The following is a 72,089-nucleotide window of genomic DNA, read 5'->3' as shown; positions in this document are numbered from 1 at the left end:
AGTATATGCTGTGTGTGGCTGGAGAAAGCTCAGTAGATAAAAGAAAAAGCAGTATGTAACAGATCTCCCCCTACCATACAGTGATCTAAGAGGTGGACCCAGGCTACATGGTGACTCTGCACATGTTATAGCTAAACAAAGAATCTCACAGCAGGAAGAACTGTCCAGCTATCCCCCACATAGGTCCCTGTTCATATTTTACAGCACTCTGCCGTGTTAACACCAGGGTTGTGCCAAAGAACCATGCCTCCAAAGCCTACCAAGTCGGGAGTCTGCATGCTACACTCACAGACATAGACAAAGCCTTTATGATGGCCCATAAACATGGGGTATATTCTCTATAGCACGTTGATAGTTTATATGAGAAAATGAGATCTTGCAGCCTGGAGACCTAGAGTTAGAGATATGACTGACCTCGACCACATTTTTCACTTCTGGTATCAGCATAGCAGTGATTTACATGCTGTTATTTGAGCATCTGTACTTTAAGAAACCTTCCAAGTCTTCCAAGTTCCATGTAGTTTACTCTTTAAGACCCGACTCCTCTTTTAAATTTGACATCTTAAAGGAGGCTTATTCCATTTTTTAAAATTTTAACTGAAGATATTGTAGTACAGTACTTAAATGACAGATCTCCTATTTATCTTTATTTTAATGCATACTTTTTGATATATTATGATGCGTACTGTGAATATTCTGCCCACCAATAAATGGACCCAAAAATGGCCGGAGTGACAGACATGAGCCACAGTTAGACCTGGACATGAGTTATGAGGACTACTGCATGGTGGTCACAATAATTGAGCTCTGAGTTCTCAAGTTTAAAGGAAAACAGGCAATATACACAAAACTGTACTGCCACATTGTCACGGACACAAAGGACAGAGTGCTGAGCACTGAGTGCCCAAACAAGTGCTTTAATAGCATGGAAGGCATGATTTCCCACAATATACTAAGCCACTAAATTCACAAAGGCCACCACAATTCTAAAAAAAGATGTCATTGCAAAGAAACCCAAGTGTTAGATAGCAATATAAGACAAATGCTCCAACATACTGTCTCCACACTCTAGCCTGATTAGGAGTTGTAGTTCAATGGATGAATGGCTCATATATTTAACATCATTACTTCATGTTCATGCAATTCAACCTTGCAGGAGTCTAAAACTATAGGTGAAATTTCAGTCAAAGTCCTAAATTATGAATTGTATGAGTTTCTTCTTCACTTAGTATTTTCCCAAGGAAATAGGAAAACTAATTTCATTATCCAAGTGTCCAAAAGCAGAGTTTGCCAGAGTGGCAAGGGGGCGGAACAAAGCATTTTATGAGGATCACAATGCATCTGCTTCTATGGTGACTATGTGTTATCACCATTTATGTGATTAAAAGGGTGAATGAGAATGAAGAAGAACAGAGGTCAAGAATGTTATAGATTAAAGAATCGAATTTGTAATACAGCTTGCAGGGGGGATCATTGCTTGTATTTCTAATTTTAGGACAGATTTTTTAAATATAGATTTTCCTTAGTCTTTAGAAAACTGACGCTTCAGGAAAAATTTCAGGTGTCTCTCTACAATTTATATGTTCCTCATCAATAGATTTATTGAACCATAGTTTATAAAACAATTACAGCACTTCACTAAGTCTAATATCTCTGATAATGAGGTAGAATGTAGATAGAGTTGGTAAATTAATGTAAAAATATATACAAGGATGTTTACTTAATAACTAAAATATAGCAGATTAGCCACCATGATTTTTTTTTTTTTTTTTTTTTTGAGATGGAGTTCACTGTTTCGCCCTGGCTGGAGTGAAGTGGTGCAATCTCGGCTCACTGCAACCTCCACCCCCAGGGTTCAAGTGATTCTCCTGCCTCAGCCACCATGATTTAACACTGATAAGTGAGCAGTCACAGAGGAAACGTGTGTAAACAATTATTTGGTACACATTTTAACATCTTTTAAAGAGAGATACATCTTCTATTTGAAAGGGTTATAATTATAACATTATTGCCAGAAAGCAGTCATGATATGGTTGTCCCTTGGGCACACGTGGTCTAAACCTCCCCAAAGACATCTTTGGGTAATTACATCAAGCATCAAAACTTACAGAGGGGGTGTCAGGAGACTGGAAAGATAAACTTACATAGAGTAGCACAGGAGTCCCATGAGAAATGCAGCACTATCGATGCTTGTGATTAGCACAGATGATGATATTGTGGGGAAAATCATGGACAAGATGAGTTGAAAGTGATTCAGAGAGTTTGTTCTCAATGAAATAAGTGTTAGGAATACCTTTGTAAATGTATTTTGCATATTTGTTCTGTCTCGTGTAATCATAAGAATGATATAAGACAAATATAAATGTATTAGTCGAGAAAAGTTTTTAAAATAATTACAAAACTCTCATTAGAAATATTTGCTCCATTATTTATTAACAGTTTTATTATTTCATTCTGATATATAAATCTAAAAGATAAATCTCACTATTATAAAAATTAGTCTTAATGATATGTATAGACCTGATATTACACTCCATGCTTTATATATTATTTTATACAAACCCACCTGACATCTCAAGAGATGAGCACTGCTACCACTGCCACGGGGCAGTTCTGAATCTGACCCTAAGCACTACATGAAAGAATTAAAAGAGCTTTGAGTTTGACTCAGTCTGTCTCCAAAGTCGTTGCTCATATCAACTATGTAGAATCTGTAGAATATTTTCTTATATGATAAGTGCTTTCTAGGTCTAGTTTCAGGTATCTTACCCTACCACATAGTCCCAAAGATATTTTCTTATATGTTCTACATACTGTACTAATATTGGTTTCAGGAGATGGGGTGGGCAAGTAGGGAAAGAACAGTAGCACAGCTTTCCTTATTTAGCCACCATTCTGAACCCAGGTGCACCTGCTTCAGTTAAACACACTGATCCACCTGATTTTGTATGTAAAATGAAGTTAAAGGTCAGATTTTAATTCCCTTGTGAATATTCAGGTTTTTTGAATAGTTTTAGAAAAACTGATCTGTCCCCATTTATTGACTTACAAATGATTTGTTCACATATACACGTCTGTATTTGTTTTCTTTTTTCATTGCCTTATTCCTCTGTCTCTGCAAATGCAACACGTTCTTAGTTGCTAACAGACTTCATATAATACAATAATTTTGTGACTATTCTCAATGACTGTGTTTTTCCATAATGAAGTGAAAGAAGATTAAAAATCTTCCTACCTTTCACCTAAACACCAGTACTCTCAGCTGGACTTAGAATGAATCAGTGGCTTTAGAGTTTTAGAATATCATTGTTGTCTTTTATGTCTGTAATGTCTTTGTTAATTTCCTAAGATCCCTGAACACCCCCCTTCAGTTTATGTCTTTCATACCTTCAACAACAGCAAGTGGTGGGAAAACCTGGAGAGGCAGCCCCAGGTGCCTCCTGCCTTGCTCTAGATGATGCTGTGGACATGGGTCTCCTCCTCCAGACCATGCACATGAAAGACAGGACCAGCAGGGAGCCTCTGAGCTCCGAACCTCTTGTGGGGTCTGCATGCACAAGCGGAGGAGCTCCCTGTTGGCTCGGGTGGGGAATTCAGTTATTTTGTATAAGCATGAATTTGTTAAATAATCGTTCTTTTTTCTGACCAATGGCACATTTCCCCTTCAGTCCTGGCACTGTAATTTTATATCTTGGTTTTTGGTTTTGTCTACAAATGTGTTTAACACTTGTGTGTTAAACACAACGAAAACACTCTTTTCTTGGTCACATAGCCATCATCTACAACCAAATTTATACTTCTCTATTTTTACAAAACGAACATCCCTGGGTGCTTCCTGCATACAACTCCCTAGACAAGGTTTATCTCCTCCAGACCACGCCTATCCAAGACAGTGCCTAAGTAGAGGCAGGAGTTGAGCCTGCCTCTGTGGTGTCTTCGTGTGAAACACCAACTCTTGCTCTACTTCTGGTGTTGGTTGGGGAATTCGGTTATTGGAAAGACTGAGTGTGTCAAAGAATCATTCTGTTTACTGCCTGAAAACAAATGACACAGTGTTTTGACCCAATGAAACAGTGTTTGTTTTGGTATATAAAGGCCTTTGACACTTTCTGTGTAAACGTACTTTTTTATCATCACATAAACATCATGTATGACCAAATTTAAATTTTTGTATTGTGTATTAATGCCTTTTGTTTAATTACTCATAATCATTTTTCAAAATCTTTCAATTATTTTTATATTTTATCACTATTAAATTAATGGAAATATCACCCATTCTCTATAATTGTTTTCCAGAAATTTCCTCTGAAATACTTCTAGATGAAGAGGTGCAGAAAGTTTGCTAGGAACCACAAGACAAAATTTGCTAGAGACTCCTACTTAAAAAGGGTTTTGTATCTGGCTTAGTTTGTTGTAATTTGCAAGGTTCAAAAGCATTAATTTGAATAGACAGAACACCAAGACTCCCAGCACACAAAGAGCAGTTATTTTGTTAATATGCACGAATAAACTTCAGCATATTGTTTTTCTTTTACCTGAAATTTATAGATACTGGTTTGAATCTCTGATTCCTTCTACATAGTATTTGTAAACGTCTGCAAGACATTTCCTTCTACTGATGGCTCATAATACAGGTGTGTATTCTTCTCTTACTCTTTGATGAGTAAATGCCAAAATTGCTTCTTCAGTTTACAAAAAGAAAAAAGCCACTCCGAAAATTTGTGCATACAACTCCGCACAGCAAATGTTTTCCGATTATAGTCTGTAGAAAAGAAGCGGGAACTTAAATTTATTTTCTTTTCTCAGATAATAATCTTTTAAAAATGATTTATACTTTTATAGATTACCAGAGAACTTTCAGAGTTGCTTTTTGTCCAGTACATGTGTGGGGCTCAGAGACACCACAGATAAAGTTGCCATGTTCTGTGATGCTTCTGTCCAATAGGGTTTCAGAAAACTTGACAAAAATTAAACTTTAAGGTGGAAGAGCTGCCCTTGGGAACTGAGAGGATAGGTTTCAGGCCTGGGATGGGACGGACAAGGGAAGCCTCCAGGAGAGGAACATTGGAGGAGATGCTGGAGAGTGAGGGGCAGTGGGTCCAGGAGACGGGAGGGAAAGGGAGGAGGAAAACGTGTGTGCCCGGCACAGGCCAGGCCATGAGAAGAGGGCGGTGCATTAGAAGGACCGCTGGTTTGAGTAACTGGTGAGGACGCAGGAGCAGGAAGGGCAGACCACGGAGGGACTGGGCAGGGGAGGCAGGGAGGGCCGCTCCCCGAGGACTGCACTCTGCGGTGAGGGATTCGAATGTCTGGGTTTGGTTCCCTGAGATGTTACCCCAGCCCATGAGCTCAGCCTGTGCGGAGGACGCTGAGGAGTGAGCGGGCCCTGTCCCCGGAGGAGGCTGCTGGGCTCGGCCAGGGGGCGTGGGTTTGGGAGAAACGATGGTGAAGGGCAAAGAGGACCTCGGAGGCCTGACTGCAGGGCTTATGGAGCTGTCCTTGCTCGCCGCCTTTTCTCCGTCGTTCAGACCCTCACTGCCCCGCCAGTGCAGGTTTCTGTCCCCTCAGTCCTTTTGCAGGAGTAGGTGGAATCCATGGACCAGAAACTCAGACCGCCGGTTACTCGCCACCTGGCGCCCACGCAGGTGAGGCCGGGAGCCGCCCGAAGCGACGTGCGGGCGCGGGGGTCGCAGCTGCGCAGTAAGGGCGCCCGAGGCTGCCGCGCAGGCTGGGCTTGGGGCGGGAGCCAGTCCCACAGGGGGCGTGAGGGCCGCGCGGGGAGGGCGAGGCTGACGGGGCGTGAGGGCCGCGGGGGGAGGGCGAGGCTGACGGGGCGTGAGGGCCGCGGGGGGAGGGCGAGGCTGACGGGGCGTGAGGGCCGCGCGGGGAGGGCGAGGCTGAAGGGGCGTGAGGGCCGCGGTGGGAGGGCGAGGCTGAAGGAGCGTGAGGGCCGCGGGGGGAGGGCGAGGCTGATGGGGCGTGAGGGCCGCGGGGGGAGGCGAGGCTGACGGGGCGTGAGGGAGGAGGGTGGAGGGCGGCGATCGGAGGGCGAGGCTGATGGGGGAGAGAGGGCGGTGAGATCTACAGGGGAACTAAGGGGCTGTCTGCGCGGTCCGCGCTGAGCTTTCAGGGTCGCTTTTCCCGGAAGGCGCGCTTGTTCCTGCGGCGCTGCCTGCCTGTGTCGTCGTCCCTTCTTCAAACATCAGGATTTCTCCGGTTTCCCAGACCGTAAGGTACATTTAAACTGCTTTCATTTTGTCACATATGCCCTTTTATATTATGGACGTAACAGTTATTACTTTTACGTTTCCTATTTGTGAATTATTCATAGATAAAGAATTTACGGAAGCATTTATTTTTAGTTGACATATTGCGTATATTTATGGATAACAGGGTGATATTTTGATTCTTGTATTCATTGGGGAAGATTCAGTCAAGCTAATTCACAGGTGCATCAAATCACCAGCTAACTAATACTTCATGGCGAGACCACTAAACACCTGTTATTTCGCTTTTCTAAAATGTACGGCATGACTTCGGAGCAAACGGTACTGCCCGGCCTCAGTAGCCCGAGACTGAGCATTTCTGAAGCGCGGGGTCCCCGTTTCTGAGAGGGTCGTGGCTGCATGCAGGTAAGCAAGGAACGGTGTTTGGGGTGCTTTATGTGCCCTGTTAATTTTGGATGCTTCTGTGTTCTGAGAACTATGGGTTTGAATATGTGTTTGAAATATTCAGTTGCTTTAACTTTTCCTTTGTTTTACTGTGTGAACAACGTTATAACTTTTGTTTTACTGACTTTAGATTTAATATATTCTTCTTTTTCTAGGTTCCAAAGGTGGAAACACAGATGACAGATTTTTGGTCTTTTCATCGTTTCCTATGTACGTGTTCAATGGTATTTATTTGCCTGTATGTTCTGGTTTCCTTTCATTCTACAAATTTTGATAAATTGTGTTTTTATTTTTCATTTAGTTAATTTTAAAAAAAGATTTCTCTGGAGATACCTTCTTTGCTCCATATATTATATGGAAGTGTGCTGTTTAATCTCAATGCATTTGGGGATATTCCAGTTATCATTCCAGTTATCCTTTGATTTCTATTTTAATTCCACTGTGGTCTTAGAGCTGACATTGTATGATTTACTTTTTAAAAATTGTTAGGGTATTTTGTGTCCCAGAATGTGGCACATTTTGCTGAATATTCCATGTGAGCTTAAGAAGAATGTGTCATCTGCAGTAGTTGAGGGAAGGAGACTGTAGGTGTCAGTAATGCCCAGTTGCTTGTTGGTGCTGTTGAGTTCAGCTTTTCCCCCCTAAATTACTGCCTGCTAGATCTGCCTGTATCTGATATAGGGTGTTAATGTTTCCAATTATAATACTGAATTCATCTTTTTCCTTGTGGTTCTGTTGATTTCTGCCTCATAGTTTACACTCTGTTGTCAGGCTCATAGGTTTTAAGAATTATGACATTTTATTGGAAGAGTGGCTCTTCATCTCTGTGTAATGCCCTTCTTTATTCCTGATAACTTTTCTTGCTTTGAAGTCTGCTCCACCTGTAATTCATATAGCTCCTCTTGTTTACCTTGATTAGTGTTAGCATTGTACGTTTTGTTCCATTCATTGACTTTTATTTGTCTTTGTATTTAGGTTGGGCTTATAAATAACGCAGTTGTGTCTTGTTTTTTGATTCACTTTGTCAATCTGTGTTTTTACTTGGTGCAGTTAGACCATTGACATTCAAAGTGGTAACTGACACAGTCAGATTAATATTTATCATATTTCTGAATGTTTTCTATTTGTTGCCCTTGTTCCTTCTTCCTATTTTTATCTTCCATTCATTTTCTGCCTTTTGTGGTTCTCATTGAGCATTTTATATTTTTCTCTCTTGCATTTCTAAAAATATCAGTTATATATAATTTTTATTTTTATTGGTTTAACATTTTTATATTCTTAGTTTGTTATAAAAGAAAATTTCTTGAAAATAATAGAAAAAAATTATTAAATAATATATGCTTATGTATATAGTTCATATAGAAGTATATATGTGTACAGATATATGCACGTGTGCATGTCTGTATGTGTGTGTGTATATATACACATATGTATGAAGTGAGTATCAGCAATAATGCAAAGGACAGGAGAAAGGAATTAGGATTATTTGTTATTACAAGATACAGTAACTGTGAAGCAATATAACTTTATTAGAAAAGTAGCTTAGTTTCGTATTGTTTTATATTTTTTAGTATTATTTTATTTTTTCATAGTTTTTATATAATTTTGATTTTTTTAACTTTATATATTTAAATTTAGGTTTGTGGATACATGTATAGTTTTGTTATATAGGTAAACTTGTGTAACGGAGGTTTATTTTATAGATCATTTTATCACCCAGGTACTAAGCCTACTATCCAATATTTATTTTTTCTGCTCCTCTCCCTCCTCCTACCCTTCACCTACAAGTAGGCCCCAGTGTCATTTGTTCCTTTCTTTGTGTTCATGAGTTCTCATCATTTAGCTCCCACCCAAAAGTGAGAATATGTGATCATTTGGTATTCTACTCCTGTGTTAGTTTGCTAAGGTAATAACTTCTAGCTCCATTCATGTTCCTGTAAAAGACATGATCTCATTCTTTTTTTTTCGGTTACATAGTATTCCATGATGTATATGTGCCACATTTTCTTTATCCAGCATGTCATTGATGGGCATTAAAGTTGATTCCATGTCTTTTTTCTTGTAAGTAATGCTCCAGTGAACATTCATGTGGATGTGTCTTTTTGGAAGCATGGTTTATATTCCTCTGGGTGTATACCCTGTAATGGGATTGCTGAGTTGAATGGTAGTTCTGATTTTAGCTCTTTGAGGAATTGACATATTGCTTTCCACAATGGTTGAATGAACTTACACTCCTACCAGTGGTGTGTAAGTGATCCTTTTTATCTGCAACCTCTCCAGCATCTGTTATTTTGACTTTTTAATAATAGCCATTCTGACTGGTGTGTGATGGTGTCTCATTGTGGTTTTGATTTGCATTTCTTAGTGATACTGAGCTTTTATTCATATGCTTGTTGGCTGCATGTATGTCCTGTTTTGAAAATTGTCTCTTCTTATCCTTTGCCTACTTTTTAATTGGGTTGTTTGTTTTTCTCTTACAAAATTTGTTTAAGTTTTTTATAGATGCTGGATATTATACTTTCATCAGATGCATAGTTTGCAAATATTTTCTCCCATTCTGTAGTTTGTTCACTCTAATGATAGTTTCTTTTGCTGTGCAGCGCTCTTAAGTTTAATCAGATCCCATTTGCCAATTCTTGCTTTTGTTGTGATTGCTTTCAGAGTTTTTGTTATGAAATCTTTGCCCATTCCTATATTCAGGATGGTATTGCCTAGGTTGTCTTCCAGGGTTTTTATAATTTAGGGTTTTACATTTGTCTTTAATCCATCTTGAGTTAATTTTTGTATATGGTGTAAGGAAGGGGTCCAGTTTCAATCTTCTGCATATGGCTAGCCAGTTCTCCCAGCACCATTTATTGAATAGAGAGTCTTTTCCCCATTGTTTGTTTTTGTCAGCTTTGTCAAAGATCAGATGGTCATAGGTGTGTGGCCTTATTTCTAGGCCCTCTATTCTGTTCAACTGGTCTATGTGCCTGCTGTTGTACTAGTACCATGCTGTTTGGTTACTTTATCCCTGCAGTATAGTTTGAAGTCAGGTAACATGATGCCTCCAGCTTTGTTCTTTTTGTTTAGGATTGCCTTGGCTATTGGGGCTCTTTTTTGTTTCCATATGAATTTTAACACAGTTTTTTTTCTAGTTCTGTGAAGAATGTCATTAGTAGTTTGGTAGGAATGGCATTTAATCTGTAAACTTCTTTGGGCAGCATGGTTACTTTTAAATATAATATTTGCAGCTATAGAATAGTCTATTGTACAGAAGGCCTCTTACCTTCCTGGCTGTTGGCCATTGGCTAAATAAAGTGCCTTTCCAAGGAGGGTTCTGTCACATGGCTTCATAAAATCCGTCGAGAGAGACATTTCTAGCAAGACCAAAATCATAATCATATATAAGAATCCAAGTCACACTTCTATACCTTTGCACTATTCTGCTGTTTCAAAGCAATTCACAATTCCTGCTTAGACTCACTTGGATGGGATTACAGTAGAAGGTTGTGTATATGAAAAGGTGGGGATAAGTGGGCACCAACTTTGAGTCTACTTGACACTTCAGGTATTCTCCTATATGAAACAGTTTCCTGGCCTTCACTTCTTTTTCATGACCTTGACCCTTTTGAAAAGGACCCATCAGGTATTTAATAGGATGTCCCACGTTATGGTTTTAGTTAGTTTTCTCATGATTAAACTAGGAGTATCAATGAATTAAACACCTTCACTTAAATCTGAAGACAAAAAAGACCTAAAGAATATAGTATTCAGAAATACTCAAAGAGGAAAAACTATTTTTAAAGTATGGAATGACAATTCACAATATAGTTAAGTTCAGTACTTAAGGTAAACTGAGAAATTAAGGAGATGCACAAAGGAGGTATCAACAATATTGCTAATGATTTTTTTTTTTTTAAGCTTGGGAGTGACATTACAAAAAAAAAGTTTTAAAGGATGGTTTTACAAGGCTGGGCATGGTGGTTAACGCCTGTAATCCCAGCACTTTAGGAGACTGAGGCGGGCAGATCTGCCTGAGGTCAGGAGTTCGAGACGAACCTGACAAATATGGCAAAACCCTGTCTCTAGTAAAAATACAAAAAAATTAGCCATGCATGGTGGTGGACGATTGTAATCCCAGCTACTTGGGAGGCTGAGACAGGAGAAGTGCTTGACTCCAGGAGGTGAAAGGTTGCAGTAAGCCAAGATCACGCCACTGCACTCCAGCCTGGGCAACAGAGTCAGACTCTGTCACAAACAAAACAAAACAAAACAAAATGGTCTTATGGTTTTAGATTTACAGAATAGTTGCAGATCTAGTAGAGAGTTTCCATATACTCCATGCACAGTGTCCTTTATTATTAATCTCATAGTGTGGAACATTTGTCAAAATTAACCAACCAATATCGTGTATTATCATTGAGTACTATATAAACTTTATTCTGATTTTTTAGTTTTTGCTCAATGTTAAGTTTATGTTTTAGGATCTCTTCCAGGATATGTCATCACATTTAGATATTATAGCTTTATAGGCTTCACTGAATGTGATTGGTTCTCAGAGTTTCCTTGTTTTTGACGCCATTGACATTTCTAATTTGGGATTTCTCTGATGTTTCTCTCATGATGAGACTGGACTTCTGGGTTTAAGGCAGGAAGAATACAGATGAAAAGTATCATTCCTATCACATAATATCCAGGGCACAAGCTGTCAATAGGCTTTATCACTGTTGATGTTAATTTGATCACCTGGATAAAAATCTTTTAGTTCTAAAAATCTCTTCTGTAAAATTATTCTTTTTCTCCCTTTTCTTGTTGTATGTATAAAAAAAGTAACTATATACAACATACACTGAATACTGGGAGAATCATACACCACTGCTTTTTCTTTTTGAAATAATTTTTTAAAAATTTCAATAGCTTTGGGATTACATGTAGTTTTTGGTTACATGCATGAATTGTATGGTGGTGAAGTCTGGAGCTTTTAGTGTACCTATCACCCGAATAGTGTATATTTTACCTCATAGGTAATTTTTTATCCCTCACTCGCCTCCAACCCTCCTCCTTTCTGAATCTTTAATGTCCGTGATCCCCCTCTGCATGCTCCTGCAAATCCATTGCTTACCCCAGACTTATAAGTGAGAACATGCAGCATTTGGTTTTCTGTTCCTGAGTAACTTCACTTATGATAATGGCCAAATTGCTTTGAAAAATATTATTTTGTTCTTTTCTATGGTTGAGTAGTATTCTGTAATATGCATACATACATACACACACACACACACACACACACACACAGAGCACATTTTCTTTATCCACTAATTGGTTGATGAGCACTTAGATTGATTTCATATTTTTGCAATTGTGAATTGTGCTGTGATAAACCTATAAGTGCAGGTGTTTTTTTGATAGAATGACTGTGTCTGTGTGTTTGTGTGTGTGTGTGTGTGTGTGTGTGAGAGAGAGAGAGAGAGAGAGAGAGAGAGAGAGACTCGCTTTGTCCTACAGGCTGAAGTACAGTGGCCCAATCTCATCTCACTGCAACCTCTGCCTCCCGGTTCCAAGGAATCCTTGTGCCTCAGTTGCTGGAGAAGCTGGGACTGCAGGTGTGACACACTTGGCTAATTTTTGTATTTTTAGTAGAGATGGGGTTTTGCCTTGTTGGCCAGGCTGCTCTGGAACTCCTGGCCTCAAGTGAGCCACCTGCCTCTGCCTCCCAAAGTACTGGAATTAACAGATGTGAGCCTCTGCACCTGGCTGAAACTGCCTTTGCAAAATTATGGCTGAGACCGTGAAAGAGATCTAACCGACTCTGTCTTGCTTCTAACCTTTTAAGCAGCCCTTGTTCCTTCCTGGGCATAAGCTAAACTAACTTTGGGAGAAACTTACTTCATAGTTTAAAACAAAGACAATAACAGCCCTTTCTCAAACCTCTTTCTTGCCTGGGGACTAGACTGCCTTTGTAGGACTAACAAATTAGCCACATGATTAGAAATTATGGTTTAGGAGTCAGCAGCTGGAGGCTACAAGATTCTGACGGTCCCTAAACTGCTCCAAGGATCAGTGCTTGAGATATTTTGCAGACCCTGCACTGGATGGATCAGCTGGCACCACCCTGGTGGATAAACTGCCTGATCGGATCTTGTGGCCCCCACCCAGGAACTGACTTAGCATAAGAGGACAGCTTGGACTCCCTGTGATTCCATCTCTGATCTGAGCAGTCAGAGCTCCCAACTCACTGACCTTCCCCCACCCACCACATTATCCTTAGAAACACTGATCCCTGAATGTCCTGGGAGACTGATTTGAGTAATAATAAAACTCCTCCAGTCTCCTGCACAGCTGGCTCTCCGTGAATTACCCTTTCTCTATTGCAATTCTCCTGTCTTGATACATCACCTCTTTCTAGGCAGCAGGCATGGTTAACCCATTGGGTGGTTACGCTATATGTCATTTTCAGCATAGACTATCTTCTTGACCATATGTTTATTTTGCCCCACCCCAACCCCCAAAGGATGTGGCCTGGGGGAAAAAAAAAAGCTCCCAACACCTTTTCTTTTTTACTCTGGATCTCCTTTCAGGAAGCAGGGCGTCTGTGACAGGAACATTTTGATCCTAGCTCTTAGTCCCTCTTAGGTCTGTGGAAGCGTGAGAAGGTGTGGCCAGGCCAGGGCAATCCTGGCTGAGCACAGGGGGTTGGCACTTCCTCCCTCCCTGGCACTATGGAGACAACTCTGAGTACTAAAGGATGAAACTAACACACCTCAAGGAAGGATATGTACCTCGATCCATGCCACAAAGACAAGCTTCATGGATCTTTTTAAGATCTTACCCCTGTTTTGCAGGGAAAAGCAACACAGAACTGAAGTGCCTTCAGTTATTTTAGGTGGCGCTATCTTGTACATGGCAATCCAAGGGAGAGAGACTGGGAGGTAAGGGGAGGGGACAGCCAGTCCTTCCAGTTAGCAAAGTTCATACTCACTGCTTCTAACTCCCTGTTTACTCACTGCTTCTTAGATTAGGATACCCTGGGAGTCAGCTACAATAACCTCACACAAGGAACCATAAAAACCTGAAATGCACATTGGTGCCACCCAACGGTGAAGCTTGGCTGCCAAGACAAAAAGTTGCTCTTTCTCCTCCTACTACCCTGGATGTGCCAGGTTGTAATTTGCAAATCTGTTGTCCGGCCTTTAGGGGTTGGCAGCTAACGATTGGTTGCAGAAGGAACCTAGCCTAGGAGTGAGAGGGATGCCAGCGCAAGGGAAACCCGCTGACCATGAGCCAGGAAGTGGGCTGTCACCAGACGCTAAACCTGCTGGTGCCTTGATCTGGGACCTCCCAGTCTCCAGACTCCTGAGGACCACTGCCATCTGCTGAGGCAGTCACCACATGTGCCCATCACAGCTGATGGTGGCAACTAACCCGTGCAGAGTACCGAAATGAGCCAGGCTCTGTCTGCCCTCTCTTGTTAGTCACCCAGTTAATCCTGGCAACAGTCCTGGGTTCTCTGCATTTCCAGAGTGCAGGTCCTCCAGTAACCACTGAAATGCTTTCTCGGGAGTTGTCAACTCCTTACAAACATTTCTCCGTACTTGGCGCAGAGCACAGTGACACCAGAGACAGGCTTCCCTGGACCCCCGCCCTGGCAGTGGCCGTGTCACTTCACTCAGGCCCAGGAAGAAGGCAGGCTGTGGTCTTCCACTGGGCAGCAGCACCGAAAGGATTTCTGACGTGGGTGAACTCTTGGATCACCGTGCCCAGGCTGACGGAGTCTGCAGCAGATGCAATAAGGGCTTTGGCGCTGGGAAGTGGAGCTCACCCATCTGCCAAGCCCAAGGTCAGGCACCCCTCCTTTACACCATCCTTGGGGACTTCCTCCCCTCCCCGGCAGAACGCACCGAGAACGGACCTGATGGTGCCAAGAGGGCGAATTTCCCCCAAGTCCTCTGAAATATGTTGCCACGATTTGTAACAGGAAGCCGAGTGAGGAGCACAAAATGCTTCCAAAGGTCAGATGATGGGCCATATCCCTGTCGGGCCTGTTGAGCCCCTGAACCAAAGTTTCTGCGACCAGCACCTTTGCCTCTCTGCCCCGGCCTTCTGAGCCTGTGCTCTGCAGACACTTGTGCACCAGGCAGCCAGCCACTCTCTCCTGTACTCCCGCAGCCCCAGCAGAGCTGCCACATGCACCTTCCACTCACCAGGTGGAATCTACCTTTTATCCTGTGCAGCAGGCTGCAGAACGCGCCCCTCCACTCCCTCCGCGTGGGGCTGCAAGGGGTCGGTCCACCACCAACGCTGCCTTTATGGAGAACCCTGCACTTGTCCCGAACCTGAAACCCCTGAATTGCTGGGTCCAGGAAGACTGGAGGTGGCGCCTGATAGAATGACTTCTTTTCATTTGGGCCCGTACCCAGTGGTGGGATGGCTAGATTGAATGGTAGCTCTGCTTTTAAAAGCTCATTGGGAAATCTCCATGCTGTTTACCATACAGGTTGTACGAATTTACATTCCTGCCAAGGGTGTATAAGCATTCCCTTTTCACCTCATCCACACCAATATCAATCATTTATTGACTTTTTCATAATGGTCCTTCTGACTAGGCTAAGGTTGGTATTGCATTATGGTTTTAATTTGCATTCCCTGATGACTAGTGATGTTGAGCATTTTTTTTTTCATATGTTTGCTGGCCATTTGTATATCTTTTGCCTGTTCATGTCATCCCCCCACTTTTTAATAGGATTATTTATTTTTTTCTTGCTGATACGTTTGTGTTTCTTGTAGATTCTGGGTTAGTCCTTTGTTGGATGGACAGTTTCCAAATATTTTCTCCCATTCTATAGGATGTTTCTTTACTCTGTCGATTATTTCTTTTGCTGTGGTTTTCAGTTTAGCTAAGTCTCATTTATTTGTTTTTGTTTATGTTACAGTTGCTTTCGGGGTCTTAGTCAAATATTCTTTGTCTAGACCAATGTCCAGAAGATTTTTTCCTAGTTTTTCTTCTAGAATCTTTATGGTTTCATGTCTCACATTTAGGTCTTTAATCCATCTTGAGTTACTTTTTTTATATGGTGACAGATAAGGATCCAATTTCATTATTCTACATGTGTCTATCTTATTTTCCTAGCACCTTTTATTGAATGGGATGTTCATTCCTCAGTGTATGTTTTTGTCTGCTTTGTTGAAAATCAGTTAGTCCTTCTAGGTGATTGTGAAGATTTTCTTCTATTCTTTGCATTATCTTTTTACTTTTAATGATGTACTTTGAATCCCAGAAGATTTCAATTCTTATAAAGTTAAATATATTACTGTTTATTTATTTTTGTTGGGCTTTAAGTATCATATCTTAGAAATTATAGGACTTATTGTTTAACCTAAGACCCAAATTACGTATTTCTATATTATCTACTCTGGGTTTGGTCTATTTAGATCTTACATTTGGATATATGATTATTTCGAGCCAATTATGTATGTGATGTGAGTGAGAAGTTCAACTTGCTTGTGGATATTCAATTGTCTTAGCAGCATTTGTTTCAAATGTATTTTTCCATATTGAATTGGCTTGGCAACCTTATAAAATCATTTGACTATAGAGGTAAAGATTAATTTTTGGAAGCTCAATTCTACTATATTTCTTTGATCTGTATGTCCATGTTTATACTATTATTGAGCCTTTAAATTAAATTATGATGATACTGAGTTTTTCATGGATGCCCTTTAAGATAAAGAAACTTTCCTCATAGGCTTAATTTGCTGTATATTGTTATCAATAATGGATTTTGGATTTATCAGGTGCCTTTTCTGCATCTTTTGAGATGATCATATGACTTTTCTTTTTTATTTTATTCTTACAGGGCATGACACTAATTATTTTGTAAGTTGAACCAAATTTGCGTTCCTGAGACAAATACCCTTGGAGATGGTGTGTAATTCTTTTCCATTTGCTGATTTGTATTGCTAGCATCTTATTGAAGACCGTTGTCCTTTATTTATAAAACATATTGATCTTAATTTTTCTTCCTTAAAATGTCTTGCTTTTGTTGTAATATCAGTATAAACCAACTAATAGTATACATCGGGAAGTGATCTCTGCTTGTACTGTTGTTTACATTTTTATGAACAGTTTGTGATCGATTGTTATTAATTATTTTCAGGTTTGGAATAGTTCACCAGTGAAGTCATCTCAACAAGCACAGGGCCTTCACTCCTAACAAGAATCACATGAATTTGGAAGGGGATCCTTCCCCAACTGAACCTTCACTTGAGACCTGGTCCTTGGCCATCATCTGCATCTGGATTCATGATACAGAGAAACTGTGAGTAAGAGCCACTTAGTATGTGAGAATTTATTTTGCAGCAATAAATAATACACCTGACAGAAAATGCAATGTGGTATCCTGGGCAGAAAAAATGACATTACTTAAAAACCCAGTAAAATATGGAAAAAGCCTATATTTCAATAAACAGTTTTGTGCCAACTGCTTTTTAGGGCTCATCATTGCATGTAACTCAAGGATATATAAAGCTTTCTGTGCATATTTCTGTGTATTTAAAATTATTTCAAAGAAAAATAGTTTTGAAAAAAATATTAAAAGTGATATTAAAAGAATTCCAAAGCACAAACAGAATACCTTCAGCTCAGGAGATGAAAGGGCGTGTAAAGAGAGAATAGCAAAGCATTTTTCCATATCGATTTACCAACTCGAACATAGGTACACCTGCTTCAGGAAGATTCTCCCCAAGTTCCAGAGACTCGTCCTCTTTCATCTTCTTCATCATATTCCGCATTTTTCAGTCACCAGTTTTAGCATCAGTAACCACTTTTTCAAAGACAGATGCTTGTGACTCACGTGACTCAAAAAGCCCCATTTTCAGATAGTATTTAATAGGACTCCCACAAACAGACCAGAATTTATTCAGAGCTTGCAGTGAGGAGTGCCTTAATGCCAACATGACTATGTTGACAACACATCCTCTGGTGAGTGAAGCATTCATACAGAATGAGTTGCTGAAACTCAATAACATATGTTTACTGTACAAGTAAGGCAATAATCAACATAGTGCTCTAAAATTATTCTGGGGACATAGGGGACATTTGTCTAAGATTTATGAGATGTGAGCAACCAAGAGAGCGTGAACACTGGTGTTTTACAAGTACTCCAAATCAGTAGATGGGCATTTGATTTTCCAAATAGGGTGGCTTTCAGGGTCTCTTGGCTTCAATACTGTACACACAGAATTTCAGTGACAGATATAACAACAACAATAACAACCCCTCATCTATTATATTGCAGCCTGGCAATTTAACTTAACTTAATTTCACTGCATATAAATAGCAACTTAATTTAAATTAATTTCACTGCATATAGATAGCAACTTAATTTAAATTAATTTCACTGCATATAAATAGCAGCCCTGTACTCCATGCAAACTAGAATGGCAGTGGAATTTATGTAGTGAAGAAAGTGACAGCTTATTTTCCAAATTTAAAAGAAACTTAAGGTTTTATAGGGAAACAAATAGAGGTAAAAATATTTTTAATCCTTCTTTTTCTGACAATTGTGTTCTGCTCTTACAAATAGAAAGCTCTACTTTCATTATTTTATAATATAGTGAGTTTATCAGGCACATGTATGAAAATTGTATAGTAAAGGTAGGTTTGAGTCCACTTGGTTCATTCGACTTAGACACATCATTTACTTTATCTCAAATGGTTATTTTTTAAGCCTTGGTTTTGTACAACAGGTAAAGGCGTCAGTCTTTGTGCAATATTAAGGCTTCATTCAAGTAACTTATCTTTGTGTCTCTGCCTTTGTTTCTGCATTGCTCCTGTACTTCTGCGAACCGTATTTCAGTGAGTAATGATGACAATGGCAGCCATGCTGTCTCCCGTTCTTACCACTGGATGTGAAGAAATTCTAGATGCGATCCAGCCAATCTGTACTCGACTCTCAGTTCCGTCTTCTCAACTCACAGTGTCTTCCAAAGTCCATGCCACACCACAGCCTGGAAAATCTCCCAAAGCAGTGTCTTGAGGCAATGGTAGAGCTCATGTCACAGCATGGTATATCTCAGGTATCACTGTCCTTCCCTGTTTGATATAGTCTCTCTTACAAACCATTGTTCCATACACTTTGCCCCTTTTGTGTTTGCGTATACGTGTGTTATGGCATGTCTTAACCTCACAGTGAGGGTATTAGCATAGAGTTTTGCATATCTAGAGGTGTGGATCCTTGGGAAGCATCTTAGAACCTACCTGCCACATCAGGTCCTGTCTAACCTGTATCAGTTTCTGGGTCCTCACTTATTTTTTTGACCTTGATCCTAGTGAAAAGAACTTGTCAGGTGTTCCATAGGTTGTATCACGATATGGATTTGTTATATTTTTTCATCATTTGACTAAGATTAAACATTAATTTATTCACATATTTATCTAATGTTGAAGACAAAAATCCTGAACAATATATTATTTAGAAATATAAATTTAGAAAATAATAAAGAAGAATGAGGCTGAGCACGGTGGCTCATGCCTATAATCCCAGCAATTTGGGAAGCTGAGGTGGGTGGATCACTTGAGGCCAGGAGTTCGAGCCCAGCCTAACTAACATGATGAAACCCCATCTCTACTAAAAATACAAAAATTAGCCGGGTGTGGTGGTACACACCTGAACGTTTCTTATATTCTGGGTAATAGTCTCCTAACAGTTATATGACTTGGGAATATCTTCTTCCATTATTTCAGTTGTCTTGATGGTGCACTTTGCATCTTAAAAGGTATTGATCCACGTGAAGTTCAATGCATCTATTTTTTTTTTCTGTCACTTGCACTTTTGTGTCACATGTTAGAATCCATTGTTTCACATAAGGCCATGAAAACCTATTCCTGTGTTCCTTTCTGTGGGATTCTTAGTATTAGCTCTTACAGTTAGCCACGTATTCTATTTTGACTCAAATACATATATGGTACAGGAAAGAGTTAAACTTCCATGTGGATATCCCTTTCTCCCAGCAGCATTTCTTGAGAAACTATTTTTTCATCTTGAATCAATTTTTCAACCTTGAAAATAAGTTTGCTCTATATATAAAGATGGATTTTGGCGTGCTCAACTCTATTCTGTTGGCTTGTATGTCTTTCCTTGCGTTATGTGAATTTTCCGTGGATGCTCTTTGTAGGTTTAGCAAGTTTTCTTCTATGCCTAACTTTCCCAGAGCTTTTATCATGAATGGGTTTGGAATTTGTCAAATACCTATTCTGAATCTTTAGAGGTGACCTTGAGTCTTTTTAAAAAAATTCTATTACTATAGTTTATAACACCAGTTGTTTTTGTATGTTTAACCAAACTTACATTGCAAGGATAAATAGTTTTGCTTTTAGTGTATAATCCTTTTTATATGTTACTAGTTAATTTTGATAGTACTTCCTTGATACTTTTTACCTATTTCATATTGGTCTGTAATTTTCCTTTCGGGAAATGTCTTTGAGTAGCTGTGGTGTCAGGAAACACTGGCTTCATACAGTGCATTGGGAAAGGTTCTCTACTCGTCTGATTTTATTGATTATTATTAATGCTGAAAGGCTTTGAATAACACACCAGTGAAGTCATCTTGACCTGGACAGAAATTGAATCCTTACAAGAATTCTAGGAGCTTGGAAGGGGATCCTTCCCCAGGTGAGCCTTCCCTTGAACTCTCTGCCAGGTATCTGACCCAGAGAAACTGTAAGTACTATGCAGGGCTGGGTTTGAAAGTCTAAACTGTGTAGTAATATGTTATACAACAACCAATCGGTAATATGCCTGACAGTAAATGTAATGTGGTATCTTCGATTAGATCCTTGAACAGAAATATGACATTAGTGGAAACCCTGGTAAAATATGAGGAAAATCTATTTCAGTTAATAGTTTTGTACGACTGTCAATTTCTGAGTTTTCATAAATATGCTATGGTGATATAAGGTGTTCACATTTCAGGAAGCTGTAGGATATATGAAACTCTATTATCTTTACTACTTTCTGTAAAACTAAAACTATGGTAAAAGCTATTCTTAAAATGTAATATTCAGGTACCAAAAAATAAAACAACAATAACAGAGACAGATTTAAACCACAATAAAGCCAAGATCAGAGGATGAATGGAGATGTAGGGAGACTATGGCAAAGTAGCTTGCCTTATACCCCATTCCTACACAGGGCACCTGCTTCAGAAAGACACCGTCACGCTCCAGGGACACTCATCCATTTTCTTCTTCCAATCACACCATTATCCAGTTACCAATTCCTGTGTTCGTAACCACTTTTCCAAGGAAAGATACCTTTCTCACATATGTTAGAAGGCCCTGTTTGCAGGCACTTTCTGGCAGTGTCTTTGTAGGATCTCAGTATAAAGACATTTTAGAAGACATGACTTCCAAGCATTAGAAGAGAAGACTGAGAAACACCAGTAATGGGGAACATAAATATTTCTGCATTAAGCGTGTTTTCTTAGTACAGATTCCTTTTTTTCCCAAGTTTTGCAAGAATACGATGCCTTAAGCTTTTGAGAAAACACTGTGATAATTCAGTTTTCTTCATCATGCAGACTCCATCACGAATTTATGGGACCACACATTCTCTTGACACTCATGTCATGGATCTATATTGTCCTTGGGTACATTAATCTGTTCTCACGATGCTGATAAAGACATGCCTAAGACTGGGGAATGTATATTATAAAGGAAAGAGGTTTAATTGGCTCACAGTTTCACATGATCGGGGAGGCCTCACCATCATGGCAGAAGGCGAATGAGGAGCAAAGTCACATCCTATAGCGGCAGACAGGAGAACTTGTGCAGGGGAACTCCCATTTATAAAACCATCAAATCTGGCGAGACTTATTTACTACCATGAGAATAGTATGGGGAAAACTGTTCCCATGATTCCATTTTCTTTACCTGGCCCTGCCCTTGACACATGGGGATTATTACAATTTCAGGTGAGATTTGGGTGGGGACACAGTGAAACCATTTCAAGTGACAAGCCCAAAAGCCACAGAGTAGACATTATTCTGGAAGAAAGTTAACTAGATACGAAAAAAGTTTATAATCATGGAGCTGTAGATTAATCCTGCTCAAAAAGATGTGGAAATGAACCTTCAGACATCAGATGTATGAAGGTGAGGCATGTTAGTGATACAGAGTGTGTTGTGCAGAGGTGGAAATAGCCTAATAGAAAAAAGGAACGAACAGCAAGTACAACATACCCCAGCCCACCTTCCTGTGATCTAAGAGATGGACACAAGCTGAGTGCTGACTGCAAATGTGCTGGCTAAACAAAGATCCCCACCGCAGGGGGGACTGTCCCCTCTTCCCCAACACAACTCCCTGTTCACAGTCCACACCACTTTATAGAGGAGCACCAGGGATGTTCCGGAAGCCATACCCACAAAGTATACTAAGCCATGGGACTACATACTACACTCCCAAGGACATCTGCAAAGTCAAGACCCTTGTGTTTTCAGACCGTGATCATGGGCTACATTCTCCATACCATATTCATAGCTTCAGCGAGAAAACAAGCTCCTGGGTCCTGGAGACCTAGAATGAGAGACACAGCTGACCTTGGCCATATTTCTCACTTCTGAGAAGTTTGTAGCAGTAATTCAGGTGCTATTATTTGGGGCATTTATAATTCAGTAAACCTTCTTACGCCTCTAATCTTACAATTCACCCCATAGGAAAGGACAGTTTCATTTAAATTGGTGATCTTAAGTCATGGAGGTTTGCTCTTTTTAATTCATTATAGCAGGAGTTTCTATAAAGTAAGTGACTTGTACAATCCCATTTTCCTCTTCATTTCAATGCACACATCTGGTCTATTATGATGTGTACTGTGAAAATCATCCATGACTAAATTCTTGAGGAAAAAAAAAAATCACCAAGTGGCAGGCCAGGAAGGAGAGAGAAGTAGATTGTAGAAGGACAGACTCATCTCTAGGTGGCAAGAGGGTCAATGAGCTCTGAGTGCTCAGGGTTAAGACTGGAAAAGTGATAGACATGAAACTCTTTTACATGATGTCCCAGGCAGAGAGGACACAGTGCTGAGCACTAAGCTGGCAAACATTACTATGATAGTGTGGAAAATATGATTTGTATTGAGTCTGGATTGGCCACCAGAATTCTCAGAAAGATGCCACTGAAAACACCCCATCATCTGACCATGTCCTTAGGCAAGAACCCAACGCTGTCTCCGCCCTCTATTCTGAATAAAGGGTGTATGACTCCTGTACTTGAGATTAGCTTCCTGTTCACTCAATTCAGCCCTAGTAGAAGCTGAAACTCTCAGTGCAAATGTGCTCAACATATTCTAAATTATACACTATGTGAGTTTCTTGTTCATTCAGTGCACTCTTTGGGGAACACCAAGGCCTGTTTCATTTTCTAAGTTATCAACAAGTGGAGCTGACAAGAGTATCAAGTGGTCAGAGCAGAGCATTCCATGAAAACCGCAGTGCACATGCATCGCCATTCCCTGCTTACAGTGAGATTCACATGATCCTCATTCATGGGATACGAAGGATAAAAGGGGAGGGAGAAAGAGATAAGTATGTTGTTGATCTGGATGAAGAATCAGATTTGGAAAGCAACTTAGAATAATCTCTGCTTATATTTCTAAGATTAAGGCAAAAAGTCTCAAGATAACCGAATTTTCTGTCTTCAGAGAGCAGCACTCTGCTAGAAACTGGGTCCTGGATGTTTACAGTGTGCCTCTCAATGGGATACTTATTTATCCTGTTGGATACCCTGAAGCATAAGTCTTTGACGCAGCATCCTTCTCACAGGATATTTGTTTACACTGTCGTACACCCTTGTGGCACTTGTCGGACCTGTGTCCACTCCATTCCCACCAAGGTAGCCACTGTCTAGGAGAGCTCTGAGTTGGCAAAAAGTTGAGTTCACATGTGCTGGTCACATGAGACATGAGGAAGCAACTCAACAAAGCAAAGGTATTTCTTGCAGGTGGGGATCACTGGGCACCGTTGTAGGGTCTAACTGACACATTAGATCTTCTCCAGTCTGCAAGTTTCATAGTCTCCACTTATTTTTCTTGACCTTGACCCTTTTCAAATGTACAGGTCAGATATTTTGTATTTTGTAAGATGTCCCACAATATGGATTTGTCTCATGATTTGTCATGATTAAACTAGGGACATGTATACATTAAACACCTGTCATCTAAGTTTGAAGACAAGAAGAACTAAACATTATGGATGTTAGAAATATAAACAGAGATAAATATAACAAACACAAATTAGAGGGTAGCAAATAATTTCACAGTCATGGCGACCTTAAGTGATTAAGGAAGATGATTAAGCTAAGGAGTTCCATTAACGGCCATGAACACATTGCTCATGTTCTATTTTATAAGGTCAGCAGTGACTTTAAATAAAAAGAAGCCTTATACATTTAAGAATCGTTTGGGGTTTACAGAATTGTTTTAAATGTAATATATAGATTTTCCATATATCCCACTACAGTTGTTCTTTTTATTAACTTCTTAATGTAGGACATTTGTCAGAATTAACCAATTTTAAACATTATCATTAACTACTCTACATACTTGATTCAGATTTTCTTATGTTTCACTTAATTTTTAATTTCTGTTCCAGGATCTCACCCAGGATACCTCAGCACGGTTGGGTATCATGTCTCCTTAGACTTCTCTGACTGTCACAGTTTGTTAGAATTTTCTAGTTTTTGATTATATTGACATTCCTAATGTGGGATTTCTCTGAGGTTTTTTTCATGATAAGACTAGATTTGTGGGTTTGGGAGAGGAAGATGACAGAGAAAAGGTGCCATTCTCCTCACATCATACCAAGGACACAGGCTCTCAACAGGTTTTATCATTATTAATGTTAATTTGATCACCTAGATGAAGTCATTTTTATCAAATTATCACACAGTGTGAAATTATTATTTTTCCTTTTCCCCATAGAATGTTTCAGAACAAAGTCACTAACACAACACACATTTAAGAAGTGGGGAGTCATGGGCCAAGCACGATGGCTCATGCCTGTAATCCCAGCACTGTGGGAGGCTGAGGCAGGTGGATCACCTGAGGTCAGGAGTTCGAGACCAGCCTGGCCAACATGGCAAACCTCTAAAAATACAAAAATTAGCTAGGCACAGTGCACGTGCCTATACTCCCAGCTACTCGGGTGGCTGAGGCAGGAGAATCACTTGAACTTGGAAGGCAGAGGTTGAGGTAAATTAATTATAAATAAATTATTTATATCATCATCTAAACATGGATATTAATTTTATACTTTATATATGCTAATTTATATATAATTTATTATTTATAATTTTATACTTTACATATGCTAATTTATTTGATTGCTCAAATTGTTGCATGGTTGACTATTGGAAGGTTTTTTAGTTGTCCCTGGTATATTTTTGAAATACCCACATAATTAAGGTTCAGTGTTGTATGGTTGGTTGGTTTTGTTGTTGTTCAGCATTTTCTTTTCTTTAACCACTACTAGGTGTTCAGGCTAACTCTGTATTTAATTGTACTCCAGGCTAACTGTATAATTGTGTAATTTCTGCTAATGTTTCCAATACCATATGATCTAATCCAGCACCACATGAATGATGTATGTAGTCTCTTACTCTCCCTGTGAAGAAGTTGGTGCTGGTCTCTTAATCATACTGCCTGAACATACATGCACAGTGGTTTCAGAACAGGTAACTTATACCCCAATGGGAAACAAGTTTACCAAGTAAAGTACAGCACTTAGGTATAAATACTGTGGCTTTTAGCCTTGGCATGTCCACTTATTACCCAAGTTACTTAGGTCCATTGCTTTCCGCCACTTTCTTTAGTGAGGTTATTCCATACATGCATTATGTCGTTATATTATTTTTGGGGACATTCCTCCTTGGAAACCCTCTACCTACTAAATAAGGTTTTATGTTTGCATAATTTAGTACACTCTTTGTGTTATAAAGTTCTTCAGGATTCAGAAAACATTATTATGTATCCACCAATACAGTATCAGAGAGAGTAATTTCACTGCCCCAAAGAAACCTGTATTTCACTGATTCCACCTTTCTCTCTCCCAAGCCCCCTGTTACCACCAGACTCTTTGCTATCACTATACTTTTTTCCTTTTCTAGAGACTCATACAGGTAGAATTACACAGTATTTTGCCTTTTCCAACTTGTATTTTTTCACATAGCAATATACCTTTTAGATTTTTGAAGTATATATCATGTTTTTTTAGACTTCCCATCTCCTATTGTTGCAGGACAGGTGAGCCCCAAATTTGGGGCTTCAAGTGGCAGAGTTCTTGGCTTTGCCAAGGAAAGTATTTAAGGGCAAGCCGGTGGTGATAGATGGCAGTCTTTTATTGAACAGTACTGCTCCTTTAAGAGCAGGGCTAACTCATAGGCGTTGCATCAGTTGGTAACCTATGGGCTCTTATCAACTGTCTTTACACTAAGGTAAAATACTTTCAATTACATGGAAGTTGAGGGGTGAACCAATGAAACTTAATGGCAGGTGATTCAGAACTTTCCAGGACAGGAGCAGTAACTTCTGGGTTGTTGCCATGGAAAGAGGTGGTAAATTCCTGGTTGTTGGCATGGAATTTGTAAACAGTCATGCGCTGGAGGGAATGTCTCATGCCGGTGAGCAGTGAGGACAACCAGGGATCCCTTTGTCTTCTTTTGCCGGTTTCTTCACTAGATGCTGTCTGGACCAGATCTTATTTTGATCAGCAGGATTGTGACTAGAAAACAACTTGCCAGTCTCCTACCTCATAATGGCAGAAGGCATTGAGTGTCTTTTCGTGTGATTTGGATATGACTGTAGCTTTTTTGGAGAATTGGGTATTTGAATAATTTTCATTTTTGATTGAGATATATGCCTTTTTATTTTTGAGCTCTTAAGAAGTTACCGTATATTATTAACAGTAGACCATTATCACCAATAAAACTTGCAAATACTTGCTTATTAATTTATCTTTTAAGTTTCAGGGTACCATTATCACCTACAAAACTTGCAAATACTTGCTTTTTAATTTAACTTTTAAGTTTCAGGGTACATGTGCACATTTGTTACATAAGTAAACTTGTGTTATGGTGGTTTGTTGTAGATTATTTCATCACCAATGTACTAAAGCCTAGTACCCATTAGCCCATTAGTTATCTTTTCTGATCCTCTCTCGCCTCCCACCCTCTGATAAACCTCAGTGTGTATTGTTCCCCACCGTGTGTTTATGTGTTCTTCTCATTTACCTCCCCCTTATAAGGGAAAAAACATGGTATTTGGTTTTCTGTTCCTGCATTAGTTTGCTAAGGATAGTAGCCTCCAGCTCCATCCGTTTTCGTGTTAAATACATGATATTTTTTATGGCTGCATAGTATTCCATGATGTGTGTGTTCCACATTTTCTTTATGCAGTCCACCATTGATGGGCATTTAGGTTGATTCCACATTCTTGCTATTGTGAATAGTGCTGCAATGAACCTATGCATGCGTGTGTCTTCTTCACAGGACACTTTTTATTTCTTTGGGTATATGCTCAGTAATGGGATTGCTGGGTTAAATGATATTTCTGTTTTTAGGTCTTCTTGTAGTCTCCACACTGCCTTCTACAGTGGTTGAACTAATTTAAACATCCACCGACGGTGTGTAAGTAATTCCTTTGTTCCACAACCTTGCCAGTATCTATTTCTTGACTATTTAATAATAGCCATTCTGACTGGTGTTAGATGGTATCACATTGTGATTTTTAATTGCATTTCTTTCAGGATCGGTGAGGTTGAGCTTTTCTTCATATGATTGTTAGCCACATATATATCTTCTGTTGAAAGTGTCTGTTCATGTCCTTTGCCCTCTTTTTTTATGGAGTTGGTTTTTTTTTCTTGAACATTTATTTAAGTTCCTTATAGATGCTGCATATTAGACTTTGGTCATATGCATAGTTTGCAAAACTTTTCTCCCATTCTGTAGGTTGTCTGTTCATTCTGTAGATAGTTTTCTTTTGCTGTGCAGAAACCTAAGTTTAATTAGGTTTCATTTGCCAATACTTGCTTTTGTTTGCAAATATTTGCTCCCATTCTTTGGATGTCTTTATTTTTGTTGGTGCAGTGTGAATCACAAAAGTTTCACATTCTAATGAGGTTTAATATGCCTGTTTTTTCTTCTTCCCTTTTGCTTTCGGCATCATATCTTAGAAAATATTGTTTAACCTAAGACCACGAAGATGTATTCCTGTGTTATTTTCTATATTCTGGGCCTATTTAGCTATTATATATAGATACATGATCCTTTTGAGTCACTTACATTTTCAGTGTGAGGCAGGAGTTCGACTTGCATGGAATATGCACTTGCTTAGAAATATTTTATTAAAAATATTTATCCATATATAATTTATTTGGTGACATTATAAAATTATTTCACTATAAATGTATGTATTCATTTTTGAGCCTTATATTCTATTACATTGATCAACATCTATATTCTTATACTAGTACCATACATCTTGATTACTATTACTTTGCAGTGAGTTTTGAAGTCAGGAAGTGTGTATCCTCCATGCCAACTTTTTTTTTCTTTCTCAAAATAATTTAGGCTACTCTGGGTCTATTGCATTATATATGAACTTTCGATAAGCTTTGTGAATTTAGAAGAAGGAAGTGTCACCTGGGATTTTGATAGAGGTTGCATTAAATCTCTAGATCCATTTGGAGAATATTGCCAGCCTAACAACATTAACCTTTATAAGCAATGAATAGCCAAAGTTTTTTTCCATTGTTTTTCAAAATGTTTTCTATAGTTTTTGTGTATATATCTTATACTTCATTTGATAAACTTATTTTTGGTGTCATCTCAAATGGAACATTCTGAGTTTTTTGTTTTAGATTATTAATTGCTAGCATATAGAAATTCAGAGGATTTTATATCTTCACCTTGTATACTGCAAGTTTGTTGAACTCATTTCTAAATTCTAAACATATTTGATTGAGTCCTTTAGAAGTTTTATACATAAGATCATGTCATATGCCAACAGACAGAGTTTGACTTCCTTTCCATCCTGGAAGCCTTATATTTATTTTTCTAGACTAACTGTCATGTCTGTATCCTCTAGTACAATGTTGAAAACAAGTGTCAAGAGTGGAAATCCGTGTCTTGTTTCTAATGTTGGAGAAATTAGTGAACGTTTCAGATAACTTATGATGATACAGTAGTTTTTCACGGATCCCCTTTAAAAGGGAGACAGTTCCCTTATCTGCGTCATTTGGTGCATATTTTTCTCATGAGGAGTTGGAAAATTCTCAAGTGCCTATGCATCTTCTGAGATGATTATGTGGTTTTTGTTCTTTATTATATGAATACAGTGCATAGCACTAGTTGTATGTTGAACCAAATTTTGCTTTCCTGAGGTAAATACCCTTGATATAGCATACAATACTTTTTACATGTTTCTGCTTTGTTTTACTAATATTTCCTTGATGATTTTTGTCCCTGTATTCATAAGGTATATTGTTCTTCATTTTCCCTATTTGAAGTGTCTTTGTCTGGCTGCAGTATCAGGGTAAACTAACTCAGTATACAATGGGAAATCATGTTTTCTCCACTTTTTTGGAATAATTTGTAATGAAATAGTATTAATTTTTTTAAATGATTATAATAATTCACTGATGAATTCTTCTTGATGAGGTCAGAGAGGTTAATCCTAAGAATAGTTACATGAGCTTGGAAGGAGACCCTTCCCCAGCTGAGCCTTAGCCTGGGCCATCACCTACATCTGGACTGAAGACCCAGAGAAACTGTGAGTAATATGTGTGTGGTTTTGAACCACTAAGATGTATAGTAGTCTGTTATGCACCAAGTCTTAAGTAATATACCTGACAGTATTTGCAATGTGGTATTCTAGATTAGGTCTTGGAACACATAAACATATCATTATTAGAAATTCTGGTAAAATATGAAGGAAATCTGTAGATCAGTTAATAGTTTTGAAACATAGTGAAATTCTTAGTTTTCATGAATATACTATAGTTATTATAGTAACATTTTAGTTAGCTGAAGGGTATATAAAACTGTCTGTTCTACCTGTGTGTCTTTTTGTAAATCTGCACTTATTTCAAAATAAATTTGTTTTCTAAAATTATTATATCTTTAAAAAGAAAACAAAGACATAAGCAAAAATCTTTGGCTTCCAGAGATGAATGGGCACATAGGGAGAGAATAGAAAATGAGCATTTTTTATCTAATCACCTTTCCAAACCCAGGTACACCTGCCTCGGGAAGGCACCATCAAGCTCTAGGGACTGTCGTCCTTTTTCTCCTTCTCTGTTACCCAGTCACCAGTTGGAATGTCAGCAACCACTTGTTCAGAAAAAGCTGCCTTTCCTTCACTTATCCAGAAAGCCCCATGTGCAGACATCATTGAGCAGTGTATATTCAGGATCCCATTGAAGCATTTTTGGGAGCTATGACTCAGATATTAGAAGCCAAGAATTAGAAATTTCAGTGACAGGGAACATAAATCATATTTCTGCATTCAGGATAGTGTTTTCTTGGTACAGGGATTTCTTCTTCAAGTAATCAGAAGACAACTGTACCTTCAAACCTTTCAGAAAAATATGTCCTAATTTAGTTCTTTTCATTCTACAGACTCCATCAGGAATTGTCTGGGACCATGCCTTCTATTGCCCACTGCCAGCCCGAAAGCCACCAAGGTAGCAGGTAAGCAGAGTACAACAAACGTTTCTAACAAATGGGTTTAGGCCAGACCCTACTTACAGAGACCTGGATATGAATCTTTTACACAACAGGATTTTTGCAGTTGGATGCTAGTGAGTGGAGAAAGCAGATGACAAAGTGCTGAGCAGCGAGTTCCCAGACACACTCTAACTGCATGGAAGATGTGATTTCCCACAATACCTTAAACCAACAGTTCCTTAGAGGCTGGCCTGGACATCACAATTCTAAAAGAGATGCCATTTAAAAGAAACCAAATTCTAGACCAGATATGAGGCAAATACCCAACACTTGGACTCCACACTCTAACCTGATTAGAAGTTGGAGTTCAGTGGAAGAATGTCTTGGATATTTGAGAACATGACACTATGTGTATTTAATTTAGCCTTGCTGGAATTTAAAACTGTAGGGGAAAATTCAGTCAACCTCCTAAATTCTGTGAGTTTTTGTTTTTGTATGTGAGTTTCTGCATACACATAAAGAAACTCCCATCGTTTAGGAGGTTGACTGAATTTTGGGTATACAGAAATTCATACTTTATGTGTTTCTTCTTCTATCAGTGTATTCCTGAGGGAACATCAAAACCAGTCCCCAAATCCAAGTACCCAAATTAGGGTTGACCAGAGTAGCAAGGGGACAGATTAAAACATTTTATAAAGACCATTATGCATCTACGTCTGCAGTGACTAAGTATAAAGTGATTTCTGTGATCACCAGCCATATGGTTAAAACGGCAAAAGGGAATGAAGAAAAAAGAGTTACATAAATATTATAGCTGAAAGAATGGAATTTATAATGAAGCTTACAAGGATCATTGGTTATATTCCTAAGACTGCAGTGGAAAGTTTCAAGATACAGCTTTTTCTAGGTCTTTAGAAAGCTATCACTCCAGTGAATTTTTCAAGTAACTCTTTATAATTGCCATCTTCTTCCTCAGTGGATTTCTTAAACCATAGTTCATAAAACTACATTTCCATGCATAACATAAGAATTCTAGTGTTCCACTAGTAACTCTAATGTGTCTAATAGCTACGTAGAATGTAAATGCACTTGGTAAACTTATGTGATAATATTTAAACATATTCCTTCAATAACAGGTAAGAATACAGTTGATGAGCCCCCGTAATCTAACACTGAGAAATTGGCAGTCACAGAGGACAGTGTATTCCACTCATCGTAGAGGGCACATTTTCACGTTTATGAAACACAGGTGCACCTTAAATTTGACAGTGTAAAACACTATTGACGAGAAGGCAACCATAATGTTATTGTCCTCATTTACATATACATGAGCTTGGTCTATAAACCTTCCATTGACATTTTCAGGTCATATCATTAACATCATATCTTGCATAGAAGGTTTCAGAAGGTTGGAAAGATAAACTCACAGGAGCAACATAGGAATCTCACAAGAAGTGCAGCATCACCAAGCTTCAGATTAGCACAGGTCATAATAATACGGGGAAAATTATGGGCAAGATGAATTGAAGAGTGATTCAGGAGCGTTACAGCTGAATGAGAGAAAATTTAGGAAAACCTTTGTCAATGTGTTTTTCTTGTATGTTCCATCCCATGTAATCATAGGAATGACACAAGACAAATATCCACATGTATGCACATTGAAAATAGTTTTCCAGTAATTATAATGTATTTATATTATTCCTATGTGATTTATTTATAAGTGATAAAAGTATTAGTATCTTCATTTGTTAGTGGTTTTGTTCTTCCATTCTGGTGTATGAAGTAATGACATGTTACAATGGACACAAATGATATATCCCACAATTTATTAGAAAATTAATTTTTAGAGGTTAGTATAGGCTTGATAATATACTGCATGCTTTGTATGTTATCATTTCCTACAGTGCACACTGACGTCTCAAGAAGTGAGCACGATTTTCACTCCTGTGCTCCATTTTGGAGTCTGAGCTGACTTTCTGCGGGAAAGGTATAAAGGACCCTTGAGTTTGATACTGTCTGCCCCAGTCTTTGCTCGCTTCGACTGTGTAGAATGTGTCTTGTCTGACATGCTAAATAATTTCCAGGTCTAGTTAGACAGCTCACTCTACCCTGTGTCATGAAGATATTTTCCTAAATTGTGTTCTGAATACTCTATTATTTTTATATTTAAGCCTATGAACCAACTGGAATTGATTTTGTGTGTATGTGAGGTCAAAGGTCGTATCTTGGTTGTTCCCTGTGAATATTCAATTTCCTGGAACATTTTATTAAAAACTGATCTCTCCCCCATGCATCAATGTATAAATTAATTTTTATATATGTGTATTTCTGCTTTCTAGCTCTGTTTTAATTTTTACGTTACTGGTTGTTTCTTCTATCTTTGTGCAAATTTCACAGTCTTATTATTATCTGTTTTTTTTTTTTTTTTTTTTTTTTTGATACAGAGTCTCACTCTGTCACCCAGGCTGGAGTGCTATGGCGCAACCATGGATCACCGCAACCTCCGCCTCCTGGGTTCAAGCGATTCTTGTGCCTCGGCCTCCCGAGTATCTGGGATTATAGGTATGCGGCACCACACCTGGCTAATTCTTTTGTATTTTTAGTAGAGATGGAGTTTCACCATATTGGCTAGGCTGGTCTCGAACTCCTGACCTCAGGTGATCTGCCCACCTCGGCCTCCCAAAGTGCTGGGATTACAAGTGTGAGTCACCACACCCAGCCTACACTGTCTTATGATTAAGAGAGTCTATTTAGGACAATACTTTTCTCTCCAGAGATTGTTTTGTATTTTTTCTTTTTTAAGAGAGAGAGGATTTTGTCCTGTTGTCCAACTAGGGTACAGTGACTCAATCGTAGAGCAGATTCTGTGTTTGAACTACTGGGATCAAATGATCTTCCCCTCTCATCCTCCTGAATAGCTAGGACTACAGGCACAAGCCACCATGCCTGGTTAATTAATTTTTTTTTTTTTTGGTAGAGACCGGGTCTTCCTATGTTTCCCATGCTAGTGTGGAACTCTTAGCCACAAGCAATCCTCCCTGCTTTGTCTCCCAGGGTGCTAAGATTGCAGGTGTAAGCCACTGTGCCTTGCCCAGAGCCTCTTCTTTTAACCATGGTGCTTTTCCATAATGAAGTAAAAAATGTAACAACCTGCATGCCTTGCACCTACACCAGTACTTTCAGCTGTACCTTGAATAAAGCTGTAGGTTTAGAACATTTTTAAAAAAAGAAAGTTAATGTTTTTTTGAGACAGTATCTCGCTCTTACACCTGGGCTGGAGTGCAGTGGCAAGATCTTGGCTCACTGGAGCCTCGACTTTGGGGCTCAAGCAATCCTCCCACCTCACTTTCCCAGGTAGCTAGGACCACAGGTGCACAACTCTGCCCAGTTAAATTTTTTTTTGTATTTTTTGTAGAGATGGGGTTTCATCTTGTTGCCCAGGCTGATCTCGAGCTCCTGACTGAGTTCAAGCAATCCGCCCACCTCAGCCTCCTGAGGTGCTGGGATTACAAGCATGAGCCACCGCACCTGGCTGGTTTAGAACTTAAATTGTTGCTGTAAACTCTTGAGTCTCTTAATATCCTTGTGAATCTTAGACAATCCCCCAACACCACTCCCCACTTTATGTATAAATACTTTCAACAACAGCCAGTAGTGTTGAAAACCTTGAGATGCAGCCATAGTAACCTCTTGTACTGGTGTAGACGACTCTGTGACAGGTTCCTTCTCCTCCAGACCATGCCCACCAAAGTCAGATCCACATGGGAGCCTCTGAGCTCAGAGCCACTGTATGGGGTCTCCATGTGCAAGGGCAGCAGCTTCCTGCCCTTTCTGTTGGTGAGGTGAGGAATTCAGTTTTGAATAAGGCTGAGTTTGTTCAATACTGATTTTGCAGGCTGACCAGTGACACCTTAAGACTTTATTTCTTGCATTGTAATATTTACCTGGTTTTGATATGATTTGTTGTTCAAATGTGTTTAACACTTGAGTATAATTTTTTTCTTTTTTTTACTCTCATAAGCATCATCTAAAACCAAATTTTAATTTTTGTGTTGTATATTTAAGGTGTTCATTCCTCTATTTTAAAAATGGATTCACAATTATTTTTCAATGAACACTTTTAATTATTTTAATCTTTTCTCGTATTTCTCTTTCCTAAATTTAATGTGAATATCACTTTTATTGGAAAAGACTGATGTTACACGTTCTCTGTTTTTTGTTTTTCTGCAAATTTTCTCTGAAATATCTCTGGTTGAAGAGGAGAAGGACAGAAACTGTTTTGGAAGCCACAAGGCAAAATTGACTCAGATTCTTATGCTTAAAAAGATGTGTGAAACTTTCCATTATATGGCTTAGTTTCTGTGCATGTGAAAGGATAACAAGGTATTGATTTGTGTAGCAGTACAGTAACACTTCACGTCTGAATACAAGGAGCAACCACTTCTTAATTGTGCAGGTGTGAACTTCATGATGTTGCCTTACTTTCTCCTTACACAAAGATTTAGACAATGGCTGGACTCCGTAATTCCTTCCATCTCACTTCCATAAATGTGTACATGACATGTGTTTGTACAGATCACCTGTTCTGTTAGATATTAATTATTTTCTTATTTTTGATGAGTGATTATTAAATTTGGTTTTAGTTCTCAGAGATATAAAAAATACCACTTAGAAAATGTGTACATAGGGTGCTGTAATCAGAAAATATTTTTGTGCCATTGGCTTGTAAAAAGGGAATTTCAATTTTTTATTTGTTGTCATTTTCATCTACCTTAATATTCTCAAAAGGCTTTCATGTTTGTGCTCTTTTTACATTTTAATTTTTGTTGTCTTAATCAAAAAACATGCGAGGGTTGGGAACACTTGTTCAAGATGTGTGACATGAGCAGTCAACAGAGCAAAAACACTGATATTGTATGGGAATATGTAATAACAGATGGGCATTTGCTCTGCTAGGTGTGGCAGCAATCAGGATCTGTGGGCTTCAGTGCTGTAAGCAGAATTGACAGATCCTGCTTTAAGGAAAAAGGTGCCCCTCATCTGTTGTATTCAACCTGGCAGCATTTTGTTACCAAACCCAGGTTTGGCCATGGCCACTTGCAAAATCAAATCCCAGAAGGGTAGTAAAAAGAAGGTCACTGGCCAGGCGTGGTGGCTCACATCTGTACTCCCAGCACTTTGGGAGGCCGAGGCGGGATGATCACCTGAGGTCAGGAGTTGAAGACCAGCCTGGCCAACATGGCAAAACCCTGTCTCTAGTAAAAATACAAAAATTAGCCAGGCACAGTGGCGCGCGCCTATAATCCCAGCTACTGGGGGACATAGCGAGAGTCCGTTTCCAAAAAAAAGAAGAAAATCACTTTATTCCAGAGCTTAGCAATGTGTGTGGAAGGGCTGGATTCATATCTGTAGGAACCGCGTGAGTTTTCTGGGCAGAAAACAGGGTTTTAAGAAGAAATATTGGCAAGCAGGGTATGCGGAAGGGGTGTGGAGGTGCAGGATCTACATGACTCGCTGGATGACTTCTCTTCAGTCATGGGTTATTCGTTAGTCTGCCCAGCATCACTGGGGACAGAGTCAGGTTGTGGATTAACTGATGTCTTGAGACAATCTCTCTATGGAGGAGAATCCTGGCGGATGCTTATTTTGGTTAAAGATTTGGTGGTTTCTCAGAAAACCTATACTTAGCTAAGCTGACAGTGCTTGCTGGTTGTTTGGCTGGTGGAAAGGAAGGAGGGAAAAGTTTGAATTTGCGTTTCTTTTTTTTTATTTTTTTTTGAAACGGAGTCTCGCTCTGTCTCCCAGGCTGGAGCACAGTGGCTGGATCTCAGCTCACTGCAAGTTCCGCCTCCGGGTTTACGCCATTCTCCTGCCTCAGCCTCCCAAGTAGCTGGGACTACAGGCGCCCACCACCTCGCCCGGCTAGTTTTTTGTATTTTTTAGTAGAGACGGGGTTTCACTGTGTTAGCTAGGATGGTCTCGATCTCCTGACCTCGTGATCCGCCCGTCTCGGTTTCCCAAAGTGCTGGGATTACAGGCTGGAGCCACCGCGCCTGGCCTTGAATTTGTATTTCTAAGGAGCTAAGTAAGACGTGAACACACAGGAGAAAGAGAAAAAGTAAATATTTTTTAAGGAAAATGAATTACTTGGTTACAGCACCCACTGTAATATTCCACTTTATTTGTATGGGATTGGAGCATCATATTCATTTGGTCTGCTTCCTACTGAATGCATAGTTACAGAGCATTAGAATGGATCTGTTTACTTGGAGTTGGAAATATTGTTGAGTTTCCAGCAGGAACTTACTGTGCATGTATGGTGTGAGGATCCAAGAATTTCTGAGAATGATTTCCTGCCTCTCCCTGTAGAGTGTACAACAGCAATAAAACTCATAGCAGCTGAAGAGGGCATGTAACAGTATTAATTATATATATAAAAGTACTGTTTGCACCAGGAAGCCGACTAAATCATGATGTCATAGAGTCCTGAGAGAGGGCATCTATAGCAGAAATATGGGTATCTACATGCATAGTTTGGGTTATATTATATTGTAAGAATAATCTGGGGTGTGTGTGTGTGTGTGTGTGTGTGTGTGTGTGTGTGTAAAATGGTCAACCTTAATGAATGTTAAGTGCCACCCCGGGCTGCAGTGAAGATATGTAAAGCCATATGATTTAAAGACATCATAAGATTAGGCATAGTATTATTTGCTTGTGCATGTTTTTTTGGGGCTGAGGATATGTTTCTGGAGTTATCCAGGAAGTACACACAGCATTTAGTCTTAATTACAGTGCAAAGCCCCAAGTGTCAGTTGTACCCAGAGCTCCTGTGGAGATATGAGGACAAGTTGGTTAACTATACATATTTAACAGGCTACAGGAGAAGTTGTAAATACTCATGAAGGTGGTCCTGACCCATGTATATTAACAAATATTCATGGAACATATGACTCATTCATTTTGGGGCGGAGACTTAACTTTTAAATGTATTATCATTATGCCCTATATTTCAAAAGTTCTTTTGAGGACAAAGGCATGCAAGTGTGCGTTTACTGTAAACCGGCCAAAGCTAGTTTATGGTCAGTGATCTTTTATCAGGAGAAAGTTACTGAAATTGGTGTCTTGTCTACTTCAAGCTGTAGTGATGGCGGGTGGAACAGTGGCTGGGGTCAGTCAGTCAGCTTATCTTGAGGCTAGTGCTTGTTTCGCTGCTAGAGAAACACAGAAACCTTGTGGCAGTTGTAAACATAGTCTGCTTTTTTAAAAGTGTAGGAATGTGTGACTTAACTCCTGCCTGGCATATTCCTAAATCCTGCTCATAATTTGGAATTTTATTGTTATAAAGAGTCTGTATTACAATTTTTATTGTAACATTAATGCTGGTCAGTTGTGCCTAAATTCCCATGATGGGAGGAAGATAAAGTGAAGCCTGTTCAACACCCCTCTTGTTGTCGTGGCCTGAATTAGTTTTTCAGGTTGCTGTGGCTAATATGGGGGTAGGGAGTGTCCATTAAGTTGGCAGGGGCTTAGGATTTTATTTTATAGTTTATATTCCTCTTTTTTGTCAAGGTATGCCAGAGGCAGTATTGGTAGCCACGCTTTTATTTTTTCTCATGTCAATGCCACAGTGACATGCCACCTGACCTGGGTCGATCATGTTCCTTGCTGCGCCCACTATGGTGGGACTGAGAATCAAAAGTCTTATATCCAATTAGATGTTGTAGGCCAGACTGGAATGAAGGTGGGCAGGCAGCCATTAATCCTTAAAACCCCTTTTAAGCAATGTAAGAGCCAACAACTAAAAGTCAAAAGGTAAGGTTATATAACTGAATTATCTATGAATTGTATGCATTGAGCTATTGTAATCTTGGCTTATAGGAATGATCTAACTAGCTATACAAAACGTAAGTATTTTATTTAGCTGTTTAGGCATCCGTGTGCCCATCCTTGATTTGGGGAATCTGAATTAATTTTATCTCACAAGAACCGGCCCTTACAATCTCACACATTCATATCTTCCATGATAGTCCCTGGGTCTGGAAGAACTGAATAGTTTTAAATTCTGGATATATTAATAAAACAAAATATTCACCATTAGCAACATTTTAAGCAAAAATGCCATAAGCATTGTCTTGTTCTAAGAGTGACAGGACCGAGACGGACGGTCACGAGGTCAGGAGATCAAGACCATCAGGCCAACATGGTGAAACCCCAACTCTACTAAAATACAAAAAATTAGCTGGGCATGGTGGTGCGTGCCTCTAGTCTCAGCTACTTGGGAGGCTGAGGCAGAGGAATTGCTTGAACGCAGGAGGCAGAGATTGCAGTTGGCCGAGATTGCGCCACTGTACTCCAGCCTGGACAACAGAGCGAGACTCAGTCTCAGAAAAAAAAAAAAAGAGTGACAGGAAAAGAAGCCTATAGGTAACTAAACTTTTAAATTATTTGTTATTAAGGCACAAAATAAATTATATGATATTTCATATGTTTCTTTTTCAGATGGAAGCAAAATTATTGAATAAAGTATAATACAGGCCTGTCCCTGTGTTGTATGAAAGCAGTGTACTTTGATTATTGCATTTGCTTGAGTCCAAAGATGAGACTTTGGTTAACTTGAGTTTGATGTTAGATGCTGGCAGGAGTCTGTCTTCTTTAGAGGAGCTACATGTATCCAGGAGTCAATTCCTTGTACCCTAACACCACAAAGATTAGTTAATAGCACCTGATAAGAAGTTTTTCAGTGTGTTGGAGGTGGTAATACACTTCACGTGATTAACTTTTTTACCTTTGAGAAGCCCCAGCAATAAGTCAGAGACTTAATTTAAAATTCAATTTTGGAGATGTGTGTCAAAGATGTTGGAAAGCTTAAAATATTTGATCAAAAGCAAACTACAGGTCCTTTAAAACAATAGTTAATCATTTAACCAAAGTGATCATTGAAAATCTTTAAAGGCAATACAGAAAGTTACACATGTGTAAAAACCTTACTCCTTTCAAATTTCATAGGTTTTTAAAAACCAATTAAACACTTTCTAAAGGCAACGTAGGAACTATCTTGATGAAATGTAAAATCTTGTTTCTTAAGGCAGTTACCAAAAAGTCAAAGGAAAACCCTTTTTAGTGCGACTGCTTCTCCTTAGGGGAAAGCCTGTTTAGGTAATCTGGAAGTACAACTTATAATAAAAAGTGCTTGAATTTAGTCAGATATGGGAAGAGTGTGTACAAGGTTATGAGTAGAACTGGGGAATAGATGACTCTAGGAGCTGCATGATAAGTTTCCTGATGACAATGAAAATTTAAACACACCAAAAAAACCCCAAAAATACCCAAGAGTATAGAATCAAGTTATCCTGGAGGAAAACACTGCTTTTATAGACCTCTAAGATAAAATATTTCAGCATCAGGCCACAACATTTAGAACTGAGAAAAGTTACAGGAGCTGACAGGAAGCTGAAGGATAGAGTTATCCCAGGCCACGTCAAAGGGAGAAAAAGCTGATAGCAGCAAGACAACAATTGAACAGTTGAGATATGAATCTCAGAAATTTTCAAAAGAAATCGATTATGGAATAGAAAATCAAAATTTCTTGTAATTTTATTAAGAGCAAATTGATACCTTAAGGAAATATTGGTTTAATATAGGGAACCATTCTTTAGAAAGACTATTATAAACAATTCCTTTTTAATTATACCTAACTTCATTACATACAAAATTCCTTTTATAAATTCCCCTTCACGAGCCTTATCATAACTTACACAGACCATCTGTCACATGCTTGGACTGTATACTTGTCCTATGGTACCTGTTCCTTTTTAAAATTATTTTTGATTTTCTTTTTCTAGATTAACCTTGTAATAAGAACCTGTTTCTTAAATAACCAGTCATTTTCCTTTAGGAGAATAATTTACCATGCAAGATTCTTTCTCGTATAAAATTACTCTTTTTTCTTGATAACCTTCCTTACCAAAAATACATGCTCTTGTCTATATCTTTCTTCACATCTCTCTTCACCATTTACTGCTTCCTTTCTAGTTTGTTTCATAAATAACCTTTTCAAACTCGTAATTTGAATCAACTTTTAAAAAACGTTTGAATTAGACAAAATAATTCTTTTTCTCAATAAGGACACCTCTTGTTTGGCACATTTTATAGAAACATAGGAAAAAAGAAATCCTGAACAATCAGATATTAGTATTTTATAGATGAGAAACATTTCACAATTTTTAGAACAGTTTTCTCTATATAATAACCCTTTCTCAATTGGAATTGACCAAGACATCCAGTAAGCATCCAAAATGATTTTAAGATTTTAAATTATACAAAAATTTCACACAGAAGCATTGATCTCATTGACGTGTACTCAGTTTTTCCATTTTAACAGTTTACCTAGAGTACTTTTGAAAACTGGGATATTACCCAAAAGTAGTAATTATTTAGTTAAGTCCCTATTACCCATTTTTAAAGTCTGTGGACATATAAGGTGTTTTACCTAAGTAGGAACCTTAAAGTTCAATATATGTGCATTTTGTTAATAGCACAGAAGATTTAACTGTTTTCATTGAACTAGTAATATTAATCTAACTCATCTATATCATCACACAAACAAAAATTATTTGTTTTTGGCTGGGTTTATGGTCCTATAGCCCTTATGTCGTATCCTGACACCTTAATATATAGACATAGATAAATACAAAACCATTTGTTCAGTAAACTCAGATAAAAATATGCTGATCATTTTGAAGATATTTCTAACATTATGTAACCAATAATCTTAAAACCAGTTTTATTTGTCAAAGATTATTAAATTTATGTGAACCTGAAAATCTTCCTGACTTAATTTATGAGCGCTTATTTACTTGTAAGTCAATTTGGTGGCAGGCTAGACATAACACACAAGCATATCTACATATGTACGTACACACAAACATGTCTACATATGTACATACACACATTTACATATGTGCATACACAGAAACCTCTACATATGTACATACACACATGTCTACATATGTACATACACACAGACATATCTGCATATGTACATACACCAACATGTCTACATAACTACATACACACAAACATGTCTACTTATGTACATACACACAAACATGTCTACTTATGTACATACACACAAACATTTACATATGTACATACACACAAACATGTCTAAACAGGTATACACACACCAGCAAAGGTCTCATAGCTTTTACCTTGGGATTCCAACCGTAAAGTAACAGTACACACTCAGTATTTTATAAAAAATAGCTGGATACACGTTATCGTCTGACAAAACTGGAACCTGTTTCCATGGCTAAATTGTGTTTTCTCCAATATGTAATCTGTGAAAGCTGTGAACCAAACTTTGGGTAAAGCAATCTTTATGGCAGTTTTGTTTTTAAAAAAGCATCTTTTACCTTTTTTTTTCTTTCAGTTTTAACCAAGTTTCCTGTGTTTACTTTCTAGTTAGTCGGTAAATAATGTGTCTTATCACAGCACCAACAGCTTAGTAACAGCCAATCTGAAGCAGGCAGAAAAGAAAACAGGAAAAAAGAGAGGTTTTGATGACTCTGCCTCACTTAATAGCTGCAGTTAACCATTTGAGCTCTCAAGTTTTCTTGCTATAGTTTGCCTCTCTGTTTAAAATGTTCACAAAAGTAGGTCTTAATAAGCAGCCAGCTGAAATCTCAAAGAGAATGAGAATATGAAGTTCCTGCCAGGCCTCTACAAAGGAGCGAAAGAGTAAAAGATAGAAAAGGAGGTTTGTGAACCTTCTAGCTGCTGCATGGTATAGGGTTGGTATCCCCACCACACTTGCTGACATCCCATCAGGGAGAGCCCCAGTACCCTGGACATGCACAGTGTGAGACGAATCCCTCCCACCTCTGCAAGTCATGGGCAAAGGAAACTGTTTACAGCTGGAGAGAGCTAGGGGTACCTTTGACTGAGATGAGTAAGGCTGTAGGTGGTTTCCAAGATAATCAGAAAGATGAAGTTGAAAGTGAAAAGGATAGGAAGAGATCAGGGCCCACACTCAAAGGTCATACACTCACACTTACAAACAAAGGGTGAGCTTCCAAACAAACCCCAGTTAAGGGCTGGGTAGAATCCTGAATTTCTTTCATGTGTTCAAAACAGTTCCACAGGTATCTGAAACCAAGTGGAGCAATGCCCAGGAGTGCCACAAATTCAAATCCGTCAAACACTCAAGTGATAGTCCCGTTAGTGGATAAGACGAAACAGCAAAGCCCCAGCGACACCCCAGAAGACACGGGAAAGCTGGGTGCAATCCGACCAGCTCCCTTGGTTGCAAGGGTTGCCAGCTTCTTCAGAGGTCCCATTCTTTGTACCAGCAAAGTGTCGATGGCTGCAGAAGTTGTGCGAGGAAGTGAAAGGGAGGGTCTAGGAAATGAAAGATTTTCAGCAGCCACTTGGAAGTTCCCTAACGTTCCTCCCATGGGGTCCGCTAGCCTTCAGCTGCAGGTACTCAGAGGTAACCCTCCGCCTTGGTAGCAAAACCAGGCTCACAGGCTTGGGTTGCCCAGAGCACATAATGCTCCCCATATGGGCCACCAAATTTGTTACCAAACACAGGTTTGGCCACTTGTCACTGACAATATCAAATAACAAGCATGAGGGTGGTAAAAAGAAAGTGACTTTATTTCACAGTTTAGCAATGGAGAAGAACCAGGTTCGTATCTAAAGGAGCCGCTTGTTTTCCGGGAAGAAAGCAGGGTTTTAAGAAGAGAAACCTTATGCTTGGCATGCAAGGAACATGGAGGTGCGGATTCTACGTGACTTGCTGTAAAACTTATCTCAGCTAAGAGGTCATTGGTTAGTCTGACCAGTGTCATTGAGAACAGAGTCGGAATGTGGATTAACTCTTGTCTTGAGACAGACAGTAGCTTTAAAGTGCAAAGGAAACTGGAGATTTTTAAGGAAAATCAGTGAAGGGAGAAACCTTTATTGGCTTCTCCTCCTTTTGGTGACAAATGTTCTCTTATAAGTAGATAACTGTATTTTAATTATTTCATAATGTAGTGATTTTACCAGCCACAACTAGCAGCATAACATAGGAAAGGCAGGTTGGTGTCCACACAGGGTCACTAAATCTACCTAATACACCATTTACTTTATTTCTAAAAATATCCTTCATCCTTGGGCTTGATGCAGGATCACTGAGTCATGGAAAACTTTGTGTTTTTGTAGTCAGAAATGAGATGAAAGCATAAAGGTGAATTATTCTTTATTAAAGAATTCATTTAAATTACTTTTCTTTGTATCTTTGCTTTTTGTTTCTGTACTGCTCCAGTACTCCCGTGAACCATGTCTGAGTGGAGTAATGATGGCACCACAGTCCAGCCTGCATGGGTGTTGGCCTGAGTGCTCCCGCCTCATGAAATTCAGCCACCTCTTTCTCCAGTCAGTTCCATATTCTCAACTCCGACTGTCTTCCAGAGTCCGTGTCACACCACAGCCTGGAAACTCTTCCCCAAGCAGTAACCTGAAGCAACAGTAAACCCTCATTATTTCACCTCTCTCAGATGTCACTGTCCTTCATTATTTGATGTGCACTGTCTTGCAATCCATCCTTCCAGATGAATCATCCATTTTTAAATGTGATAAGCCATGTCCAATCCCCATAAGTTTTACCACAACATTTTGTTTCATTCTTCCTGCAGTTACTCCATCATTACTGTACCACCGCCTATATGGATGTAGTTGTCAGTGTGAAGCTGAGTAGGGAACAACGTGCATCAGACTCAGAGAAAAATGGACAAGCGAGCTGGCCTTTGTATCACTAAAGGGAAGGTCAGTTTGGTGAATATGTAATGTCTGTAGTAGTCTTGTTGGGGACATCGACAGCATGTCAATGAATCAAAGACTTAAGTAGGATCTCAAAGAAATAATAATGTCTCTATCTAAACACTTATACACATAATAGACTTATTTACACTTACAGTTCGTCTAGAGTTTTAAATTTACGTTTTATTCATATAGAAATGAAAGCAATATTGAAATTAATCCATAAATTAACTCACACATATATTGATATTCTCATTATGTTTGTTTTGAATTAGGTTTTGAAACTTTTTCCAAGTGATTATTGATACAGTTGGATGAATATCCACCATGTTTGTTACCTCTTCTCATTTTTGCTCTGCCCCTTTCCATTTTTGTCTTCCATTCATTTTCCTTTTTTTGTGGTTTTTATTCAGCATTTCATATAATTCAATATTCTTTCTTGGCAACTCAGACTTTTTTATACTTCATTGGTTACTCAAGGTAAGAAAAGCTTTTAATTTTCATATTCTTAATTGATCTTACATATAACAGCTTATTTAAAATAATTATATTTAGTAGCAGACAGGTGTCTTTCTAAAAAATAGTAGCAAGGCTGGGCGCGTTGGTTCAGGCATGTAATCACAGCAGTTTGGGAGGCCCAGGTGGGTGAATCACCTGAGGTCGGGAGTTCGAGACCAGCCTTGCCAACATGGTGAAACCCCATGTCTACTAAAAAAAATACGAAATTTAGCTGGGTGTTGTGACACACATCTGTAATCCCAGCTACTCAGGAGGCTGAGGCAGGAAAATCACTTGAATGCGGGAGGCAGAGGTTGCAGTGAGCTGAGAACGCACCACTGCACCCCAGCCTGGGTGACAGAGCAAGACTCTGTTTCAAAAAAATAAAAGCAATTTATTTAATTATATTTTTGTAAGTATAGGATATATGCACACCTACAAGTAAAATGAAAGACAGGAAAAGAGGGACAAAAGGAAAAATACAGGAAAAAGGAAGAAATAGTTAGAACTATTATAAGATGGTTACACTACTTCTGAAGCAGTATGATTTTATATGAAAGGAGCTTAGATTAGTTGTAAATATAAATTGCAACCTCTAGGGCAGGATACTGGAACGGAAGCCTCAGTTTTTTGCTGTCTGTGGCCAGAGGCTGCATTCAGTTATTTCCTATGTTGGCTTCTCTCCCATGGCAGAATGTGTCATCAAAGCCACCATGGGAGAGAGCTTGCGGCAAGACAGGTATCATAATCTTAGGTAACATGATTACTCAAGTGACGTCCTATCACGTTGTAGTTTTCTGATGTATCAAAGCAAGTCTCGGTTTCTCCGCAAAGTCAAAAGGAAAGGATTAGAATATTGGGTTATGTACACCAAGCTGTGAGGATCATTGCGCACCATCTCAGCGCTCACCTGCCAACATCAGGTCTGACTTAATCTGGGAGAGGTTCTCAGTCCTCACTTACTTTGGTGACCTTGGCCTTTGTGAGAAAACAGGTCACATAATTTGTAAAATGTATCAGAATCTGGATTTCTCTGAATGTTTCTCATGATTTTACTGAGCCATATAGTTAAAGACATGTAATTATCTATTTGTGAAGACAAGAAACAGCGAACAGGACATTATTTACAAATACAGATTTAGAGACCAAAACTAAGAAAGAAAAGTTTGCAAGCGGAAAAAGGAAAATTAAAAATAATAGTAATGTTCACCAGGGTAACAAAAAGGGTAGGAATAGGGAAGTGAGCACCTGGGACACTACAAGATTGAAAGTGTTCTGCTTCCTAAGCTCAATAGTATAATTTTAAAAATATATATGTTTTATTTATTTGTTTTGCTTGCTTGTTTTGTTTTTTTGGTTTTTTGGGTTTTGTTTGAGATGGAATCTCCCACTGTTGCCAAGCTGGAGTGCAGTGGCACAATCTCGGCTCACTGCAAGCTCCACCTCCCGGGTTCAAGCGATTCTCCTGCCTCAGCCTCCCGAGTAGCTGGGATTACAGCCGCCCGCCACCACGCCCGGTTCATGTTTGTGTTTTTAGTAGAGACAGGGTTCCCCATGTTGGCCAGGATGGTCTTGACCTCGTGATTCACCCGCCTCAGCCTCCCAAAGTGTTGGGATTACAGGCATGAGCCACAGCGCCCGGGCTATTTATTTGTTTTTTTAAAATATTTTTTATAATTCTTTTGAATTTACAGAATAGTTAGAAATACATACAGAGAGTTTATATATACTCATCACATAGTTTCCCTTTTATAAATTCTTACATTCATTTGAAACACTTGTTGCAGTTGGTGAACCAATATTATACATTATCATTCACCAACATTCACTATTCATCAGAGGTTCTGTTTTCATGTAACGTCCATATTCTCTTCCAGGATTCCGCCCAGGACACCACATCACATTTAGGCATCTTGTGCCAGTTTCTCAGATGTTTCCTATTTCTGATGTCATTGAAATCCCTCCTTTGGGATGTCTCTGGTGTTTTCCTAATGACTGGATGGCCGTTGTGGATTTAGCAGAGGAAAACCCCAGAGGGAAGGTTTTATTCTCATGATACTGTGACAAGAGTACATAGTATCAACGTGCTCTATCACTTTTTTTTTCTTTTTTTTGAGATGGGTCTCACTCTTGCTCAGGTTGGAGGGCAGTGGCGTGAAGAAAGCTCACTGCAGCCTCGAACTCTTGGGCTTGAATGATCCTCCGCCTCAGCCTCTTGAGTAGATGGGACTATAGGCATGTGCCACCACATCTGGGTGATTTCATTTTACTTTTACTGTTATAGAGGGAGAGTCTCAAGACATTGCCCAGGCTGGTCTCTAAGCCCTGGCCCCAAGCGATCCTCTCACCTCAGGCTCCCAAAGTGCTGGGATTACAGGTGTGAGCCACTGTGCCCAGCTGCTTTATCATGGTTAATGTTATTTGATCACATGGATGAGGCAGTTTAGCTCAGTTTTCTTCACTATAAAATTAATATTATTCCTCTTTTCATGATGTACCTTTTGGAAAAAACATCACTATGCCCAGCGCATTCATAGAAAGTAGGAAATTATGCCCCATTTCCCTATGGGCAGACTTTCTATAAACATCATTTGAGTTTCTGTAAAAAACATTTAACATTCTTTGGGCTGTTCTGGATCACTTGCATTTTTCTGTGTGTTTTAGAATCAGTGGTCCAAGAACTGCTAAAAATGAAAAAAAATTAGAATTTTAGTAGGGCTTGTATTGATTCTGAAGATGTATTTAGAAAGTATAAGCATCCTGGTTAATACTTAATAGCTTTCTGATCAATGAAAAACTAGTTTATATAGTATATTACACTAATTCTTGTATTCATTTATTTAGGATTTCTTTAAGACTTCAATATTATTTGTAATTTTCAGTATATATATCTTGCAGTTATGTTATTTTCAAATATATTTTCTTTTTGATGCCATGTTACATGAAATTATTTTGAGAGTCATTATTTGATTAGTTTGTATTGTATAAGAATGCAATTTATTACATTGATCATGCATACTGAATTTTGTTTTTGTTTCAACGTTATTTTAGTGGATTTTTTAGGATTTTCTATATATTAGGTTATGTCACTAGCCAACAGATTGTTGACTTCTTCCCTTTCAATTTGGAAGTCTTATATTTATTTTTCTATCCTACCTTTATAAATTATGTCCTCGAGCATAATATTTAGTTGAATTAGTGGGAATAGGTAACCTTTTGTGTTTATAATTTTGGGAATATTACTGAGACCTACTTGATACCATGTGTTGTCATGTGAATTTTTCATAGGTGCCTGTTTTAGGGAAGAACATTCCCTTTATGCAAAATTTGCTTAGTGTTTTTACTGTGAATGGGTTTTTGAATTGGAAAGTGCTTATTCCACATTTTTAGATGTGATAATAAAAATTTTGTTGTTATATTAATATAGTTATTTTTTTATATGTTTTACCAAACTTACGATCCTGAGTAAATAAATAAATTAGTGTTTAATTCTGTTTTACGATCCTGATTTGTGTTGAAACTATTTCCTTGAGAATTATTGCCTAGCTATCCATAAAGCATATTAGTTTATAGTTTTCGTTTTTTGGATTGTCTTTGTCTGGTTGTTACCTCAGAGAAAACTGCCTCATAGGACGCACTGCACACTGATCTCTTCTCTGTTATTTTATTTTTTTGGAGAACAGTTAGTAAAAAATTGCTGTTGATATTTTAAAGGTTTGGAATAATTCATCAGTGTAATCTTCTCAACCTGGTCAATCACATGAACTTAGAAGATGATTCCTCCCCAGCTGATCCTTCAGCTGAGACCTCAGCTTTGGCAATCATCTACATCTAGATTCCTGACCCAGAGAAACTGTGAGTAATTTGTGTGTGCTTTTGAGCCACTAAGTTATGTGGTAATAGGCTATGCTGCAATAAACAATAATACACTTGATGGTAAACATAGTATGTTATCCTTGATTAGATCCAAAAAAAGGAAAAATGGCATTAGTGGAAAACCTGGTAAAATATGAAGACAGTCAGTACTTTAGTTAATAGTTTTGTGCCTTTGTCAGTTTCTGAGTTTTCACAGATAGTCTATGGTTATGTGTATGATATTAATATTGCAGGAAATTGAAGGGTATATCAAATTTTTGTAAGATTTTAACAACTCTCTATAAATCTAAAATTATTTCAAAATAAATAGAAGTGTAGACATGGCTCATATATTTGAGATCAGGTCTTCCAGTTAACTAAGCCTTCATGGAACCTAAAACTCATGGTACAAATGCAATAACATTTGAAAATATAAATGAGATGAGTTTCTATTTTACTCACTCTATTCTTCAGGGAACACTAAAGCCCATTCTTCTTCTCAAGTATCCAAAACTAAAGTTGATCCAAGTAACAAGTGGACAGCATAAAAGATTGTATGGAAACTATAATGCATCTACATCTTCCGTTACTAATCATAAAATGATTTGTATGATCATTCTTCACATGATTAGAATGACTATGGGAAAGAAGAAAAAGAAATGCAACTTTCTTGATTTAAAAATCGTATCTGTGCAAGAGTGTGGCACACCCCTCTGGTCAGTCCCAGCTACTAGGGAGGTTTGGTAGGATGATCATGTGATACCAGGAGTCTGAGTCTGTGTAGTGTGCTATGATTGTGCCAGTGAATAACCATGCACTCCAGCCTGGGCAACATAGTGAAACCCCATTAAATAAATAAATTAATACATAAATAAGTTACAGAGATCACTGTTTATATTTCTATTAGTAGGGCTCAAAACCTCTAGATAGAGTTTTTGTTTGTTTGTTTGTTTATTTGTTTTGAGTTGGAGTCTCACTCTGTCACCCAGGCTGGAGTGCAGTGGTGCGATCTCAGCTCACTGCAAGCTCCACCGCCCAGGTTGATGCCATTCTCCTGCCTCAGCCTCCCGAGTAGCTGGGACTACAGGTGCCTGCCACCACGCCCGGCTAATTTTTTTGGTTTTGGTAGAAACGGGGTTTCACCATGTTATCCAGGATGGTCTCGATCTCCTGACCTCATGGTCCTCCCGCCTCGGCCTCCCAAAGTGCTGGGATTACAGGCGTGATGAGCCACTGCACCAGGCCTGAGATTTTTCTTTATCTTTGGAGAACTACGACTCCAGGGCAAACTTTCAAGTACTGCTTTGCCATTTTTACTTTCCCACTCGAGGATTCCTGAAACTATACTTTGTAAAATTATCACACAGCATGTATTTTATTTTTACTTCTGTTTCCTGTTAAGGCCTCTCTGGATGGTGGCTATAACCTATAGCCTTGCCCAGTACGACTCAGGGTTTGGTACTGGATGTGCCTTTCATGGGATGCTTGCTTATCCTGATCGATGGCCTAAAGCCGAACTGTCCAGCTTACATCCGGGTATCTTTCTCAGAGAGTACTTGTTTATACTGTAAGCACTCTGTGGCACTGTCTTACCTGTGTCTAGTTTATTTCTACCAAGGTAACCACTCTTTAGGACAGTGCTAAGTGGGAGAAAAGTGATGTCCATGTGTGTTCGTCAAGTGAAATACAGAGGAGGCAACTCAACACAATGTATATAATGGCGTTAGTAATGTATTACTAATCAATCCCAGTAAGAAGAGGCCAGCATTCCTTGAAGTACCAATGAAAACAGAAGAGCTCTCCAGGCCACACACTCATAAGCAGCAGGGGTGGTGGAGGAGGAACTAGAGAAAGACATGCTATTGCCCCATTTGTCTGAAGTCTTTATGGATGTATTTGTCAGGTTTTTTTTTCCAGCGAGACAGAACTACAGGGAGGTAGATAGGTAGGTAGGTAGGTAGATAGAAACGTAGATGGAGAGTTGATAGATAGACAATAGTTAGATGAATGGCATTTTGTTTGGGGATTTACTCGTGTAACATTGTAGAGATGGAGAATTCCCAAGACAGCCATCTGCAAGTTTAAGGACCTTGGATGCTGTAGCGTGATGGCTCAGTCCAAAGCTGAAATCTTCAGAACCAGGGAAGCTCTTGGTGTAATTCTCAGTTTGGGACCAAAGGCCTGAGAATCCAGGGACTGTGTATAAGTTCTGGAGTTTCAAGGTCATAGTTCATGGAGTTGTATTTTCCAAGGGCAGGAAAAGGAGTATACTTTCTCCTGAGAGAGAGAGGAAAACTTTAAAATGTCTGCATTTTTGGTTTTATTTGGTCCCCAAGGAGATTGTATGCTGCCTTCCCTCATTGAGGGTGGGTTTTTCCCACTAAATTCCCTGACTCATACCAACCTCCTCTGAAAACACCCTGGCAGAAACACCCAGAAGTAATGCTTTAACAATTCTCCAGGTATTCTTTAATCCAGTCAGCACATTCAATTAACCATGACAAGTCCAGCACCTTTCTAGTTGGCACCTATATGTATCACCTTAAGCCATAACTAACCTTTAGATACAGACAATAACAAGGCAATAGTTCTACCTAACACGATGCAACCATCCTGTGTGCAACCAAAACACACTTTACTATTTTTCTTAAGAGCAGTGGAAGTTTGTGGGTGATGTTTACTCTTCTCCTGATACCCCATAACTTCAATACAAGTATGTTAAATTGCTAATACTTAACTGTTAGTATCAAGTGAACACATTCTTGTGTTTTGTGACAAAAGAAGAAGAGAGAAATAAAAACAATGTTATTTGCCTAATATATGGATATATAACATGCAAATGTATTCTTAACAAAGTAGATAGGAAATACTAGTGACAATTTTAATCCTTGTTTCTTTAACTGGTCACCTGGTCCTGTCTGGTATGTATGCATGTATTTATTTTATCATTTTTTTTTTAATTTTTTTTTAGTTTTTTGACACAGAATCTCACTCTGTCTCCTAGGCTGGAGTGTAGTGACATGATCTCGGCTCACTGCAAGCTCCGCCTCCCTGGTTCACACCATTCTTCTGCCTCACTGAATAGCTGGGACTACAGGCGCCCGCCACCACGCCCAGCTAATTTTTTGTATTTTTAGTAGAGATGGGGTTTCACCGTGTTAACCAGGATGGTCTTGATCTCCTGACCCCGTGATCCACCTGCCTCAGCCTCCCACAGTGCTGGGATTACAGGCATGAGCCACTGTGCCCGGCCCTGTCTGGTATTTATAACTCCCTTCTACTGCTACCCATTCTGTATTCTCTTTGTCTTCAGCAATCCCCTTTGCTGGTCCTGTGTCTTTAACAGGCAGGGTGATGCAAACCTTCATTCCTGAAACATCTGGAGCAGTTGTATTCTTGTCTGGAATGGTTGTAATAATCCATTGAACTTAATAACAGGGAATAGTAATACTAAGACTTTGTTTTATTCCATTTTCTGTTACTGATAACAGAATACCTGAAACTGGGTAGTTGATAAAGAAAACACATGTATTTCATACAGTTATGGAGACTGAAAAGTCCAAGGGTGACAGGTTGTATGTGGCGAGATCCTGTTGCTGGTTGGGACTCTCTGAAGAGTTCTGAAGTCTACAGGGTATCATATGGCAATGGAGTAGAGCTTGGTGACGTGCAAGATCATGTCTCCCTTCTTATAAGCCAGTCTTCTCTCATAATAGACTATAATTCTTTAAATATTAATGTATTGATCCATGAAGGGATTAATTCTCTTATAGGATCAAACTCTTCATGATCCAATCACCTTATAAAGGCCTCACAATTCAACACTGCCATGTTAGGGATGAAATTTCAGCATAAATTTGGAAAGGAAGCAGTATTCCAACCCTAGCACTGCACTTCTGACTCTCTAAAAATCACACCCTGTTACAAAAATTTTATTTCATTCCTATAGTTCCAAGGCTTAAATTGTTCCAGCACCAACAGAAAGTTCTAAAATCTAAAGTCTCCTCTGTCAGCCCATGAAATCAAAACAAGTTTTCTTGATACAAAACTCGGCAGTTGGGTTGTTAATGCCCACTGTGTTCATGTTGGCTGCAGTCCAGATAGAGCCACTTTACCAAGATAAGGGAATTACTATAGAGAAAATTTTATACATGTAGAGCCAGCTAAAAGAGAGAGCAGAGTTTCCATATTACTCTAAACTGCTTCTCCAAATACTCAGAAACTAGAGTTTTTATAGATAGTTTTGTGGGCAGGGGGTTAGAGAAAGGGACATGCTGATTGGTTGGGTCAGGGATGAACTCTTAGGAAGTCAAAGCCATCTTCTTTGCTGACTCAGCTCCTGGGTGGGGGCCACATATCCAGATGAGCCAGTTTACTGGTTTGGGTGGCACCTGCTGATCTGTCAGAATGCAAGTTATGAGAAATACCTCAAACACCAATCTTAGATTTCACAATAGTAATGTTATGTATAGAAGCCATTGGGGAGTTAGTTAATCTTGTGGCCTCTGATTGTATGACTCCCGAGCCATGCTTTCTAATAAAGTGGTTAATTTGTTAATTTTACAAAGGTGATTGTGGTCCCCAAACAATGAGTGGTTTTGTTTTAGGTAGGAGCTGTTATTATCTTTGTTTCAAAAAACAAAATTATTGTCTTTGCTTCTTCCAAAGTTGGTTTTGTTTTTGCCCAGGAATAATCAAGGGCCGCTTGGAGGTTGAATGCAAGATCAAGTCACTTAGGTCGTATGTCTCTCCCTGTCATAATTTTCTCAATTACTGTTTTTGCAAATGGGATTTCAATTTCCCCTTCTGAGTTTCATTGCATCTTATTCTTAAGGTGTGAAGTACAGAGTTGGGAAAAGGCCAAAGACCATTCTAACTTCTGTGTGGTGACAAGGGGTATACTTGAGATAGGGTTTGGCCCCAGAGTAAATGGACTGAAACTGCTTTGTAGCTGTCTGCATGTATTAGCGGATGCCTGGTTGGGGTTCCTAGGCTTGCATGACAGATGTTAGTACTGTCATCCACAGTTTTAGTACAGCACTTAAGTGAACAGCAAACTCTAGGATAATGGGTCCTAATATAAGGAGTGGAAGTCCTAGCTTCACAAGTCCTTATGTAATTTGTCTAAATCCCTGAGGGATTAGAGTGAATAGCCCTAAGAACCAATCAGACATGGGGTCAACAGTCAAGAGAGATTTGGGTCAGAGGTTGTTGGAAAGACAAATTGGGATAAACAGGAAAGAGCAAATTTAAATATACCATCTCATATCTTTTTAGTTAGTTTCCTAGTTCTCCGAATATATCCTAGCTGTGTTTCATTCCAGGAGGTGTCACTGCAAATGAAGGAGGCTCCCTTATGTGATTAAGGCAAAAAATATTTTTAATAACAGGCATTTGTATGGAAATAGAAAATAATAACAAAGGTTGATAATGGACACAATGTATCCAGATGTTAGATTCAAAGCATTTTTAAGTTGCAAAGGAGGATAGCGATGACAATCTCACGTATTTTTTATCTCTATCTCAAGGGATAAGCTTCAGCATGCAGGGCCTCCGGAAGAAGGTTGTAGCCATTTCATTGAGTCCAGGTCAGAAAAGGGGAAGAAAAATGTGGATGTATTCGTTTGAGGACTTTAGCTCTGAGAGATTTCAGGATTCAGTCCAAAGTGCAGAAAATAATAAAAAGCTCAAAAACAATGGACAAGACTAGAATCTAACAACAGGTGTGCTATAGTATTTTTGTGAAATATAATGTTTCGCTCCTTAGTTTTCATTTTTATTTAAGACGTATCATAGTAGGACACATTTATTTGCAAAATAAGTTTTGGTATTATTATAGTTAGCCTGATTATTTGTGTAAAGTTCAGCAAGAATAATTATTTCCCATATTAGCTCTTTCTAAACTGGGTTTGCTGGAACTTTGTTCCCTAAGGAATCTCGGATTGAACTTTTTTGAAGCCTTGAAGGGATGTATCTGTGCCTGTAAATACTCATACACATTGGTTGAATTTCTCTCTTCCTCAGCTCCCAAGATAACTTGGGAATCATAGGCCTGTCAGAATGTGACAGGTTTTACTTACCACAGGTCAGGAACCCTGTACAATTCCTGTGTAGATAGTTAGGAGGCCAGTTTCTTCAAGGGGCTTTTATCATCTTGGTTGGTCAACTTTAATTCCTCAAGCCTGTCTCTTTGTATTTGAAGGTAGGCCATTCCACTGGTAGAATAACCATGTCTTTGGTAAAATAATCTGTGTCTCCAGTTGTGTTCTGTTACAAAAGAAATCAGATTCTTACTGTACTTAGGTAAATAACTATATCTCCATAGTATAGAATACTCATAAATAGTTTTCAAATTCTGGAGAAATCATGTGGAGAATATGAACTATCTTTCAACTTTTGCTCACAGGAATATACTTTAGTCAATCATGAGAAGCTGTAAATAGCTGGAAAGAAAAATGTTGTCTTGACACTGAGAAATGACAAAAAGGCTCAGCAACTGTTTAAGCAACAAGTCATAAAAGGATTATGTTGGTCTTCTATTAGTTCAGTCCATGAAGTTAACTTTGTCTGACCTTGAGCCAGCAGTCCTCATAAACATACAGCTATCTATGAGAGTCCTGGAAGTTTGTTTTGTTTTTTTCCTTTTTCAATGCCCCAGTCTTTAGTTATGAGAAACCTGTATTCAAGAGAACATTTCAAAGAACAAACACCTTTTGAATAGTTTAAAAAAAAAAGAACCACAGTAATCTGTGGATGACAATTATCTCAGGACAGCCACTGTTTTATTAATTTTCCTTTGATTTTTTTGAGACAGGGTCTCAAGCCACCCAGGCTGGAGTGCAGTGGCACAATTATGGCTCACTGTAGCCTCACCTTTCTGGGATCAAGCAATCCTCTTTCTTCAGCCTCCAGAGGAGCTGGGACCACAGGCAAGTGGTACCACATACAGCTAATTTTTTCATTTTTTTGTAGAGATAAGGTCTCACTATCTTGCTCACGCTGATCTCAAATAGCTGAGCTCAAGCAATCCTCCCGACTTAGCCTCCTAAAGTTGTAGTATTACAGGCACGAGCCACCGTGCCCAGTGAGGACATTACAGGCATGAGCCACTGTGTCCAACGAAGCCATTGTTAAAGACACAATCGACAAAGAAATCTGGTCATTTCTGTGACACATAATTTAACATAATAAACATAATTTTTCCTGATAACATATACAAAGACATATTAGAATTATATGAACCATATAATTTTGGAATACATCCTAATAACATATTTATATAAATATAACCCAAAGAAAGTTAAACATAATTTTGTATTTGACAGTGTTTTCTGTAGGTTGATATACCAAATAAACGAAATATGTCTCTTTTGGACTTCAGGGGACCTAATACTTAAAAGACTAAAGAGTTAAAATAAAAATTGTTAGTTTATAGTTGTATTTTTCAAAGTTTGCGAATGTTAAAGGCTTAAAACACTTCATATCACCAAATAGAATCCCAGATAACCACAAATCATTTGCTTAGGCAAAATGATAGCTCAAAAATTTTAAAAGGCAAAAGCCTTTATTCGTTGGTAAAGAGGAGACTCTGCTCTCCCAACAACAGGACCAAATAAAGTCAGCATGAGGCCATCTGAATCTGTATCTTCTCTCTCCCCTACTTTTTTCAGTTTATTTAGAAGACAAATAAAAAATACTTTATTATCTCTCAGTATTATACAGAAATCTTATTTAAAGAGAAGACCAAATTTTACCTTTGCATTAGTGTTTTATTAATGTCAAACCCAATTTTTACATAAAACCTTATAAACAAACCTATCGAATCTAAATCAGTTTGACTCTGTTTACAACTTTGTACTAAACAACTGATTAATGGTCAATGAAAACTCTGTTTATTGTACGTAAGCGTGCAGATTCTGGGCCTATGTGATTGTGATTTTTACATTAATGATCATTCTGTAGAAAAACTAAGTAACCCGCTTGAAGTTTTGGCAAGCTACTCACACTCACACACAGAACTTTCATTACAAGACCAATCTTCTACAAACCTTTCATGACTTGCTTAAACCTTACGTTTTGTCCTATTATTTTTTTAACTTAAGACAAATTTTAAAACCTCTAATTTAGACAAGATTACTTTTTAAAACAAAAATTGTATCTTTAGGTCTTTATAATTTTTTTATGAAAAGACATTTTATAATTTTTATATGCCTTGAATGTAAATGTTTTCTCAGTAGTATCAATTACATGTGTTACAGTGTTAAATTTTCACAACTTTTATTTTTAGTGAAAGCAGTTTTAATTTCATACCAAGTGCAGAGCGTAGGACACAGGACAGAAATGAAGATAATGTCTGACTCTTTCCAACATAGCTAGAGGGCATGGCTAACTCAACATGTCCCCAGGCTTTACCTAGAAGCTACTGGCTCTAATGCAGGCAGGTTGGACAATTACAAAAAGTCACAGATATTTATAACCTTAAAACAGCAAAGAGAATATCTGACCTGCCTAATTTAGACCAAATGTCTAAATGTTGAAGAAATAATGTTATTGTACCCGTAATCTTTAGAGCTATCTTTATTATTCAAAGATTATTAGAGTCATGTGAACTACAAACCATTGTAGTTAATTTTTTTGATAAAATATTTTATTTAAGTGCATATATATTCCAATTAATTAGAGCTCTTTTATATAGTTTGTTAGCAAAATATTATATATATGAAGCATATAAATACACAGACATAGAGAAGCAGATGTGGTAAAGTTATATGGATTCGTCATTTGTCAGTTTTTAAGTTTTTCTTTTTCATTTTAGATCATCAGTCTCTTGATTACCTGTTCCCTGCCCCAAACAGTTTTTAACCAGGCAGTTCCAAATTTTTATTTTAAAGGGATAAATCTTAGGTGAAATAAAATAGATAATTTATATTTTATTTAAAGCAAGGAAAAATGTGGGGGTTTCATTCAGGATGGCCAGGAAAGGCAGACACTCTTCAATTTGGAGATTTGCAGATTGGTTAACTTGAGGTTGATATTAGATGCTGGCAGGAGTCTGTCTTCTTTAGAGGAGCTACATGTATCCAGGAGTCAATTCCTTGTAACTTAACACCACAAAGATTAGTTAATAGCACCTGATAAGAACTTTTTCAGGGTGTTGGAGGTGGTGATACACCTCACAGTGATTAATTTTTTTAGCTTTGATAAGCCCCAGCAATAAGTCAGAGACTTAATTTAGAATTCAATTTTGGAGATGTCTGTCAAAGATGTTAGAAAGCTTAAAATATTTGATCAAAAGCAAACTACAGGTCCTTGTAAAACAATAGTTATTCATTTAACCAAAGTGAACATTGACAGACTTTAAAGGCAATACAGAAAGTTACACATGTGTAAAAACCTTACTCCTTTCAAATTTCATAGGTTTTTAAAACCAATTAAACACTTTATAAGGGCAATATAGGAACTATCTTGATGAAATGTAAACTCTTGTTTCTTAAGGCAGTTACCAAAAAGTCAAAGGAAAACCCTTTTTAGTGCGACTGCCTCTCCTTAGGGGAAAGCCCGTTGAGATGATCTGGAAGTATAACTTATAATAAAAAGTGCTTGAATTTAGTCAAACATGGGAAGAGTGTGTACAGGGTTATGAGTAGAACTAGGGAATAGATGACTCTTAGTAGCTGCATGGTAACTTTCCTGATGACAGTGAAAATTTAGACACACACACACAAAAAAAAGAACCCCAAAATTATAGAATCAAGTTATCCTGGAGGAAAACACTGCTTTTATAGACCTCTAAGATAAAATATTTCAGCATCAGGCCACAACATTTAGAACTGAGAAAAGTTACAGGAGCTGACAGGAAGCTGAAGGATAGAGTTATCCCAGGGCACCTCAAAGGGAGAAAAAGCTGATAGCAGCAAGACAACAATTGAACAGTTGAGATATGAATCTCAGAAGTTTTCAAAAGAAATCGATTATGGAATAGAAAATCAAAATTTCTTGTCATTAATAAGAGTACATTGATACCTTAAGAAAATATTGGTTTAATATAGGGGACCATTCTTTAGAAAGACTATTATAAACAATTCCTTTTTAATTATACCTAACTTCATTACATACAAAATTCCTTTTAGAAATTCCCCTTCACAATCCTTATCATGACTTACACAGACAATCTGTCACATGGTTGGACTGTGTCACATACATGTCCACTGGTACCTGTTCCTTTTTAAAATTTTTTTCGATTTTCTTTTTCTAGATTAACCTTGTAATAAGAACCTGTTTCTTAAATAACCAGTCATTTTCCTTTGGGAGAATAATTTACCATGCAAGATTCTTTCTCGTATAAAATTACTCTTTTTTCTTGATGACCTTCCTTACCAAAACTACATGTTCTTGTCTATATCTTTCTTCACATCTCTCTTCACCATTTACTGCTTCCTTTCTGGTTGGTTTCATAAATAACCTTTTCAATCTCATTGTGATTTTTACATTAACGATCATTCTGTAGAAAAACTAAGTAACCCACTTCAAGTAAAATGTGAAGACAGTCAGCACTTTAGTTAATAGTTTTGTGCCTTTGTCAGTTTCTGAGTTTTCACAGATAGTCTGGTTATGTGTATGATATTAATGTTGCAGGAAATTGAAGGGTATATCCACTTTTTGTAAGATTTTGACAACTCTCTTTAATCTAAAATTATTTCAAAACAAATAGAAGTGTAGACATGGCTCATATATTTGAGGTCAGGTCTTCCTGTTAATGAAGCCTTCATGGAACCTAAAACTCATGGTACAAATGCAATAACATTATAAAATATAAATGAGATGAGTTTCTATTTTACTCACTCTATTCTTCAGGGAACATTAAAGCCCATTCTTCTTCTCAAGTATCCAAAACTAAAGTTGATCCAAGTAATAGTGGACAGCATAAAAGATTGTATGGAAACCATAATGCATCTACATATTCAGTTACTAATCATAAAATGATTTGTATGATCATTCTTCACATGATTAGAATGACTATGGGAAAGAAGAAAAAGAAATGCAACTTTCTTGATTTAAAAATTGTATCTGTGCAAGAGTGGTGGCACACCCCTGTAGTCAGTCCCAGCTGCTAGGGAGGGTTGTTAGGATGATCATGTGATACGAGGAGTCTGAGTCTGTGTAGTGTGCTATGATTGTGCCAATGAATAACCATGCACTCCAGCCTGGGCAACATAGTGAAACCCCGTTAAATAAATAAATTAAATAAATACATAAATAAGTTACAGAAATCATTGTTTGTGTTTCTATTATTGGGGCTCAAATCCTCTAGATAGAGTTTTTTTGTTGTTGTTTTTGTTTTTTGAGTTGGAGTCTCACTCTGTCATCCAGGCTAGAGTGCAGTGGCGTGATCTCAGCTCACTGGAAGCTCCACCTCCGAGGTTCATGCCATTCTCCTGCCTCAGTCTACCGCCATTCTCCTGCCTCAGCCTCCCGATTAGCTGGGACTACAGGTGCCTGCCACCACGCCCGGCTAATTTTTTTGGTTTTGGTAGAAACGGGGTTTCACCGTGTTAGCCAGGATGGTCTCGATCTCCTGACCTCATGGTCCACCCGCCTCAGCCTCCCAAAGTGCTGGGATTACAGGCGTGATGAGCCACTGCACCAGGCCTGAGATTTTTCTTTATCTTTGGAAAGCTACGACTCCAGCGCAAACTTTCAAATAATGCTTTGCCATTTTTACTTTCCCTCTCAAGGATTCCTGGAACTATAGTTTGTAAAATTATCACACAGCATGTGTTTTATTTTTACTTCTGTTTGCTGTTAAGGCCTCTCTGGACAGCGGCTACAACCTATAGCCTTGCCCAGTACGACTCAGCGTTTGGTACTGGCTGTGCCTTTCATGGGATGCTTGCTAATCCTGATCGATGGCCTGAAGCCGAACTGTCCAGCTTACATCCAGGTATCTTTCTCAAGGAGTACTTGTTTATACTGTAAGACACTCTGTGGCTCCTGTCTTACCTGTGTCTAGTTTATTTCTACCAAGGTAACCACGCTTTAGGAGACTGCTAAGTAGGAGAAAAGTGATGTCCATGTGTGTTCGTCAAGTGAAATACAGAGGAGGCAACTCAACACAATGTGTATAATGGCATTAGTAATGTATTACTAACCAATCACAGTAAGAAGAGGCCAGCATTCCTTGAAGTGCCAATGAAAAGAGAAGAGCTCTCCAGGCCACACACTCATAAGCAGCAGGGGTGGTGGAGGAGCCACTAGGGAAAGACATACTATTGTGCCATTTGGCTGAAGTCTTTATGGGTGTATTTGTCAGGTTTTTTTTTTCCAGCGAGACAGAACTACAGGGGGGTAGATAGGTAGGTAGACAGATACGTAGTTGGAGAGTTGATAGATAGACAATAGTTAGATGAATGGCATTTTGTTTGGGGATTTACTCGTGTAACATTGTAGAGTCGGAGAATTCCCAAGACAGCCATCTGCGAGTTTAAGGACCTTGGATGCTGTAGCGTGATGGCTCAGTCCAAAGCTGAAATCTTCAGAACCAGGGAAGCTCTTGGTGTAATTCTCAGTTTGGGACCAATGGCCTGAGAATCCAGGGCATTTACTGGTATAAGTTCTGGAGTTTCAAGGTCATAGATCATGGAGTTGTATTTTCCAAGGGCAGGAAAAGGAGTGTACTTTCTCCTGGAGAGAGACAGGAAAACTTTTTAAATTTTTTTTCGTTTTTGGTTTTATTTGGTCCCCAAGGAGATTGTATGCTGCCTTTCCTCATTGAGGGTGGGTTTTTCCCACTAAATTCCCTGACTCATACCAACCTCCTCTGGAAACACCCTGGCGGACACACCCAGAAGTAATGCTTTACCAATTCTCTAGGTATTCTTTAATCCAGTCAGCACCTTAAATTAACCATGACAAGTGCAGCACCTTTCTAGTTGGCACCTATATGTATCACCTTAAGCCATAACTAATCTTTAGATACAGACAATAACAAGGCAATAGTTCTACCTAACACGATGCAACCATCCTGTGTGCAACCAAAACACACTATACTATTTTTCTTAAGAGCAGTGGAAGTTTGTGGGTGATGTTTACTCTTCTCCTGATACCCCATAACTTCAATAGAAGTATGTGAAATTCCTAACACTTAACTGTAGTATCAAGTTAACACATTTTGTTTTGTGATAAAAGAGTAAGAGAGAAATAAAAACAATGTTATTTGCCTAGTATATTCATATATAACATGCAAATGTATTCTTTTTTTTTTCTGTGTTTTTATGCTTGTATTATGCATATGTCTGAATCCATATTTTTTTTCTTTTTTTCTTTCTTTTTTTTTATTATTATTATACTTTAAGTTCTAGGGTACATGTGCATAACGTGCAGGTTTGTTACGTATGTATAGTTGTGCCATGTTGCTGAGCTGCACCCATCAACTCGTCAGCACCCATCAACTCGTCATTTACATCAGGTATAACTCCCAATGCAATCCCTCCCCCCTCCCCCATCCCCCCTCCCCATGATAGGCCCCGGTGTGTGATTTTCCCCTTCCTGAGTCCAAGTGATCTCATTGTTCAGTTCCCACTTATGAGTGAGAACATGCGGTGTTTGGTTTTCTGTTCTTGTGATAGTTTGCTAAGAATGATGATTCAGTATGGCAATTCCTCAAGGATCTAGAACTAGATGTACCATATGACCCAGCCATCCCATTATTGGGTATATACCCAAAGGATTATAAATCATGCTGCTGTAAAGACACATGCAGACGTATGTTTATTGTGGCACTATTGACAATAGCAAAGATTTGGAATCAACCCAAATGTCCATCAGTGACAGACTGGATTAAGAAAACATGGATGCAAATGTATTCTCAACAAAGTAGATAGGAAATACTAGTGACAATTTTAATCCTTGTTTCTGTAACTGGTCACCTGGTCCTATCTGGTATGTATGTATGTATTTATTTGATTTTATTTTTTATTTTTTATTTTTTGACACAGAATCTCACTCTGTCTCCCAGACTGGAATGCAGTGACGTGATCTTGGCTCACTGCAAACTCCGCCTCCCTGGTTCACACCATTCTTCTGCCTTAGCCTGCTGAGTAGCTGGGACCACAGGCACCAGCCATCACACCGAGCTAATTTTTTGTATTTTTAGTAGAGATGGGATTTCACCGTGTTAGCCAGGATGGTCTCAATCTCTTGACCATGTGATCCATCCGCCTCGGCCTCCCAAAGTGCTGGGATTACAGGCGTGAGCCACTGTGCCTGGCCCTGTCTGGTATTTATAACTCCCTTCTACTGCTACTCATTCTGTATTCTCTTTGTCTTCAGCAAGCCATTTTGCTGGTCCTGTGTCTCTACCTGGCAGGGTGATGCAAACCTTCATTCCTGAAACATCTGGAACAGTTGTATTCTTGTCTGGAATAGTTGTAATAATCCATTGAACTTAATAACAGGGAATAGTAATACTAAGACTTTGTTTTAGTCCATTTTCTGTTACTGATAACAGAATACCTGAAACTGGGTAGTTGATAAAGAAAACACATGTATTTCATACAGTTATGGAGACTGAAAAGTCCAAGGGTGACAGGTTGTATGTGGCGAGATCCTGTTGCTGGTTGGGACTATCTGAAGAGTTCTGAAGTCTACAGGGTATCATATGGCAATGGAGTAGAGCTTGCTGACGTGCAAGATCATGTCTCCCTTCTTATAAGCCACTCTTCTCTCATAATAGACTATTAATCTTTAAATATTAATGTATTGATCCATGAAGGGATTAATTCACTGATGGGGTCAAACTCTTCATGATCCAATCACCTTTTAAAGGCCTCACAATTCAACACTGCCATGTTAGGGATGAAATGTCAGCATAAATTTGGAAAGGAAGCAATATTCCAGCCCTAGCACTGCACTTCTGACTCTCTAAAAATCACACCTGTCACAAAAGTTTCATTTCATACCTATAGTTCCAAGGCTTAAATTGTTCCAGCACCAACAGAAAGTTCTAAAATCTAAAGTCTCCTCTGTCAGCCCATGAAATCAAAACAAGTTTTCTTGAGACAAAACTCGGCAGTTGGGTTGTTAATGCCCACTGGGTTCATGTTGGCTGCTGCCCAGATAGAGCCACTTTACCAAGATAAAGGAATTACTATAGAGAAAATTTTATACATGTAGAGCCAGCTAAAAGAGAGAGCAGAGTTTTCATATTACTCTAAACTGCTTCTCCAAATACTTAGAGGCTAGAGTTTTTATAGATAGTTTTGTGGGCAGGGGGTTAGAGAAAGGGACATGCTGATTGGTTGGGTCAGGGATGAACTCTTAGGAAGTCAAAGCCATCTTCTTTGCTGACTCAGCTCCTGGGCGGGGGCCACATATCCAGATGAGCCAGTTTACTGGTTTGGGTGGCACCCACTGATCTGTCACAATGCAAGTTATGAGAAATACCTCAAACACCAACCTTAGGTTTTACAATAGTAATGTTATGTATAGGAGCCATTGGGGAGTTAATTAATCTTGTGGCCTCTGATTGTATGACTCTGGAGCCATTCTTTCTCATACGGTGGTTAATTTGTTAGTTTTACAAAGGTGATTGTGGTCCCCAAACAATGAGTGGTTTTGTTTCAGGGAGGAGCTGTTATTATCTTTGTTTCAAAATTAAGCTACAAAGTAAATTTCTTCCAAAGTGGGTTTTGTTTTTGCCCAGGAATAAACAAGGGCCGTTTGGAGATTGAATGCAAGATGAAGTCACTTAGGTCATTATCTCTCTCCCTGTCGTAATTTTCTGAATTACTGTTTTTGCAAACGAGATTTCAATTTCCCCTTCTGAGTTTCATTGCATCTTATTCTTAAGGTGTGAGGTACAGAGTTGGGAAAAGGCCAAAGACCATTCTTCCTGCTGACAAGGGGTATACTTGAGGTAGGGTTTGGCCCCAGAGTAGTTCAATGCATCTATATTTTTTTCTGTCACTTGCACTTTTGTGTCACATGTTAGAATCCATTGTTTCACATAAGGCCATGAAAACCTATTCCTGTGTTCTCTTCTGTGGGATTTTTAGTTTTAGCTCTTACAGTTAGCCACGTATTCTATTTTGAGTCAAATACATATATGGTACAGGAAAGAGTTAAACTTCCATGTGGATATCCCTTTCTCCCAGCAGCATTTCTTGAGAAACTATTTTTTCATCTTGAATCAATTTTTCAACCTTGAAAATAAGTTTGCCCTATATATAAAGATGGATTTTGGCGTGCTCAACTCTATTCTGTTGGCTTGTATGTCTTTCCTTGCGTTATGTGAATTTTCCGGGGATGCTCTTTGTAGGTTTAGCAAGTTTTCTTCTATGCCTAACTTTCCCAGAGCTTTTATCATGAATGGGTTTGGAATTTGTCAAATACCTTTTCTGCATCTTTAGAGGTGACCATGAGTCTTTTTAAAATATTCTATTACTATAGTTTATAACACCAGTTGTTTTGTATGTTTAACCAAACTTACATTGCAAGGATAAATCGTTTTGCTCCTAGTGTATAATCCTTTTTATATGTTACTAGTTAATTTTGATAGTACTTCCTTGATACTTTTTACCTATTTCATATTGGTCTGTAATTTTCCTTTCGGGAAATGTCTTTGTCTAGCTGTGGTGTCAGGGAACACTGGCTTCATACAGTGCATTGGGAAAAGTTCTCTACTCGTCTGATTTTATTGATTGTTATTAATGCTGAAAGGCTTTGAATAACACACCAGTGAAGTCATCTTGACCTGGACAGAAATTGAATCCTTACAAGAATTCTAGGAGCTTGGAAGGGGATCCTTTGTCAGGTGAGCCTTCCGTTGAACTCTCTGCCAGGTATCTGACCCACAGAAACTGTAAGTACTATGCAGGGCTGGGTTTGAAAGTCTGAACTGTGTAGTACTGTGTTATACAACGATCAATCGGTAATATGCCTGACAGTAAATATAATGTGGTATCTTCTATTAGATCCTTGACCAGAAAAATGACATTAGTGGAAAACCTGGTAAAATATGAAGAAAATCTATTTCAGTTAATAGTTTTGTACCACCGTCAATTTCTGAGTTTTCATAAATATGCTATGGTGATATAAGGTGTTCACATTTCAGGAAGCTGTAGGATATATGAAACTCTATTATCTTTACTACTTTCTGTAAAACTAAAACTATGATGAAAGTATTTCTTAAAATGTAATATTCAGGTACCAAAAAATAAAACAACAATAACAGAGACAGATTTAAACCACAGTAAAGCCACAGATCAGAGGATGAATGGAGATGTAGGGAGACTATGGCAAAGTAGCTTGCCTTATTATACCCCATTCCTACGCAGGGCACCTGCTTCAGAAAGACACCGTCAGGCTTCAGGGACACTCATCCATTTTCTTCTTCCAATCACACCATTATCCAGTTACCAATTCCTGTGTTCGTAACCACTTTTCCAAGGAAAGATACCTTTCTCACATATGTTAGAAGGCCCTGTTTGCAGGCACTTTCTGGCAGTGTCTTTGTAGGATCTCAGTATAAAGACATTTTAGAAGACATGACTTCCAGGCATTAGAAGAGAAGACTGAGAAACACCAGTGATGGGGAACATATATATTTCTGTATTAAGCGTGTTTTCTTAGTACAGATTCCTTTTTTTCCCAAGTTTTGCAAGAATACGATGCCTTAAGCCTTTGAGAAAACACTGTGATAATTCAGTTTTCTTCATCATGCAGACTCCATCACAAATTTATGGGACCACACATTCTCTTGACACTCACGTCATGGATCTATATTGTCCTTTGGTATATTAATCTGTTCTCATGATGCTGATAAAGACATACCTAAGACTGGGGAATGTATATTATAAAGGAAAGAGGTTTAATTGGCTCACAGTTTCACATGGTCGGGGAGGCCTCACCATCATGGCAGAAGGTGAATGAGAAGGAAAGTCACATCCTACATAATGGCAGACAGGAGAACTTGTGCAGGGGAACTCCCATTTATAAAACCATCAAATCTTGTGAGACTTATTTACTACCATGAGAAGAGTATGGGGAAAACTGTTCCCATGATTCCATTTTCTTTACCTGGCCCTGCCCTTGACACATGGGGATTATTACAATTTCAGGTGAGATTTGGGTGGGGACACAATGAAACCATTTCAAGTGACAAGCCCAAAAGCCACAGAGTAGACATTATCATGGAAGAAACTTAACTAGATATGAGAGAAGTTTATAATCATGGAGCTGTAGGTTAATTCCTGCTCAAAAAGATGTGGAAATGAACCTTTAGACATCAGATGTATGAAGGTGAGGCATGTTAGTGATACAGAGTGTGTTGTGCAGAGGTGGAAATAGCCTAATAGAAAAAAGGAACGAACAGCAAGTACAACATACCCCAGCCTACCTTCCTGTGATCTAAGAGATGGACACAAGCTGAGTGCTGACTGCAGATGTGCTGGCTAAACAAAGAACCCCACAGCAAGGGGACTGTCCCCTCTTCCCCAACACAGCTCCCTGTTCACAGGCCACACCACTGTATGGAGGAGCACCAGGGATGTTCCGGAAGCCATGCCCACAAAGCATACTAAGCCATGGCACTGCATAGTACACTCCCAAGGACATCTGCAAAGTCAAGACTCTTGTGTTTTCAGACCATGATCACGGGCTACATTCTCCATACCATATTCATAGCTTCAGCGAGAAAACAAGCTCCTGGGTCCTGGATACCTAGAGTGAGAGACGCAGCTGACCTTGACCGTATTTCTCACTTCTCAGAAGATTGTAGCAGTAATTCAGGTGCTATTATTTGGGGCATTTATAATTCAGTAAACCTTCTTACGCCTCTAATCTTACAATTCACCCCATAGGAAAGGACAGTTTCATTTAAATTGGTGATCTTAAGTCATGGAGATTTGCTCTTTTTATTATAACAGGAGTTTCTATAAAGTAAGTAACTTGTACAATCCCATTTTCCTCTTCATTTCAATGCACACATCTGATCTATTATGATGTGTACTGTGAAGATCATCCATGACTAAATTCTTGAGGGAAAAAAAAAAATCACCAAGTGGAAGGCCAGGAAGGAGAGAGAAGTAGATTGTAGAAGGACAGACTCATCTCTAGGTGGCAAGAGGGTCGATGAACTCTGAGTGCTCAGGGTTAAGACTGGAAAAGTGATAGACTTGAAACTCTGCTACCATGATATCCGAGGCACAGAGGATACAGTGCTGAGCACTAAGCTCGCAAACATTACTATGATAGTGTGGAAAATATGATTTGTATTGAGTCTGGGTTGGCCACCAGAATTCTCAGAAAGATGCCACTGAAAACACCCCGTCATCTGACCATGTCCTTAGGCAAGAACCCAACGCTGTCTCCGCCCTCTAGTCTGAATAAAGGGTGTATGATTCCTCTACTGGAGATTAGGGCTTCCTGTTCACTCAATTCAGCCCTAGTAGAAGCTGAAACTCTCAGTGCAAATATGCTCTACATATTCTAAATTATACGCTATGTGAGTTTCTTGTTCATTCAGTGCACTCTTTGGGGAACACCAAAACCTGTTTCATTTTTTAAGTATCAACAAGTGGAGCTGACAAGAGTAACAAGTGGTCAGAGCAAAGCATTCCATGAAAACTGCAATGCACGTGCATCTCCATTCCCTGCTTACAGTGAGATTCACGTGATCCTCATTCATGGGATATGAAGGATAAAAGGGGAGGGAGAAAGAGATAAGTATGTTGTTGATCTGGATGAAGAATCAGATTTGGAAAGCAACTTAGAATAATCTCTGCTTATATTTCTAAGATTAAGGCAAAAAGTCTCAAGATAACAGAATTTTCTGTCTTCAGAGAGCAGCACTCTGCTGGAAACTGGGTCCTGGATGTTTACAGTGTGCCTCTCAATGGGATACTTATTTATCCTGTTGGATACCCCGAAGCATAAGTCTTTGACGCAGCATCCTTGTCACAGGATATTTGTTTACACTGTTAGACACCCTTGTGGCACTTGTCAGACCTGTGTCCACTCCATTCCCACCAAGGTAGCCACTGTCTAGGAGAGCTCCGAGTTGGCAAAAAGTTGAGTTCACATGTGCTGGTCACATGAGACATGAGGAAGCAACTCAACAAAGCAAAGGTATTTCTTGCAGGTGGGGATCACTGGGCACCGTTGTAGGGTCTAACTGACACATTCGGTCTTCTCCAATCTGCAAGTTTCATAGTCTCCACTTATTTTTCTTGACCTTGACCCTTTTCAAATGTACAGGTCAGATATTTTGTATTTTGTAAGATGTCCCACAATATGGATTTGTCTCATGATTTGTCATGATTAAACTAGGGACATGTATACATTAAACACCTGTCATCTAAGTTTGAAGACAAGAAGAACTAAACATTATGGATGTTAGAAATATAAACAGAGATAAATATAACAAACACAAATTAGAGGGTAGCAAATAATTTCACAGTCATGGCGACCTTAAGGGATTAAGGAAGATGATTAAGCTAAGGAGATCCATTAACGGCCATGAACACATTGCTCATGTTCTATTTTATAAGGTCAGCAGTGACTTTAAATAAAAAGAAGCCTTATACATTTAAGAATCGTTTGGGGTTTACAGAATTGTTTTAAATGTAGTATATAGATTTTCCATATATCCCACTACAGTTGTTCTTTTTATTAACTTCTTAATGTAGGACATTTGTCAGAATTAACCAATTTTAAACAGTATCATTAACTACTCTTCATACTTGATTCAGATTTTCTTATGTTTCACTTAATGTTTAATTTCTGTTCCAGGATCTCACCCAGGATACCTCAGCACGGTTGGGTATCATGTCTCCTTAGACTTCTCTGACTGTCACAGTTTCTTAGAATTTTCTAGTTTTTGATTACATTGACATTCCTAATGTGGGATTTCTCTGAGGTTTTTTTCATGATAAGACTAGATTTGTGGGTTTGGGAGAGGAAGATGACAGAGGAAAGGTGCCATTCTCCTCACATCATACCAAGGACACAGGCTCTCAACAGGCTTTATCATTATTAATGTTAATTTAATCAACTAGATGAAGTCATTTTTATGAAATTATCACACAGTGTGAAATTATTATTATTTTTCCTTTTCCCCATAGAATGTTTCAGAACAAAGTCACTAACACAACAGACATTTAAGAAGTGGGGAGTCATGGGCCAAGCACGATGGCTCATGCCTGTAATCCCAGCACTGTGGGAGGCTGAGGCAGGTGGATCACCTGAGGTCAGGAGTTCGAGACCAGCGTGGCTAACATGGCGAAACCTCTAAAAATACAAAAATTAGCTAGGCACAGTGCACGTGCCTGTATTCCCAGCTACTCGGGAGGCTGAGGCAGGAGAATCACTTGACCCTGGAAGGCAGAGGTTGAGGTGAGCTGAGATCATGCCACTACACTCCAGCCTGTGCAACAGAGTGAGACTCCACACTCTATCTCTAACTAAAAAAAATGTGGGGATGTATGATCTACCTTCTTATTGGCAGAATGTCTACAAATTTATTTGAACCCTCAACCATAAACATGTGTCTATTCTATTACATATTTATTCATTTATACATAAATTATTGATATCATCATCTGAACATGGATATTAATTTTATACTTTACATATGCTAATTTATTTGATTGTTCAGATTGTTGCATGGTTGACTATTGGAAGGTTTTTTAGTTGTCCCTGGTATAGTTTTGAAATACCCACATAATTAAGGTTCAGTGTTGTATGGTTGGTTGGTTTTGTTGTTGTTCAGCATTTTCTTTAACCACTACTAGGTGCTCCAGGCAACTCTGTATTTAATTGTACTCCAGGCTAACTGTATAATTGTGTAATTTCTGCTAATGTTTCCAATACCATATGATCTAATCCAGCACCACATGAATGATGTGTGTAGTCTCTTACTCTCCTTGTGAAGAATTTGATGCTGGTCTCGTAATCATACTGCCTGAACATACATGCACAGTGGTTTCAGAACAGGTAACTTATACCCCAATGGGAAACAATTTTACCAAGTAAAGTACAGCACTTAGGTATAAATACTTTGGCTTTTAGCCTCGGCATGTCCACTTATTACCCAAGTTACTTAGGCACATTGCTTTCCCCCACTTTCTTTAGTGAGGTTATTCCATAAATTCAGAACATAGTTATATTACTTTTGGGGATATTCCTCCTTGTAAACCCTCTACCTACAAAGTAAGGTTTTTAAATTTGCATAATTTAGTACACTCTTTGTGTTATAAAGTTCTTCAGGATTCAGACAACATTATTATGTATCCACCAATACAGTATCAGAGAGAGTGATTTCACTGTCCCAAAGAAACCTCCTGTATTTCACTGATTCCACCTTTCTCTCTCGCAAGCCCCCCCTTACCACCAGACTCTTTGCTATCACTATACTTTTTTCCTTTTCTAGAGAGTCATATAGGTAGAATTACATAGTATTTTGCCTTTTCCAACTTGTATTTTTTCACATAGCAATATACCTTTTAGATTTTTGAAGTATATATCATGTTTTTTTAGACTTCGCATCCCCTATTGTTGCAGGACAGGTGAGCCCCAAATTTGGGGCTTCAACTGGCAGGGTTCTTGGCTTTGCCCAGGAAAGTATTTACGGGCAAGCCAGTGGTGATAGATGGCAGTCTTTTATTGAACAGTACTGCTCCTTTAACACTAGGGCTAACTCATAGGCGTTGCATCAGTTGGTAACCTATGGGCTCTTATCAACTATCTTTACACTAAGGTAAAATACTTTCACTTACATGGAAGTTGAGGGGTGAACCAATGAAACTTAATGGCAGGTGATTCAGAACTTTCCAGGACAGGAGCAGTAACTTCTGGGTTGTTGCCATGGAAAGAGGTGGTAAATTCCTGGTTGTTGGCATGGAATTTGTAAACAGTCATGCGCTGGAGGGAATGTCTCATGCCGGTGAACAGTGAGGACAACCAGGGATCCCTTTGTCTTCTTTTGCCGGTTTCTTCACTAGATGCTTTCTAGACCAGATCTTATTTTGATCAGCAGGATTGTGACTAGAAAACAACTTGCCAGTCTCCTGCCTCATAATGGCAGAAGGCATTGAGTGTCTTTTCCTGTGATTCGGATATGACTGTAGCTTTTATGGAGAATTGGGTATTTGAATAATTTCCATTTTTGATTGAGATATATGCCTTTTTATTTTTGAGCTCTTAAGATGTTGCTGTATATTATTAACAATAGACCGTTATCACCTATAAAACTTGCAAATACTTTTTAATTTAACTTAAGTTTCAGGGTACACGTGCACATTTGTTACATAGGTAAACTTGTGTCATGGTGGTTTGTTGTAGATTATTTCATCACCAATGTACTAAAGTCTAGTACCCCTTAGTTATCTTTTCTGATCCTCTCTCGCCTCCCACCCTCTGATAAACCTCAGTGTGTGTTGTTCCCCACTGTGTGTTTATGTGTTCTTGTCATTTACCTCCCACTTATAAGAGAAAAAACATGGTATTTGGTTTTCTGTTCCTGCATTAGTTTGCTAAGGATAATAGCCTCCAGCGCCATCCATTTTCGTGTT

General features: G+C 38.7%; 3 long non-coding RNA genes across 4 annotated transcripts; all 3 read left to right on the top strand.

Annotated features, from left to right (window-relative positions):
- Nucleotides 1-16,804: 16,804 nt before the first annotated feature.
- LOC141407160 (uncharacterized) lies at nt 16,805-27,327 on the top strand. 2 transcript variants are annotated; one of them, XR_012414704.1, is made up of 3 exons: nt 16,805-16,969; nt 18,509-18,728; nt 27,261-27,327. It is a non-coding gene; the product is annotated as an uncharacterized lncRNA (long non-coding RNA). The 2 variants fall into 2 exon arrangements; XR_012414703.1 differs by lacking the exon at nt 27,261-27,327 and having other exon boundaries at nt 18,509-19,130.
- Nucleotides 27,328-29,401: 2,074 nt separating this feature from the next.
- Nucleotides 29,402-32,928, top strand: LOC141407161 (uncharacterized). Its single transcript, XR_012414705.1, has 4 exons — nt 29,402-29,470; nt 30,319-30,390; nt 32,271-32,353; nt 32,811-32,928. It is a non-coding gene; the product is annotated as an uncharacterized lncRNA (long non-coding RNA).
- Nucleotides 32,929-43,734: 10,806 nt separating this feature from the next.
- LOC141407162 (uncharacterized) lies at nt 43,735-48,522 on the top strand. The gene is made up of 3 exons (XR_012414706.1): nt 43,735-43,878; nt 44,046-44,175; nt 48,382-48,522. It is a non-coding gene; the product is annotated as an uncharacterized lncRNA (long non-coding RNA).
- The last annotated feature ends 23,567 nt before the right edge of the window (nt 48,523-72,089 follow it).

This window comes from Macaca fascicularis, chromosome 7 (assembly GCF_037993035.2).
Source record: "Macaca fascicularis isolate 582-1 chromosome 7, T2T-MFA8v1.1".
Taxonomy (NCBI): Eukaryota; Metazoa; Chordata; class Mammalia; order Primates; family Cercopithecidae; genus Macaca; species Macaca fascicularis.
This window is presented reverse-complemented; position numbering and strand designations above follow the sequence as displayed.